The following is a 72089-nucleotide window of genomic DNA, read 5'->3' as shown; positions in this document are numbered from 1 at the left end:
TGGTACCATATTATGCCTCCACTACTTGTCGGGTATAGACCTCATAAGCGTACTGAGGGAGTCCTCACCATGTACCATTCTTGTACTGCCATTACTTGTCAGGCGTGGACGTCATATCCGTACTCTAATTCCTCTTGGTTAGTAGGTGCATTTCGTACCTATACTAGCTCTTTGAGTCATACGTGAGTTCTTACTCTCACAAGGCACCTTATTCCCACGAGCAAAATGTATTAAAACCCTTATGCGCTGCCTCGGATGACATGGTTCCAAGATGCCTGTGAGGGAAGGCCCTCACGACACCCCTGATGGGAGAGAGACACTGATGGGCGCGAGGCCCTGATGGGAGCGGTCCATAGGAGCGCATCACCTAAGCATGTGACAAGGGCCGCGAGACCATTGTGCCGAGGTTGCTTGGGTGCCGCGAGACGCATGTGCGAGACGGTGCTTGGGCGCGGTCCGTAGGTGCGCATCACCTAAGCGCATGATGGGGGCCGCGAGACCATCGAACCAAGGTTGCTTGGGTGTCGCAAGACGCATGAGCGAGGATGTGCCTGGGCATGGTTCGTAGGTCCACATCACCTAAGCATATGACGGGGGTCATGAGACCATCGAGCCAAGTTTTCCTGGGTGCCACGAGATGCATGTACAAGATGGTGCGTGGGCGCGGTCCGTAGGTGTGCATCACCTAAGCACATGAGGGGGGCCGCGAGACCATCAAGCCAAGGTTGCTTGGGTGCTGCGAGACGCATGCGCAAGATGGTGCTTGGGCGCGGTTCGTATGTGCGCATCACCTAAGCACGTGATGGGGGCCACGAGACCATCGAGCCCAGGTTGCTTGGGTGCCGCATGACGCATGTGAGAGACGGTGCCTGGCTGCGGCTACATGAGGCGCAAGGTGGCTGGAGCACTAGCGTGAGACGGCACCTGGGCGAGACCCATAGGTGTGCGAGACCATGGGGTCTCCATCGAGGTGGGTGAGGAGAAGTGCTTGGGCGGTTGAAGAACTCGTGCGAGGCCCTCGTGGCTGAGAAACTGGATTGCACGCGAGGCCCTTCTGGCCGAGACACCAGTTTGCACGCGAGGCCCTCCTGACTGAGACACCAGCGTGCGCGAGGCCCTCCTGGCTGAGACACCAGCATGTGTGCGAGGCCACCAGCGTGCGCGTGAGGCCTTCCTGGCCGAGGCATCAGTGTACGAGGCTCCTTGGCCACATGTGGGTCGGGATGCTCCCGTTCGGCATGCGGGACTCGCCAGGCATAATGGTGCGTAGCTCCTTGGCATAAGGTGACTTAGTCTCAAGAAAGGCAGAGACTTACACGGCTTTAAGAGTTTTGGATAGAGCGTGGTCTCATGAGACCCATGGGCACGATCCCGGTAACATGACTAAGTGACTGTTATCCCTGTGTTCCAACTAGGGTCTATAGATTTTTTTCTTTGGTTGATTTTTGGCATCCACAATATCCGTCATATTCTAGACGGCTGATCCCCGTCACACTGCTTGATTTAATTATGTCTGGTTCATTACCTCGATGAGTGGCAAAGAGGTGAGGATTGATGGGGTTATTTATTGGCTAGATCTCAGTGTTGAGACTCAATTCTCTCTTACAGATTCGCATTTATGCTAGAGGGTGTGTTATGCCTGAATTGTTCGAAATTATCGAGTGTTGGTCTTGAATTATATTGTAAGATAGTATATCTGATTGTTCTGGGATTTTCCGAGTGCAGGAATTTATCTGTTTATATGAAATAATTTGTCATTGGTTATCAGGCATGACCATAAGTTTGCCAGGATGTTTTTGCGTTCTTGAAATTGATTGTGTAGGGTCTGGATGGATCTGGAACCCTAATTACCTTCACGCTTAAGCATTTTCCTTACCTTGTTGTTTCCTGTTGTAGGTAAGAACAAGGGCAAGGCAAAGCAAAGAGTGCTGGAGTTTCCTGTTGTATGATTGGAAATGTTATATTATTTTCATAAACTAGCTTCACTCTACTCTTTATAAAATATGTTTGTATTAAATGTTAAGTATGGCCATATGACTTTTAAAATTTTTTTTTATACGGGTTTTTGAGATATTTAGTTAAATGAAAACATTTATATTTCCACACTATCAAATCATAAAAATCTGGGTTGTTTCATTAGGTCCCTTAGTGGTCATCTAATCATAACCAAATATGAAATCCCATCAACAAGATGAGTAATAAAAGGTTCTTGGATTAAATCGCAGCTCCCAGGACCTCATATCCTACTAAAACGGTTAGTATATTCGATCCAGAGCCTTGAGAATAGGAAACCCATGCTTAAAACTCATTAAAACCCAACCTGGCACAAGGAAGATAGGCATGCTATGACCTGCCCCCAAGTGCTGCAGCGCGCCCCCAAGCTACCTGGATGCCAAGGACGGGCCACGACTTGACCCATGTGGGTCACGGCATGCCTGCTTGACAAGCACAGGGGAGACTCGAGAGCACCTTCAAGTCTCGACTTGCATGAACTCAGTCGTGACTTGATCCTACGAACCCAGCTCCCCTGCATTTTTCACAATCTAACCCTCAATAAAAACTCATCAAACCAATCCCAATATCACAATTAATCACCACCACAACATTACCACCATTCAAATACCAAAACTCAAGGTTTATACTACTTAAAACCACACCAAACATCAAATTGTAAGATCAAAACCTCAAACTTATAAACTACCTCAAAACATGGTAAAAACTCATAAATTTAAACTAAAAACCTTACCTCAATTTTGAATTAAACCCCCTTCAGCTGCTGATCACTAGACTAAACTCTCAAACCTTAATCCTCAAGTTTCACTTCCCTAGCTTGGCTCTGAAATTCCAACCGAGAGAGAGAGAGAAGAGGAAGATGATCGAGAGGGAGAAATGAGGAACCTCTGTTTTGCTGCTGCCTTCGCTAATTTCCACAGCCTTCCTAACTTAAATATATACATTGGTCAAAATGACCAAAATTCCCCTATGGCCAAATTAAAACCTTCAAAGCCACCAAGGGCAAAACAGTCTTTTCCTACCTCTCTTGTTAATCATAATAAACATCCTCCAATTCCCATTGTTCCCAATATCCTCAATAATTGTAAATCATATCCCATTACCCGCTCATTCCCGGTAATGTACTAAACACCAATTTACCCAGGCTCACCCCGAGCCCGGTAATTAATCTCGTTATGACCAAATCGCTAACTTGCATCCTAGCGTCGTCTCATGCCGAATAGCTCAAACATAATCACATAATAATGTGGTCTCATCCATATATCATATACATGCACATAAATATACAATTACGCTCTCAATGGCCAAAATTACAAAAATGCCCTTCTAATAAGAAGTGAGCTCACATGCATGTAATCACATAGTTCCACATAATATCACATAATTCCATAACTTTTCATCTTGGCCCCCTATTCAAGGCCCTAAGCTTTGTTAGGAAATTTGGGACGTTACAAATACCATATGTGTACAAAAGCTCAATGAACTCAATGACATGAGTGGATGTAGGTTTGTGTACCATTTTACACAGAAACTCAGTAAAATTAAATGGAGGATGAAATAAAGTTAAACAAATCTCAAGTGCTTCATTTTTTGTACTCGTGTCCAGATTTTTGAAAGCTTTATAAGCTAGAAGCATGAGTAAAGTCTACAAGCTCAGTAAGTTAAACAAACCTCTAGTGAGTGATCATGGCTGGAATTCAATTTTTTTAAAAGTTAATATTTTTGTGGTAATTATATATATGCTAAGCATCTCACAAACAAAGTAAATAAAGTCAGCTAGAAAAACCTTACACACAAAAATGGCACATTATCTAAAATAGATAAGAAAAAAATAAGATAGTATATGGAAAGTAAATAAGCTATTATAGGTCATATCATGATCAAACAAATAGATGGGCACACCTTTCTTTATGGCTGAGGATACTTTAGGGGGAGAGAAGAGTCATTTATTGGGCATCTCACATAGCTGAGACCAACATAAAAACCAGAGGTCGGAAGGGAAGGCAGCAAGAGAGTTAGAAAGAGGAACATAAAATGGGGGAAAACACTCAAGTTTCTCCGTAGATGCTTGTGGGTTTAATTTCATAATACAAGTCCTTGATTTCTAAAACCAAAAAACCAACTAGCTTTCTCTTGCAGCATAGGAGCGATTAAGATGATAAATTAATTAGAAGATGGATGTTTTTATTAGGGCTTCATTTTTTAGCAAAAGGGTACGAAGAGAAAAGAATGGTGTGCTTAATTGAATTTTGTGGAATTTTCTTGGATAGATACATTGAATCTGAATTTGATAGTACCTCCCTGAGCCATATTAGAAACAAAGGTTGTGATAGAGACGCAGGTGGAGGTGAAAATATGTTATGGAGAAGCATTCAGACAAAGTGATTTAGGTGAGATAAAAGAATGAGGACAGAGGGAGAGAGAGAAAAAATCAGATTTGAGGAAAAGTATATCACATTTTTTTAGTTTGCCGCTTAAAATTTTTAGCCTCCTTTTCATTTTTGGAAATCCTATTCTACTGCTTTTTAATCTTACTTATTATAATAGTTTTGAAAAAACTTATAAGCATGTGTTGTAGAAAGGGGAATTTATTATAGTGTGTGTGCATGTGCATGGTGTGCATGGTGAGCATGCATTAGTTTCCAGGCACATTAATTTTATTCTCCATTTATTCTTTATTTTATTAATTAAGAAAAATAGAATAATAAGAGATGAGAAGAATGAATATTTTATAAGAGATTTATGCATGATAAAAATGGAAACAAAATATTTAGAGATAGAGTGAGGGAGTGGTGTGTGAGTGTAGGGCGAGGAAAAAGAAAAACTTTCCTTAATCCTCTGTTGACATCTTTTCTCCATTTTAAATTATGAAAAAACCAATATATTTTATGAATGGACATTATTATATTGATGATAATGACATTAGTTGTCTTTTAACCATTTTAGTAAGTAAATTGGGAAATGATAGAAATAATATTGGGGTCTTGGATGAGTATTGTAGGAGTGAGAAAGGGGTTGCAGTGGTGAGGTAAACTAGGGAGATAACTACTGTTTTCTCTAGAAAATTACTTGATTTTTTGAGAGGGAATCAAGGGGTGGATTCAGACTATGAATTGGGCAATTGATTCATAGGGATTTTGGCTAGGTTAAGAAGGGAAAACAAGGAGAACCTTGACCCATTTTGTGGTGGCTGCCAAGTGTAGAGAGAGAAGGGGAGGCATGAGGCTATAGAGAGAAGGAGAGAAAGAAAAGATGAAAGAGGAAGAGAAAGAAAGGGGTTTCGAAAAACGATAAGGGTAAGCATTCTAGTCATGATGTCATTCTCATTCTTCTTCATCATCTTAATTCTAAGAGCAAGTTGTCTTTTCTTTGTTGTGGGTTTCAAAAACCCTAGGTCCATCAAGAGGAGGTTTTAGTTTATGTTATGGGTTTTTTTTTATCAAAGCATGATTGTGATATATGGAGATTTTAGTGCTTTGGTTATCTTTTTGGTGTTGTTGTGTTTTTGGTTCATGTTGAAATTTTGGGTTCATCAAAATCATATTTTGATTGGGGTGGTTATTTTGCATGAAAAATATATATATTTTAGTTAACAAATCCATGAGATTGTTGAAGGAATTATGGGTTTGATGGGATATATGTTAGAATCATATTATTATTTTCTCATTAATATTTTGATTTTAATGACTTATTTATAAAGATGCAAACTTGATAACAGAAACATGCTAGGTTTAGTTTTGGATTTTTTTTGAAAAATCAATGGGTAGTAGCATGCTATAGGTTTCAGCCAAGGTTGATGGTGTTCCATGGTTGTGTCATTTTTTATTCAATGATATTTTCGTTTGATGAAAATGCATAATAAATGTTGGAAATTATTTTGTCAGAAAAGGTATATAGATTTCGGCCTTGTGAGTATGGTGTGGTGTAGAGTAGTTTGAATTTTTGTTGTTGTTAGTTTTGCATGTTAGTTGTAACATTAAAGATCTACAAAGTGTGGAAGAAGGTTAGGGCAAACTATTAAAAAGAATAATGAGATTTTGAAATAATATGTGAAATCGTGCTCACTGATTTCATTTGTGCATTGTATTGAAATTCATAAGTAAATAAGGGAAATAGGTCATGTCTTAAAATTTATGTTCTAAAACTAAAAGACAAGAAAAAGGATGATGTTCACATATTAATTATGTAGGTTTTCTTCAACAAATACATGCAAAATTTTTGTTTAAAATTTGAGAAAAACTACTTAAAAAAAGATGTCAAAAAAATTGTTTTTAAAAATATGAGTAATATCAATCCTTCAACAATTTTTTTTAGATAATTATAAACAAATATGAATTTTGTAATCGAGAGATGTTAATTTTAAGAAATTAATATGTCATGTTTTATTACTTATTTTTATGTTGCCAAGATCAGAGAGGATGTTTTATGAAATTAATTAATTATGCCAAAAAAATTATTTTATAAGTAACTACAAAGTTTTTTCACATTTTAATTGTTATTAAATAATAAATAATATTATTATTTTACACAATTAAAGCTAAGGAATTATTTTAGTAAATTCAATTTTTCCACTATAATTGATGAATGTCTATCACATAATTTAAGGGAATAAAATACTAGTAACCAAGTTGGTAAAAATATTTTATGCTTGCTGAATTTTTATTAAAGTAGCAACAAAATAAAGGAATATAATTTACCAACTTCCAAGAAAGTTTTAAGAACTGTCCCATGTATAAATGTTACATGCAAGCTAAGTTTTACATTCAAATATACACCATTTGATTAAATGCATCGTTCTTGTTTTGTAACCATTAAGGATTACTCAATATTATTGGGGTTATTTTTTTGAGATTTTCTGCAAAATTATTGAATTTTTATAGTGTGGTGCAACATGTGCCACGTGTGCATGCATGCACACGTGGAGTATGCATGTTAGGCATGTGTAATCTTACTTGATATTAATACGAATATTTGATTGTGATTCTAGGCTCGTTGTGTAGTAACCCACAATTTATTTTTACTTGGACTTGACGTAAGGAAGTTAGCTAGAATTTTCTATGAATTATGTTATGAAAAGTATGAGGTAGTATGTTGCAAGAGCTATTGTGATATGAAAAGTATGAGTTATGGTAAGATAATGTGTTATGAAAAGTATGAGCTACTATGTTATGATATGAGTTGTTGTATATGCTTGTATGTTGTATGAAAAGCAGTAGGTTGTGAGCGTGCTAAATGCAACACAACAGAGAAGTTACTAAGGATATGACGTAACTCATAGGGCAGACGTGCTGATGTTATTCGAGGACAAGAGTTCCTGTTTACCTCATACAGGAGGATTTAGCATTTTTAAGCTTTTACTGGTTACCTCATGATGTCACATGGACCATAGGGGTGCCATGATAACATGATGTATGATAGCTCACCCACCCCACCCCCCCCCCTTATTTTTCCCCTTTCAGGTACGCAATAAGACTTCTTCTTGACACGCACTGTGATGTGTGGAGTTCCAATGTCTAGGCATGTATGACACGGGGTGTCCATAAGCGATTACAATCTTGTTGAACGCCAATAAAGTTTATGAATTTTTATGTTATGGTTTATTTTTTCATTACGTCACAGTGAAACTTCATATTTTATTTTATTTTCAAGTTTGCATAAAAACGCTATATTTTTAATTTAAACTATTGGGCCTAAATTTCACGTTTTGACAAGGCTCATAGCGTGCTGAGCACTGGTTGATATGGTTAGGCCTAATCACGAGCGTGATATACGCTTGACCAACCCTATGGTCATTTTGAAAATAAAGCGCTAGGTACACTAGACCAACTCTAGGGCTTGTTATACAAAGGATAGGGCAACAGGCCCCGGGGTGACTCTATAGTCCCATATCCTAGGGCGATGGACCCCAGTGTGACATTGTAATCACTTATCATAATAGAATACATGCATGAGTATGGTTGTTACTGCTAGGCATGCTTATTAACATCATGTAATATGTTATTAACTGCTAATGAGCATGTTTGAGTTTCTTGCTTAGCCTTGGCTCACGGGTGCTTTGTGGTTTAGGTAAAGGTAAAGGGAAGGTGGACCAGCCATGAGTTGGAAAGCTTCGATGGGGACGTGTATTTATGCGGCTGCTCGACCACCATAGCTATGGTTTCTTAGAGGAACTAGGGTCAAACCTTATTTTCCGGTTAGGTAGGCAGGTTGTAACTTTTGAATTGTAATTAGATTTTAAAATTTTGGTTACAATGGATCCAATGTATGAACGTAAACATATTAATGAAATGGTTTTTCCTTTTGACAAAATTTTTTAACCCTAAACTATTAATCACGTTTAGTTGCATGTTTATGGCTAGGAGACTTATTTAGAGAGTCTAACACTATTTAAATCATACAGTAATGATCTTGGCTATCCAGGACGTTACAACTTGGTATCAGAGCGTGCCAAGGTTAAGGGTTCCTGAAAACTGGCTGGGCATTTACACTCGCCACTAAAGACAAGCTTGACTTAGGGTTTGGTAAATATTTATGTGGTTATGTATTAATTTGTAGAGTCCCAAAATGTTTACTTAGCTAGCCAGGTAGTAGTAGTAGTTATTATTAGTTACTAGTCTGTTAGTTACTATGGATTTTGGTTCAAGCCAGGACTTAGTTGGAAAATCATAGAAATAGTTATGGATTTTATAAGTTTAACTTATAGTTTAAGAATATTAATTATAACATAAGGTTTGATTAATATTGCTGGTCCTAGATATATTATTATTATAACTTAAGGTTTAGATAGAACCATTGAGGGCATGACACTTGTCATAATAATGATTAGTAAGGAATTAAGTATTTTGATGAATAGTTTTAATAAAAGATACTTCTAGAAGCCATAGAACCTTCCAGCAACTGTTAGGGTCGTATTATGACTCAGTCAAAAATGTTTATCCAATTCAAATTATGCTGAAAAAGTTCAAATACGTGATTGATATATCAACGTATGCCGATATATCGTAGGATAGGGGTCGATATATCGCCTACAGGAGATATGGAAAACACGTCGACTTTGCACGAACAATCGAACGAGGCTCAGGAATATAGGCGGAGGTGATATATCGCCTATGGGGGGCGATATACTAGCTCCAAGTGTTTTTTTTAAAGTTTGGTTTTTGAATTTTAATAATAGCCTTAACTACCCAGACCTGCCTTTCAAAGATTTTCACCGAGTTCTGAGCATTAGTTGAAGGGAAATTCAAATCTTTTTCATTTTATATTAATTTATTTATTCAAATTAAAAGGAGTTAGTTTCACTCGTTGAACTCTATAAATAGGACCTAGTGCTCAGCCATTTTCTTCATTCTTCAAGCATTTTATCAGAGCCTTCAAGATGCTAGTGTCATTATAGAGAGATACACGTAGGTTTTGGGTTAAAGCTTTATCATTCTAAGCTTTTATAAACACATTGAATGTGAGATTTAGTGTGATTTGGATATTGTGGTTTAGACCAATCCATAAGATCATTCAAGGTATTCCTATTCCTAAGTTCAGTTCTATATGGTTCTTTAGTTTTCTTTTATTTAGATCCTAACTCTTGTGTTATGATTCTTGATTAGGTATTTAAGTTCTTGAAACTTAAGGTTCTTCTTGGTAAGTTCTTCTTGGATGGTTTAGTGTTCTTTTCATCTCTTTTTTCTTTAGATTCTCACCATTTTACAGTTGGTTTATAGGAGTATTCTATTCCCGTTCTTGTTCCCAAAAAATCTCGGCTTTTGGTAAGGAAAATAGGCTAGATATATGTGTTTATATGTTATGATAAGTTTTATGCTATGATATGATGTATGTTATGTTATATATTTTATAGTCCTTGGGTATATGACTTGTTTAGATAACAAGCCCCAAGAAAATGTTTTATAGTCCTTGGGCATATAACTTGTTTAGCTAGCATGCCCCAAGAATATATGAGCATATGACTTGTCTAGCTAGCAAGCCCAGGGAATTTATGGGCATATGACTTGCTTAGCTAGCAAGCCCGACCAATTTATGGGCATATGACTTACTTAGCTAACAAGCCCCAAGAAGTTATGATTTATAGTCATATATTTTATAGTATATGTTTATGCTATAGTCTTATGCTTATGATTTATGTTATCATAGATTTTCCTTGCTAGGCATTAGGCTCACTCCTTTATTTTAGTAAGATGCAAGAAAATAAATATGGAAGGCGGAAGGATTCTTGGCAGCTTTGCTTGTGTGTTCAGGATGAATGGATTCAATGGACTACGTGTTGATCGAGGACGACGTTATTTATTTTATGTGTTTTAAATTATGTTTTGATGTAATTCCTCAATTAGTATTTAAAGTTATGTTTTATGATTTATTAAACAATGGGTACCCATACCGCATTTTTTTTGTTTATAATATGAATATTTTTTTTGGGGATTAATAAAGTTATGTTATTTCTTATGTATGTTTTTTCAAAAATAGTAGCTATGTCTAGTAGTTTTAATGGTCCAAAGTCTTAGAAATAGTTGGGTCATTACAGTTGGTATCAGAGCAATGATTCATGTGCATGAAGTTCTCCTTGGTACACATGCTCAAGCTCCGAATCTAACCGCCAATGTAAGTATTTATGTTGTAGTTATTATGTTTATGTGTTTAGCTAACGTTTTACTCCTTATGTTTTCAGTTAAGAATGGATGGAACCTTGACCTATGAGGATAACCGAGTCATTAAGGCCTTTAAAAGAATTAGAGACCCAAGGAATACAGTAGGAGTGTTAGAAAGAATAACTCGGTGATTACTCTTATTCCGCAGGGAGATAGTTCACCTCCAAACAACTAAGCAAATCATGATGAGAGCTACGGAGCAATATGTTTTAGTGATTATGCTTTTTAAAGATTATCCTTCTGTAATTGCAGCTTTAGAAGAAATATGGGAGACTATAGATGATGAAGATGAATTACCGGTAGCTATGAGATATTATTTTCTCATACATAGGTTCACCTCTAAGATGTAATTCCAATTCACAAATGAGCAAAAACATAGAATCTTTACAAATCTTCCTTGAGGAAATTTTGAGGCTCAAGATAATGATGATTATGAGGAGATAGATGATGGTATGTTAGATGAAGGGTCAGATGTAGAAGATCTTGATTTTTAGAATAGTTTCTTTCTTTTTCCTTTATTTATTTTATTTATGATCTTTGCATTTATGATTGTACTTAGTGAAAACATTTTTCCAAATGAATATTATTGTTATTTTTGAATGACATGTATGAGTTTGATTTTTTCTTTTACAATCATAATAAATTTAAATAAATAAATAATGACTGAGTTTGGTGAGGGTGGATACAAATCAATGGACCAAGTTCTATATTGAGCGTTTAGGGGGCCATAGTTGTGGGAACAATTTACTGATCCCAGCGCTCCCTCAATATGGTTAACTTTCGAACAACGGCGAGTTTCAAGACTGGGAATTAAGTCATATAGGATGATTAGAAACAGAATTAGAAAGTAATAAAGATTGCTTATTTTTCTATGTATAGAAACATACCCTAATTATAAGGAAGGCTTATGTAATTTTTCATAAGAAATCATAACTAATAGGTCCGAGTTATGTTTGCTTAGAATAAGTTTTTTCCTTATAGCCTATTAGGGTAAGTTCTAACATGTTTTTCTCAACTGTTAGAAATCTGTTAAAGATGTCGGTCAGAAGGTCTACACGCACAAACGCCAATGCCTCTAGTGCCGCTCACGAGACTAATGAAGCCCCTCCAGTTCGTAGAAGAGGAGCGCGAGCAACCAATATTGCTGATAGCAGAAACGCGCCGCCACCTACGGTTCACAACACCGCTGAAATTGTCTGAATGCAGCAACAAGTGGAAGACCTGCTGCAGCAACAACATCAACAACAGGCACAGCCACAACTGCAACCTCAGCCGCAACCGTACCCTCAACCAGCAGTTCAAGCACCCCAACAAGTAGGTCCTTATGGGGGATGGCCAATGGTGAACTATGCGCCCTACCTAGCTTAGTACATGGAGCCAATCTACGAGCAGTTTCGTAAGCATCACACTACAATCTTTGAAGGGAAAATGGACCCCTTCGAGGAGTAAGAATGGCTTAGGAATGTAGAGCTGATCCTAGTACACATGAACGTCGGCAACACAGATCGCATATCTTGCATTTCGTGTCTACTAAAGAAGGATGCTAGAATATGGTGGGACCTAGTACAGAAGACTCACAATGTCGCCACCATGACATGGACAAGATTTGTGGAGCTGTTCCATAAGAAGTACTAGAACTCAACAGTCATCGCTACAAGGGTCGAGGAGTATGCTCGGCAGTTCGACCGACTAGCCAAGTTTGCACCAAAGTTGGTCCCTGTTGACCCTCGATTTGGTCAACTGACACGGAGTCAAATGCTTGATGTGAATAAAGGTGTTGAAATAGATCTAATGGAAAGAATAGTAAACGACACAACAAATTATAGTGGTTCGGCCCCACGAATTGGTAATGACATGCGTCCACTTAAGCTATTATTGATATTAATTCTCAAAGGAGTGATCAAAGAACTAGGGTTCTCTGAGTTTCACAGGCCTTAGAGAGATGAATAATACAATCGTAAGATAATAGCTCTAATTCTCTTGTAAAGTATAAACTTAAATCAGCCAAAAGTCCCTTCCTTGAGTTATTTTTCTCTATTTATAGGCTCAAGGAGGATTAAACGAATGAGTTACAGATATTCTTTCCTAAATAATCGGATCATCATGGATCATGGGAGATAATCTCGGATATGATTACAATTGTAGAAGATTATCTCAAAATATATGGAGTATACGACCAAGCTGGTCGTATAAAAAATCCAAATGTTATGTCAGGGGAATCTCACTGGTCAATGGTCGAACAGAACTTCAGTCAGGTATCAGCCACATGTTAAAAACATCTGCCACGTCACCCATGCCTGCTTTTTGGATAACATTTGCCCCCCAAGTTTATTTATTACGACCTGCAATAAATGAACTTTAAGGAAAACGACTCTTCGATTACCCCACCAAATCTGTCAGAGTAGTTTGTGGCTTCTTGGAAAAAGTGACCTACCCCTGTCTAATCATGGCTTTTCAGTTCCCAAGAAATCCATTGACGGCTATCACTCTTCCCCATGCCTTGAAAAGAGGAAACTTATGATTACCTCTTTTTTCGTACCGCAGACGAAATATATAGCCTCCAGAACTTCCTTTTTCTTTTTACGAAAGCTATTTTTCTATCAAGAAACCCTAAGTCAGAACCCATACTCTCCCTGAAGATCATCTTTTGACATTCCAGGAATCAGCTGTTCTCTCATCGGTAAGCTTCAGAAATTTTGCACTCTTCATTTTTGTTGTGCATGCCGATGTATGTTAATTGTTTAGGTTCTGATATTGTCTGTGTTCTTGGGTAGAAATGCATGAAAATAGGGCATTTATCGAGTGATGCTAGATAGGATGGTGTATCTTTGCCATTTAGGAGTTATGAATCAGTTTGATAGTCGAGATCATAAATTTAGGACGTAAAATCGAAGTAAAAATTCGATTTTTATGCTAGTTGAAAAACTGAGTTTTTCCTGCCCTTTTTGAAGTTCAAAAAGATTTTTCAGAAAAAAAATTTTACATTCACTTTTTGATCTGTTTTTCAAACTGTTCGCATGAAAAAGTTAGTTTTTTGCTAGAATGCTGTTGTATAAAAGTTTGACTTTTATACACGACCAGCGTTATTCTAACAAACTTTCTATGCTCTCCATCCTCACCTCCCAATTTTTCTGTCTGAAGATTTTAATGCCAGATTTGTGGAAAGGTGAGAGGCCGATCGAAGACGATCATCTTGCGCAAGTGCTTCAAGACGAAGAACAGCCTGCCCAGCGCATTCACGAGATTCCTTTCTCTAGACTCTCTCCTTCCAGACCTCAACCATCTTCAGCCAGAATGGGTCGTGTCAAATCCACTGCCCAAAAGAAAAAGCTTGACCACACTTCAAACCCTCCAGCTGAGCCTGATTCGTAGGCTGGGGTTCCCTCAACCAGTGGTCAAGAAAACAATGTCCCAGACCCTCTCATCCAGGTTAGGGCTCGCCCTCAGCATTCAGTTCTTCCTGATGTCTAGTGGTATCTTTCTCCACTTAGCCAAGTAACCCCCAGGATGCTTGCAAATTTCCTCAGGAAGTATAGCCTCACAGGGGTAACTCTCAAAATCCCCACTGCAGATTAGAGAGCTAATTTTCCTAGAGGCGTTTACAGCGCCTGTTCGAGGTATCACATAGAGGCGGGGGCTACCCTTCCTCTCCATCCATTCTTTCAGGGGGTGGCGAACTACTTTGGTGTCGCCCCTTTCCAAATTACACCCAACGGATGTAGGATGCTTGCTGCACTCTATATCCTTTATAAACATAATAATTGGCCAGAGCTTATCCCCCATGAGGTCAATTATCTCTTTGACCTTAAATCCAACCCCCAACAGTCTAGTACAGGGTTCTTTCATTTTTGTCACCAGGAGACCACCTAAACCTTCCTGAGTGACACCACCTACATCTCCAACGTGGGGAAATACAGTCAGGAGTATGTCCTCACGCCTGACATGGTTGCGAATAACTTGGCCTTCGCTCGAGGAGGTAAATGCCTTTTCCACTGGTCGCTGTTTTTTCTTTGCAATTTTCCTTGTATTTTTCTAAAATATCTTGTGCTTTTCAGGCCCATGGTTACGACCATACCCAACACTAGACATGGTGTTTAGGTCTGCCACTTTGGCCAGAATGACAGATGCTGAGAAGAGCGTCAAGTCTTTGGTCACTGAGGCTAACTTGAGGCTGGCTGGCCTCCTGGCCCCTCACCAGGATATGAGTGAACCCGCGGCAGTAAGTGCAATTGCCGAGGGAAACCCCGAGCACCAACCACCAGCATCTCCTCCTCGATGGAGACTGACTGGGGTTACAATTAGGGAACCCACTGGCATTCCCTCAGCAGAAAGGTCTTCTGCCCCTCAAGGGAAGGGAAAACAAAAGGCAGTCGAGACTGTCGTAGAATTAGATGAGTCTTCTGAAGAAAACGGTATTGTTATTTCACTCTTAGATAACTTGCCAATTCCCTGTCATTAATTTAATGGGGACGAAAATTTTACATATGCTCCAAATCTAGGGCCAAACTTCTTCATGCTAGAGAGTGAGTGCATGACTAGTAGAGTCAATAGTGCAGCGACAAGTAGTAATAGCTCGGGTATTGGACTTTGTAATTTTCTTTATCTCTTTTCTGATGTACCATAACTTGTCATCTATTTTTGGCTTACTGTCTGCATATTTGTTTCTTTTGTAGAAATGGCTTTCGCAAACGTTTTCGATCTATACAACACTCAGGAAGAAGAGGTTCCCTTGGTTCGAAAGAGAAAATCGACCAAGAAACATGACAGCAAGTCTAGTCAGGTACCTTCGCCCAAGAAGAACCAAACAACCGATCCTTCAAAGGATGGGCCCTCCGGCCAACCATCTACCCAACCTCCTGCTTCTACTAAGAAGTAAATCCCTCCTCCTCCTACTCCCACAAATCCTTCACCTATGGCTCCCACCATACAGGCCCAGCAAGCCGAGGGTGTTCTCCCTAGGGCCAGCTACCGGGTCGCTCCCTAAGGTCAGCCAAGGATCGCCTTGCCCACATCCTTAAGCATGACCGTTGTAGAGAGGCCATGGGCTGAAGCTGAAACCATGGGGGTCAAACAGATCCTCAATAGGGCCCTTAATGAAGTGGCCAGTGTAAGCACTCTTCCTCCTATTTTGTGATCATGGTCTTGAGTTTTCCTTTTTTGAAGTTGGTCTAACTCTTATTCTTTGATTGTAGGCCATGCTAACCATGATTGTCGCTCGTGCCCGCGCGGGTGCAAGAATTGAGCAGACCCAAGCGAATCTAACAGAGGAGCTTCAAGCCGCGGAGGCTAGGCACGCAGGGGAGCTGGAGGTGGTGACCCAGCAAAAGGATTCCTTGGTTGCGGAGCTGGGAGAAAAGCAAGCCTCTCTGGAAAATTCTAGAAAACAGAGAGATGAATACCAAGATGCTAGTCGAACCCACTGGAGTGAAGTCAATAGACTTCAGGAGGAGAATCTTGCTAAGGACAGGAGCAATGATGTCCTCAAGAGCCAAGTGGAGCAGCTCAGGCTTACATATGCCAAAGATCTAGATAGGTACAAGAATGCAACACTTCGATGTTTCTATGAGTTCTGAAAACACAATCAAAATGCCAATTTCGACTACCTTCCAGAGGACGCCAGGAAGGCTGAGCTGGCTCGCTGTACTGCTCGATTGGCTGCTGAAGAAAGGGCCAGAGTTCCTGACTCCCCAGAGATTTCGCTAGCCACGGGGATGGAAGGAAGGGAAGCTGCAGAAGATGCAATCGACCAGAATGCTCCCCAGGATCCTCCTGCTGCTTCTTAGCCTGTTTTCTTTTTACTTATTTTCTTTTCTTTTCCATACATGGCCCACGGGTCATGATGTTAAGACAATTTTTTCTTTTTATTGCTGCATGGGCAGCTTTACCTTTTAATTTAACATTTACATCCGAGCAATACTGCTCGCGGTGTAAAAGGATTCCTATGACATTATAATATTTATGTTTTATTATAATATCTGTCTGCATGACCGAACTTAGCATAGTACTTTGGCTTGTTTTAACAAAACATAAATTTTGAAAAATACTCTAAGTACCATAGCATGCTTTCACTTATTATTCTCATGTGTTTACATACCTCCTGGTATGCTTTGCTTTCTATGTGCCTTATATACCCCCCAAGTGAGTGAGGAGCATTAGGTCCTTGGTCACTTGCCTTGACCACAACCTGTACGAACATTACTGCTCGGTATAAAATGCAAAACTTATAATACATCAAAACAACACACGTAATGAACAAGTACTTGTAAAAAATTACAAAGTTTGGCAAGAATGACTGGCTGTGAACAGTCCCTTATAAATCTCGTATTTAAATGGACTAAACATGTCTTTACGAGTGATCTTTGACAGATCTTACACTTATAAGAGATCAGCCATATAACATGACTAACCTTTTTTCAAAACTTGTAAAAAGTAAAAATTAATACAAGCCAGTCCTTTAAGAAGGATTGTTTACTGATAATACTTGCGCAAGTGTTCTCCATTCCAATAGCGCGGAACGAGATCTCCATTTAAGTGTGCAAGTTTGTATGTGCCTGGATGAAGGACTTCTTCAATCTGGTAAGGTCCTTCCCAGTTTGGTCAGAGTACTCCAGCAGCCGGGTTGCGGGTGTTTAAGAAAACTCTTCGAAGTACTAAATCTCCGACGTTGAATTTTCTCTCTTTTACTTTGGAGTTAAAATATCGAGCGACTTTTTGCTGGTATGCAGCAACTCAGAGTTGGGCTTTCTCTCATTTCTCCTCAATCAAGTCTAGGGAATCCATCAACAGTTGGCTATTCTGGTCTTGGTCGTATGTGATTCTTCAATGTGAGGGCGGATCTAACTCGACTGGCAACATAAATTCATACCCGTATGCTATGGAAAATGGGGTATGACCTGTTGCTGTTCGATGAGAAGTTCTATACGACCAAAGTACTTCAAGCAGCTGTTCTGGACATGCCCCTTTAGCTTCCTCGAGCCTTTTCTTCAGGGTATCCTTCAATGTCTTATTTATTGCTTCGACTTGCCCATTTGCGTGTGGATGTGCAACTGAAGAAAAGCTCTTGATGGTTCCATGACTCTCGCAGAAGTCTGTGAATAGGTCGCTGTCAAACTGGGTACCATTGTCCGAGACAATCTTTCTGGGCAACCCATATCGACAAATAATGTTTTTGATGACAAAATCAAGTACTTTCTTTGTCGTTATGGTTGCAAGTGGCTCGGGCTCAGCCCATTTGGTGAAGTAGTCGACTGCTACAACTACATATTTTACTCCACCTTTTCCTGTTAGCAAGGACCCAATTAAATCTATACCCCACACTGCGAAAGGCCACGAACTTTTCATCTGCTTTAACTCATTAGGAGCTGCGCGTGGGATCTTGGAATACCTCTGAAACTTATCACATTTTTGCACAAATCCATCGAGTCTTCGTTCATGGTCGGCCAGAAATAACCATGCCTCAGAATCTTCTTTGATAAGCTCTGCACCCCAGCCTGATCTCCACAGAAGCCTTTATGTACCTCCTTCATCAGTTCTTTAGCCTTTTCTGGCGTAACACACCTGAGTAGTGGCATGGAGTATCCTCTTTGTTATAGGACACCATCGACCAGTATGTACCTAGCAGCCTGTATCTGAAGGGTCCTGGCTTTGTTTCTATCTAATGGTAGTACACCACTCGTGAAATACTCCCAGTATGGTGCCATCCATGTATCTGCTAACCGGACCACCATATTGGTTTCATTTGCTCGTATGCTCGCTCGCGTAGCCATTCAACTGGCACTATATTTAAAATGTCAGCATCCTTCGCACTCGCGAGTTTGGCTAAGGCATCTGCGTTTGAATTCTGATCTCTAGGTATTTGCTAGAGGGTATATTTCTCAAATTGTGCCAACAGATCTTTGGTTTTATTCAGATAGGCCACCATTTTCAAACCTCGTGCTTGATACTCCCCTAAGACCTGATTCACTACCAGCTGTGAATCACTGTATATATCCAACACTTTTATGCTCATGTCCTTGGCCAACCTTAACCCAGCGAGTAGGGCTTCATACTCGACTTCGTTGTTTGAAACGGCGAAATCAAACCTAATTGCGCAGTGAAATCGATGCCCTTCTGGCGTTATCAATATCACTCCTACTCCTGCGTGAGATTCGTTGGACGATCCGTCACTGAAAAGCTTCCACGAAGGAGCTACGTCTTGAGGGTCAGGTGCACTAGGCTTTTCATTCTGCTCGTTGACGGACAACTTCATTCATTCCACCGAAGATTTATACAAGATGTTAACTGAACTTCCTGTATCGACCAGCACTGTTTTTACCATCATGTTGGCAATTTGAACATCCACGACCAGCGGATCGGAATGTGGGAATCGGACATGTTGGGCATCACAGTCAGAGAAGGTTATCTCACCGTCCTCTGTCTGAGCCTTCTTTGATGTCCGGTCCTCCAAAGTCATCATCTTGATGTCCTGGTCATGGCGTAGGGTCCGAGCATATCATTCCCTTGCCTTCCCACTATTTCCTGCAAGGTGTGGGCCTCCACAGATGGTGAGTAAAGTGCCAGCCATGGGATCAGGCTGCAAAGGTGGCGAGCGTTGGTGTGCAGGCGCCTGCTTGTTGCCACCTGGAGCCTCTCGTTGGGAATCCCCTGAGGCCCCTACGTATCTCCTCAAGAGTCCTTGTCTAATAAGGAAATCGATTTCATCTTTCAGCTGGTTGCACTCGTTCGTATCGTGTCCGTAGTCGTTATGAAAACGACAGAACTTGGTGGTATCCCTTTTCGAAATATCCTTTCGAATGGCAGCGGGTCTTTTGTAAGGCACACTGGAACTTGTGGCCTGATACACCTCTGCTCGAGACTCGATGAGGGCAGTGTAGTTAGTGAATCGTGGCTCATAACGGTTGCCCTTAGCGCGCTTACTCTCGGAGGTAGAAGGTTCGTAATGGAGTCTCTTCCCCCCATTTTTGTCGTTGCCATTCCTTTATCGTTGCCGTTGGGTTTTGACCCATTGGCGGCTTTGCTTGGGGTCTTTGCTTGGGGTCTTTCCCTCGCTAGCAATGGCATCCTCGAGCTTGATGTATCGATCAGCTCGATCCAAGAATTCTTGGGTAGTCTTAACCCTATGCTTCCTGAGGCTACTCCAAAGAGGCGTACGATGCCTAACTCCTACAGTTAGGGCCATCATTTTGCCTTCGTCTCCCACTGTTTTGGCTCCAGCGGCTGCTCACATGAAACACTGGACGTAGTCCTTCAGTGGTTCTCCTTCTTGCTGGTGTATCTCAACCAGCTGGTTCGCCTCAGTCGGGTGCACACGACCCGCATAGCATTGTCTGTAAAACTCCTTTACGAACATCTCCCAAGATACAATACTTGCAGGAGGGAATTTAAAAAACCACTCCTGTGCAGCATCAGAAAGTGTTGCAGGGAAGATCCTGCACCGAGCGTCTTCGGACACCTTCTGAATGTCCATCTGTATCTCAAACTTGTTGACTTGAGATACTGGGTCACCATACGCATTAAAGTTCGGAAGTGTGGGCTTCTTAAACTTATTGGGAGTCTTTTCCACAGCTATCCTCTTAATGAAAGGAATGCCCCTTCTCCTGCCGTACTCGATGTGAGACGTTCTTCCCCCAACCAGCTGTTGCACTGCTTGGTTCAGGGCATCTATCTAGGCTTGCACGGCTTCAGGAATCGTCGGGGCCTCTGCTGCCGGGGGAATGTACTCGTCATGCTGTTCCTGGTGGTCGTTGAGTACATCCCTTAAGTCTTCATCTCTTCGCTGTTGCTCGCTTGCTCCGAGCCGGTTAAAGACGTTGCTTTGTCTGGGCTACCCCCTAGCGTTACGTCTCGCTTGTTGGTCTTCTCTAGGTGGTGGACTTCTGCCTCCACCTCTCTCTTCATTTCTCCCACCAGCATTCCCTCTGCCTGAGTCGGCCTCTTTGTAACCATGGCCATCTGTGAACCTCAATTGGCTATGGTGGGACCGACTGTCCCCTCGGTTGGCTCCTCAGGTTGGAACTTCCCGAGCATTAGGGGGAGGCCTGCGCTGGTCGGTAGGTCCTCGTGCATTATCATGTCGTGGGGGGCCCCTGACCGCAGAGCTTATCTCCGAGTTCCTTCTGTTGCCAATAGGACGCTGTCCCCTGCTCGGTGGGTTTGGCTCTTCACCCCCTTGGTGTCTAGGACTGCGGGGCTGCTGCCCGACCCTATTCTTCCTTGGTTGTGGGAGATTACCTCTACCAGGCTAGGATGGAGGTTGCATCTCAGGATCCCTTGGTGGGACATCATCCTGAGGCATTAGTGGCTGCTTCGGCCTTTGAGAGCTTGTTGGCTGGATCAGAGGGCTAGGATTGGGACCCTTTGAGGTGGCCCATTCGAGGGTTGATCAAGCTGGGAGGCAGGTGCAGCCTGATTCCTAGCCAAATGCAGGGCTGCTTCGAGGGATGCCATGGCCTCCCTTTGACGATGGTCCATCTCTGCCTGCCTTTCACTCAGCTCTTGGCGCTGGTGCTCTATTTCTTGTTGCTGTCGCGCCATAGTCTCCGCGACACTTTCTTGACTGGCCCTCAGATTGGCCAATTCATCTTGCAATACCCCCAGGGTATTTCTCAGCATTTCGGAGTCGAGTTCCTCTTCATCAAATTCCAAGTGTGTCTCATTTTCAGCCACGTTCGGAGGAGGAGGATGAGATGGTGAAGCGTCATCCGCCTACCCAGTCTTCTTTGTTGTTTTTTCCATTAGTGCTTCAACAACATCGTCTCAAGCTCTCAATGAAAGCACCAGAATGTTGACCCTCGATTTGGTCAACTGACATGGAGTCAAATGCTTGATGTGAATAAAGGTGTTCAAATAGATCTAATGGAAAGAATAGTAAACGACACAACAAATTATAGTGGTTCGGCCCCACGAATTGGTAATGACATGCGTCCACTTATGTTATTATTGATATTAATTCTCAAAGGAGTTATCAAAGAACTAGGGTTCTCTGAGTTTTACAGGCCTTAGAGAGATGAATAATACAATCGTAAGATAATAGCTCTAATTCTATTGTAAAGTATAAACTTAAATCAGCCAAAAGTCCCTTCCTTGAGCTATTTTTCTCTATTTATAGGCTCAAGGAGGATTACACGAATTAGTTACAGATATTCTTTCCTAAATAATTGGATCACCATGGATCATGGGAGATAATCTCAGATATGATTACAATTGTAGAAGATTATCTCAAAATATATGGAGTATACGACCAAGCTGGTCGTATATAAAATCCAAATGTTATGTCAGGGCAATCTCACTGGTCAATGGTCGAACAGAACTTCTGTCAGGTGTCAGCCATGTGTTAAAAATGTCTGCCATGTCACCCATGCCTGCTTTTTGGATAACAGTTCCAACTGACTTTATGAGGGTTACTAAGTTTGTTAGAGGACTTAGACCAATGATTAAGCTAGGGTTTAAGCTAGCAAAATCTTGGAACTACTACTTGTCCCGATGTTCTAGAAATGACTATAGAAGTAGAAAGGCTTCAAGCGAATGTTAGTAAGGAGGAAACTAGTAAGCCTGAGCCTAAGCAGCAGAGTCAACCTCAGAATGGTCGGAACAACCACCACAACAACCATTAGCCTAGCAACAATAATGGTCAAAAGGGAAGGCATCCTAACAATAAGCAATTTGACAACGATAAAAGATCATGGAAAAACAATGGAGGCAATAAGTTGGGTTATGTAGAATACGTACAGTGCTCTAAGTGCCAAAAGAAACATCCTTGTGAGTGTCGTACAAACACCAAGGGATGCTACAATTGTGGTCAGGAAGGTCACCGAAAGAGAGAATGTTCCCAGCTCAAGCCAGAAGTGAAAAGGGACAACAAGATGGTTCCTGGTAGAGTCTATCCCTTGACCTAGGGAAAAGCTGAAGCTAGTAACAAAGTGGTCATACGTCAGATTCCTATCCTAAATAATGTATGTTTAGTATTATTTGATTCGGGAGCCACTCACTCGTATATCTCGTTAGAATTGATAGAGAAATTAGATAAAGCTTGTGAAAGATTTAGAACTAGGTTTGTGACAGAATTGCCTTCGGGTGAAATAGTCATATCATCACAGATAGTACGAGGTGCACCGATCAAAATTGAGGAAGTAGAACTAGAAGGAGACCTAATAGAGTTAGAGATCAAAGACTTCAACATGATAATGGGCATGGATTGGCTAGCAAGGAATTGCGCAACCATCGACTGTAAGCGCAAAAAAGTGATGTTCGAGACTTTTGACGGCCAGAGACTATGATTCATGGGAAAAGTTTTAGAACTACGTATGCCACTTATTTCTTCCCTCAAAGCTCAGAGGATGATAGAGAAAGGATGTCACGCATTCTTAGCCAGTGTCACGGATGTGGTTAAGGAAACACCACTAAAGATTGGAGACATCTGCATTATAAAGGAATTTCCATAAGTATTCCCTGATGACTTACCAAGGTTGCCGCCGACTCAGGAAATTGACTTCATAATTGAGCTAGTACCATGCACCGAGCCTATCTCCAAGGCACCATATCGAATGGCACCGACCAAACTCAAGGAGTTAAAGACGCATCTACAAGAACTCAGAGACTTGGGTTTCATTAGACTAAGCCATTGGCCATGGGAAGCACCAGTTCTATTTGTGAAGAAGAAGGACGAAAGCATGCAGATGTGTATAGATTATCGCGAGCTGAATAAGGAAATAATTAAGAATAAGTAACCGCTACCCTAGATTGATGACTTGTTTGATTAACTCCGAGGTGCGACTGTATTTTCAAAGATTGATCTATGGTTCAGGTATCATCAGCTCAAGGTATGGGAAGAGGATATTCCCAAGACAGCTTTTAGAACTCGTTATGGACAGCTCAAGGTATGGGAAGAGGATATTCCCAAGACAGCTTTTAGAACTCGTTATGAACTCGTTATGGGAAGAGGATTTCCCAAGACAGCTCAAGGTACGAGTTTCTAGTTATGTATTTTGGTCTTACCAACACTCCACTCGCATTCATGGATTTAATGAATAGGGTCTTTAAGGATTACTTGGATAAATTCGTCGTAGTTTTCATCAATGATATTTTGTTGTACTCAAAGGACGAAGTCGAGCACGAGGAACATTTAATAATTACCATGACTAAAGGAGCATCAACTTTACGACAAGTTCAAAAAGTGCGAATTTTTGCTTTCACAAGTAGCATTCCTCGGCCACATAGTATCCAAGGAAGGAGTTGTAGTAGACTCATCTAAGGTAGAGGTTGTGAAGGATTGGCCAAGACCTAAGAATGCGTCAGAGGTTTGTAGAGGGATTTTCTAAGATAGCCACTCCGCTCACCAACCTGACCCAGAAGAAGCAAATGTTCAACTGGACAAATAAGTGTGAAGAGAGATTCCAGTTGCTTAAGGATAATCTATCCTCAGCACCAGTACTTTGTGTGCCGACATACAATGACAAGTTTGTAGTCTACTGTGATGCGTCGAAGCAAGGATTGGGTTATGTGCTTATGTAGAACGACAATGTCATAGCCTACGCCTCATGGCAGCTGAAGTAGTACGAGCAACGCTATCCAACGCATGATATAGAGTTGGCAGTGGTGATCTTTGCATTGAAAATCTGGCGCCATTACCTTTATGGAGAACAGTGTGAGATATATGCAGACCACAAAAGCTTAAAGTATTTCTTCACACAAAAGGAGCTCAACATGAGGCTGCGCAGGTGGTTAGAACTAGTGAAGGATTATGAATGCGAAATCCTATACCACCCAGAAAAGGCTAATGTAGTTGCTGATGCGCTAAGTAGGAAGAGTTATGGAAGTCTGGCAGCATTAGCTGGAATAGAAAAGTCGCTATAGGAGGAGCTGATCAATGCCTTAATAAAAGTAGTCATTGGTAAATTGGCAAACTTGTCCATCCAGTCAAGTCTATTAGAAGATATACAGATCGGACAAGGGCATGATGACACATTAGCAGCACATATGGATGCTGTTAAAGAAGGCAAGGCCACATATTTCTCAATATCATAATAGGGGTTCTTGAGATATAAGGAACGGGTATGCGTGCCGAATGATCAAGGGATTAAGAGGAAGATTTTAGAAGCAGCGCACAATACCCCATACTCAGTTCACCTAGGGTCGACTAAAAGGACTCATGACCTTAAGGCTTTATATTGGTGCCTAGGAATGAAGACAGATGTAGCAAAGTATGTGTCTAAATGCTTAGTATGCCAGCAAGTGAAAGCAGAACATCAGCGGCCTACAGGCGTATTGCAACCGCTTAGTATTCCATAAACGAAATGGGATGACATAGCCCTGGATTTCGTGACGGGATTGCCACGAACAAATAAGTTGCACGACTCGGCTTGGGTAGTAGTTGATAGACTAACCAAGTCAACTAATTTCATGCCTGTCAAGACTACGTACAGAGCAGATCAGTATGCATACATGTATGTTCAAGAAGTAGTAAGACTGCATGGACTCCCTAAGACCATAGTGTCCGATATAGGATTAGTGTTTACATCAAGATTTTCGGGATGCTTGCAGGAAGCCATGGGTACCAAGTTAAGTCTTAGTACGACATTTCATCCTCATACCGATGGTCAGTCCGAGCGTACCATACAGATTTTAGAAGATATGTTGCACGCTTGTGTACTTGATTTCGAAGGATCATGGAGTAAGTATGTGCCGCTAATAGAATTCACCAACAAAAATAGCTACCAGCCAATGATCGGGATTGAACCCTACGATTTAATTTATGGAAGGAGGTTCGATCGCAATTACATTGGGAGAAAGGAAAATTCTTGGACCCGAAGCTGTTAGAGAAGCTCAGGATGTCGTAGCGCTGATTAGAAAGCGTATGCTCGCTGCTCAGAGCCATCAGAAAAGTTATGCGGATGCCAAGCGGCTTGATGTGGAGTTCAAAGTCGGAGATCAAGTCTTCTTAAAGATATCTCCTATGAAAGGTGTGAAGCAGTTTTGGAAGAAAGGCAAGCTTAGTCCCCGGTTTATAGGTCCTTTTGAGATATTGGACAAGGTTGGAACAGTTGCATATATATTAGCCCTACTGCCAGCCCTAGCAGATAGCCACGATGTGTTGCACATCTCGATGCTGCATAGATATGTGTGAGACCCATCTCATGTCCTCAAGTACGATATGATAGTACTCCAAAAAGACTTGAGTTACGAGGAACGACCAGTTTGCATCCTAGAAAGAGGGATGAAGGAATTACGATCTAAGAGTATTCCGATAGTCAAGATCCTGTGGAGTAATAGTTCTGAACGGGAGGCAACGTGGGAGTTGGAGGAAGACGTGTTAACCTGGTATCCAGAATTTTTTGTTAAGTAAATTTCGGGGATGAAATTCCTTTAAGTAGGGGAGAATTGTAGAGTCCTAGAATATTTACTTAGCTAGCTAGGTAGTATTAGTAGTAGTTAGTATTAGTTAGTAGGATGCTAGTTACCGTGGATTTTGGTTCAAGTCGGGACTTAGTTGGAAACTCATAGCAATAGTTATGGAATTTATAAGCTTAACCTATAGTTTAAGAATATTAATCATAACATAAGGTTTGATTAATATTGCTGGTCCAAGATATATTATTGTTATAACCTAAGGTTTAGATAGAACCAGTAAGAGCATGACACTTGTCATAATCATGATTATTAAGGAATTAAGTATTTTGATGAATAGTTTTAATAAAAGAAAGATCTAAAAGCTCTAGAACCTTCCAGCAGCTGTTAGGATCGTATAATGACTCAGTCAAAGTTGTTTATCCAATTTAAATTATGCTGATAAAGTGAAAATAGGTGTTTGATATATCAACGTATGCTGATATATCGTAGCATAGGTGCCGATATATCGCCTACGGGATATACGGAAAACACGCCGACTTTGCACGAACGATCAAACGAGGCTTGGGAATACAGTGGGAGGCGATATATCGGCTCCAAGTGTGTTTTTTTAGTGTTTGGTTTTTTAATTTTAAAAATAGCCTTAACCACCTAGACCTGCCTTTTTCATTTGAACGAAAATTCAAATCTTTTTCATTTTATATTCATTTATTTATTCAAATTACAAGGGGTTAGTTTCACTCCTTGAACTCTATAAATAGGACCTAGTGCTCAGCCTTTTTCTTCATTCTTCAAGCATTTGATCAGAGCCTCCAAGGTGTTAGTGTTACTATAGAGAGATACACTTGGGTTTTGGGTTAAAGCATTATCATTCTAAGCTTTTATAAACACTTGGGAAAGGAGATTTAGTGTGATTTCGGTATTGAGGTTTAGACCAATCCATAAGAACATTCAAGGTATTCCTATTCCTATGTTCAGTTCTATATGATTCATTAGTTTTCTTTTATTCAGATTCTAACTCTTGTGTTATGATTCTTGATTTGGTATTTAAGTTCTTGAAACTTAAGTTTCTTCTTGGTAAGTTTCTTCTTGGATGGATAGTGTTCTTTTTATCTCTTTTTTCTTTAGATTCTCACCATTTTACTGTTGGTTTATAGGAGTGTTCTAATTCCGTTCTTATTCCCAAAAAATCTCAGCTTTTGGTAAGGAAGATAGGCTAGATATGTGTGTTTATATGTTATGATATGTTTTATGCTATGATATGATGTATGTTATGTTATATGTTTTATAGTCCTTGGGTGTATGACTTGTTTAGATAACAAGCCCCAAGAATATGTTTTATAGTCCTTGGGCATATGAATTGTTTAGCTAGCATGCCCCAAGAATTTATGCACATAAGACTTGTCTAGCTAGCAAGCCCCAAGAATTTATGGGCATATGACTTGCTTAGCTAGCAAGCCCCACAAATTTATGGGCATATGACTTGCTTTGCTAACAAGCCCCAAGAAGTTATGATGGCCATTGTAGTCCTATATGAAATATGTTTTTATAGTCATATGTTTTATAGTATATGTTTATGAAATAGTCTTATGCTTATGATTTATGTTATAATAGATTTTTCTTGCTGGCATTAGGCTCACTCTTATATTTTAGTATGACGCAGGAAAATAAATATGGAAGGCGGAAGGATTCTTAGCAGCTTGGATTGTGTGTTAAGGATGAATGGATTCAATGGATTGAGTGTTGATCTAGGACAACGTTATTTATTTAATGTCTTTTAAATTATGTGTTGATATAATTATGCAATTAGTATTTAAAGTTATGTTTTATGATTTATTAAACAATGGGTACCCATGCCGTTTTTTTTTTGTAATATGCTCAATATTTATTTTGGGGATTAATAAAGTTATGTTATTTCTTATGTATGTCTTCTCAAAAATAGTTGCTATGTCTAGTAGTTTTGATGGTCCAAGATCCTAGAAATAGTTAGTTCATTACATAATTGCTTATATAGGATATAAATGAATAATTGCTAAAATAGGATATAAATGAATTATCTGCCAGCCTTATTAGGGAGCATGTGATATTCTGATAGGGCATGGCCCTTGACTATTGAATATGATTGATAAATAATTGCTATAGAAATGCTTATTAGCATCGCTATTTTCCTATAAATGCCAAAAAAATGCCTATTAGCATCGTGATCTGCTCATAAATGTGAAGAAGTTATTATTAACGCCACATTTGAGTGTGAATATGAACCGACATGCTTATTAGCATGATTTTTGAATGTGAATGATTGTGTGTGTGGTCTTGGACCGTAGAGCAGCAAGAGGTATTGTTATTACTATCTAACTGGCAGAATTGATTGTTGCAGCATGGTATAAGCTTGGAAGTATGCTTCCAGGGCAGTCAGATTTGCAAATCGACCAAGGAGTACAGACCAAGAATCATAATCAGGGTCAGACCCCTCTACCAGCTCCTGCGAACTGGCATCAAGTTCTTACTTATATGAAAGCCAGATTACATGGGTAGGAACAAGAGATCCGCCTCCTGACACAGGTACAGATTCCTACAGGGAACGTTCAGCTAGAGGTACCACTTACGTTGCTTTCGGCAATAGTACAGCTAGTAGAGGCTGGGAACAGATGGGAACTTGTCTACGAAAGGTTCAGAAAGAAACACCCTCTAGTGTTTAAGGGCAGTGAAGATCTAGCCATGGCCGAATAGTGGATGAGCACGGTTACCACTATCCTTAATTTCATGAGGGTAGTTGGTAATGAGAGGGTGACCTTTTCCACATAAATGTTTCGGGAGGAGCCCGAATTTGGTAGGAAGTGATATCCTAGACCAAGAACGTGAATTCCATGAATTGGGAGGAGTTCATAATGGTATTCAATGAAAAGTAATGTAATAATGCAGTTAGGCTGCAAAGGCAGAGGAATTCAGTAAGCTGCTACATGGAAACATGTCAGTGAGAGTGTATGCACTGAGATTTGATAGATTAGCCAAGTTTGTTGTAGACTTCGTTCCCACTAATGGGACAAAGAAGGAAAGGTTCCTACAGGGGCTACAACCTATGATAGCCTGGGATGTTCGCATTATCACCGTGCCTTGAGTGACGACATATGCATAGGTGGTAGAGAAAGCCCTTACTGCAGAGGGTGCGAAGAACAAAATCTGGTGCGAGAATGCAGCCAAGGAGACACCAAAACGATGGGACCTCCATTTATGGGTTCAGGTAGGGGCGGAGGCCCCAGTGACTAGGAAAGGAAGGCTCTGAATTCCTTTTCAGCTCCAGGCCCTGACAGGAGGCCATTGTTGGGAAAAACTTATACAGGATCTTTATTTATTTTCACATGGATCTAATATTAAACAAATTAATATGAGATAACCAAGAACATGTTTCTAAAATTGAATTCAAAGAGAAACAAAGATAAGAATACTTATAGTATATGCAACAGAATGAAAGAGTCATTCCTTCAGTTTCTCAAACTCTTATATCATTTCTGTCGCAGAGTATTATCAAGAAATGGAACCAATCTTCTATTTTCTTCACAATCTTACAAAGTATCCTTAGAATCACCTAGACTAGAGTGGGAAATTCTCAACACATGAGATAGATACAGAGAGAAGAAGAGAAAATAACGAAGAGGCTTAGAAAAGGACTTGTGTTTAGAGAGAATCTAAAACCTATCAGAAAATCTTACTTCTGACTTGTCAAACTTATCTATCATTTTCTCTCTAAGACTTCCTTTTATAGACTCAATTAGGCCATTTAATTTAATTAAAAGATCAATAAAATAATAGCCAATTTGAAGCCCTAGGTCGAAATTATCAAATTAAGTATTTATAATTTAAACCTTGACTTAAACTTATTTATTAATTTAGATACCAATTTATCTTAATTAATAAATCTGCCCTAATTTCTCTTTATATTAAACAAATAATCATGAAAATAAAACATGTGAGCAAAGTGATTGACCAAGTCAAAAAATGATTTATATTCTTTTATTGATAATAAAATGAGATTACAAAAACATTGGGTTTGGATTAGGGCATAATATCCCAACAGCCATTTGGTATATAGATAGGCCGCCAGTGCAACATTGGGGGCCGAAGAACTTACCCAGAGTGCACCAGTAGTGGGAGGCGCCATGTGGGAGAGTGTTGGCCAAAGGCCTACTTGCTGTACGGGATAATGGGACACTTAAAGAAAGATTGCCCAAGAGTAACGAAAGAGGAGCCTAAGAAGACAGACAACCTGACGCCAGCTCGGGTGTTTGCTCTGACGCATGTAGAATATGAGGCTAGTCCCTCAGTAGTGACAGGTCAGCTTTCTGGTGCTAGTGCAACACACTCTTTGGTTTCTAGTAGGATAATTGATAGACTGTGTAGACCATGGAATTATTATACTGTGTGGTTTGGAACACTATTTCCCACTGGGGATTTAGTACTCTCTAGGAGATGGATCAGATCATTTCCAGTGATAGTGGATGTGTAACGACCCAAATTTCCTAATGAGGTTTAGGACCTCGATTAGGAGGCCGGGAGGGCCATAATTGATTTATTGTGCCATTATATGATTATATACATGATTATGTGGATCATATTATTATTTGATGATAAATGCATGCATATGGGTATATATTTTGTTATGAGGGCATTTCAATAATTTGGCCCATTGAGGGCATAATTGTATATTTGTGTGCTTAATGGTAAGCTATTGTTGAGGCCACATTATAATGTGGATTTGTTCGAGTTGTTTGGCATGAGACGAACTTTGGGTATAAGTTAGCGGTTTGGTCATAACAGGATTAAGTTCGGCGCTCGAGGTGAGTCCAGGGGTAATTTGGTGATTAGAGTGTTGCTGGGAGTTAAGGGGTAACGAGATATGAATTATTGGTATTCGAGAATTTTGAGAATAACGGGAATTGGAGGGTGTTAATTATGGTTAATGAGATAGGTGCGAAAGGACAATTTTTCCCTTGGTGGCTGTTAAGGATTTTAATTAGACTTTAGGGCATTTAGGTCTTTTTACCTTAAGGATGTATATGAATCAAGGAAGGCTGTAGAAAATAGGAAGCAAAACAGAGCACTTCACCTCTTCTCCTGTACATCATCTCCCTTCCATTTTTCTTTGGATTTTGAAGCTTCTTTTGAGGAACCAAGCTAGGGAAACAATTTTTGAGGATCTAGGGTATTGCTCCACCATTGAAGAGGAGTTCATACTGAGTTTGAGGTAAGATTCTAACCATTAGAATTTTAGTTTTCTACTCTGTTTTCTTATTTTTTTCAGTTGAGATTTTGGGTTTGAAAGTAGAGAATTCAATGGGGTTTTTAGCAAAGCTAGGTTAGGTTATGATGCCTAGGACTAGTATATATGGTATTTGGGTTCAATTGGGGGTTTAAATGGTGTTTGGAAGATTTTGAATCAGGTTGGAAGTGGAGAATTTGAAGGAAGAAGAATCAGGGCCATGTGTGCTTGATCCTAGTGCTATAGCACCCAGAGGGTAGCGCTACAGCTCTAGCCAGGGCAAAATGTCCCTGGTTGTAGTGCTGGGGTGATAGGGGGGTAGCGCTGTAGCGCTACCCTGTTTTCTCAAATGCTCATTTTAGGTGTTTTAAAGGGTTTTTGGCTAGGGGTTTCAATCCTTAGGGCTCGGGATCAAATCTACTCACCGTTTGGGTACAATTTGGGGTCTCGGGAGAGAGGTTTAGGTTAAGCCCTTTTATAGAAGTTTTCACTAATTGGATTCCATATTTGGTTATGACTAGGTGACCGATAAGGGATCAAAGGATCGATTGTTCTCAAGGGTTGTTCGTAATGTGTTTCTCGCTCGAACAAGAGGTAAGAAAACTGCACTCGATTATGTGGTTAGGTTGGGACTAAGTGTTCCCTATGTTTGTATGCATTGTTATGTGATTGTGCTAAACCATGTGAACATAAAGGGACTAACAGCTCCCTATACTTGAATATGATGTCATGAGATGGTATTATGCCATGGGGACATATGATAAACGGCCTAAGAGTGCCGGAATCAATATTTTTGCACAGGGCGCGGCTCAGCCACTGGTAGCTGAGGACAGCTTATTAATCACTGAGCTCGGTTAAGCTGGCCCGAGTCAGTGGGTATAACACTGGGGGTGGCCTAAGTGAGCCGAAGATAGTGGGTTAAACAGAGGGTGCGACCTAAGGGCGCTGACCCTGTGTATCATTTGATGGTTGTGATAAACTGTTGATTATGAATGTGATTATTGTTGTTAACCTGAGGAATATGATATGTTGATTATCTGGATGACAAACTGTTAATTTGTCTATTGTTACCACTGAATAGGTGAATGTTATGAATTGTTGAATACTTGGTTATACTTTGTGGAATAGTTAGTTATTAATATTGATCATGCTATGTTGTTATGTTTTCTTGCTGGGCTTCGGCTCACGGGTGCTACGTGGTGCAGGTAAAGGCAAGGGTATGTAGATTCAACCATGAGTTGGAGAGCTCTGGGGGCGAGGTGTACATTGTCAGCTGCTCGGCCGCCACGGTCGAAGGATTGTACAAGGACGGAAACCTAAAATGTGTATTTTGCCATTAGAATGGCCTGAGTTGTTTATAACTTCTGGATTTTTTTGTAAATATGTCATCTAAACCCTGTTTTGAGATTCCATGTACAAAACTGTCATTTTTAATAAAATAACCTGTTTATGACCAAAATCTCTTATTCCTAATCCTTTGATGGCATTAGATTCACATTTTGTTTAAAAGACTTGATTAGCAAGTCTTGCACTATTTTAAACACACAGTGTAACGGTCTTGGTTACCCAGGGCGTTACAGGATGGCAGATAATTGTCACTCGACTTGATAGAGTTTGTTATGAATGACTTTGACATGATTTTGGGCATGGACTAGTTAGTAAAGTATGGGGCAACCATATACTACAAGAAGAAGATGGTAACCTTTGAGCTAGAGGGTGAGGATCCCTTTGTATTTTTTGGCACTGTGCATGGACCCTGTGTACCTATGATATCAGTATTGTGGGCTACAAACCTACTGCGTAGTGGTTGCATAGGATTCCTAGACAGTGTGGTAGATACCACTCAAGTCATGCTAATGGGACCAAAAGAGACTTGATTAGTCTGTGAGTTCATGGATGTGTTTCTAGAGTATTTACCAAGGTTGCCGCCACACACAAAGATAAAATTTGTTATCGAACTGGCACCAAGGAGAGAGCCAATGTCTAGGGCACCGTACCAAATGGGCCTAGCAGAGTTGAAAGAATTGAAGGTACAGTTACAAGTGTTGTTAGACTTGGGTTTTAGTAGACCAAGTTTCTCTCCATGGGGTGTGTCTGTCCTATTTCTAAAGAATAAGGATGGTTCTCTAAGGATGTGTATTGATTACAAAGAACTGAACAAGTTAACTATTAAGAACAAGTATCCTCTGCCAAGGATAGATGACATGTTTGAGTAGTTGCAGGGTAAGGCGGTGTTCTCAAAGATAGATCTTCTAGTTTATACCGAAGACTGCTTTTCGCACCAGATATGGGCATTATGAGATTCTAGTCATGTCGTTTGATTTGACTAATGCACCAGCAGATTTTATGGATATGATGAACAGGGTGTGCGAAGACTGTCAGGATTGGTTTGTGATCGTCTTCATTGATGAAATTCTAGTTTATTCTCAGTCAGAGGAAGAAGATGAGAAACATCTCAGGATGGTGCTACAAAGACTGGAAAAGCACAAACTATATGTTATCCTGTTTTTTGGATAACACTTATTCCCCCTGTTCTTTTCCTCGTGGGAGTAGGGGTAGCATGAGGCTGCTCGTTTTCCCCTATCTCTTCAACGGCTTCTTGCTCGGTGGCTCTTCCACCAATTGCGCTTTTAGTGGTAAAGCATTAACTCATCCCTCACAATACACTCAGTCTCAAGCAGCACCTCAAAAGTTGGTTGGTTATACACATCAATTTGTTTATATGGTTAATACCATGAATGAGCAGCTTTAGTACATGTGTCAGTAGCTTCCACCTAAAAAACGTCTGACATCAAACGTAGAGAAACAGAATGCTTGTCAAAGGTTTTACCAGAAGTATGTAGATGCGTCTTCTAAACCTCAGGCACCTCACATGTCCCAAGGTTCAGCTTCTCAGCATTCATAAGTCCATCCTGACATGCCTGCACCATCGTGGTCGTCTCAACCTTCGGCCCACTCATACATGTATCAATGGCCGATGCCTCTGTATCCTTAGGCTTATCCTCCTAATATAAGAGAACATTCATTGCAACCTCTGCCTCCTAATATGAGTGAATTGTCGTCTCAACCTCCGCCCTATCTCTATCCATAAATGTATGGAGTTGGGGGATCATTGCTACCTCCACTGTGTCCATGGCCGATGCCTCTATAGACACCACAACCACTGCTGACCTGGTAGGTGCCGCAAGAGGATGATATGGACGATGCAACAGAATTTGGAGATTAGGACGCTTATATTAAATAATTAGTATTAATAAATAAATATTATTGCATGCAAGGATATTTATATTAGTTTTGTTATCTGAATGAATTCATTTGAATATTTAATTAATGTGTAATTGTTATTGTTTTTATGAATTGAAAAATATTATTTAAAAAAGTTTTAAATTTTTTATTAATAAATATTAGGGGCGACTTCTAATAATATAACATTAGCGGGAATTACTTATTATTAGCGGTGAAAAACGATTATGAAACCTCCAAATAGATCAACCTTTTGCGGCAACGTTGAAAGTATTAGCAGCAGATAATGTTTAATTATTAGCGGCGACATACATTTTCGCTACTAGTAATGCACATTAGCCGTACCGTATTAGCAACAAATTTTTAGGGGAAACTAAGGTGACTTTTTGGGTTAATAGGGGTGACATTTGTCGCCCCTGAAGATTTTATGTGTTTTAGAGACATAAATATGGAAGGAGATAACTTATATATTGTATGCCCTATCCTTACATTATTTACACCCAACAAAAGTTTAGGGGTTGCAAATTTTATTGTAAACGGTTACACCGTCGAAGAACATAAAATGCATTCAAAGATAACACAATACTGCAACGCCCTACTAATCCAAGACCGTTACACTATGTATTTTAAATTGTGCTTAACTTGCTAAACGAGTAATTTGGACTTAAACCGTGTAATTAAAACTAACCCTAAGATTTTGTATTAAAACTTTTGGTCAACAACAACCATTTCATTAACAGGTTTATGTTTGTACATGGGATCCCAAAAGAGTTTATAAACTAAGACAAAAACAACATAAACACAAAAGTCGGCTTAGGCAGCAAAATTCAGGGTTCAACCCCAGTTCCAACAAGTAATCTCGACCATCGCCGTGGAGCAGGCCACTTATCTACACCCCACCCCTAAAGCTCTCCAAATAAGAGATGGTCCAACTATTATTTTCCCTTACCTGCACCATTGAGCACCCGTGAGCTAAGGCGCAGCAAGAAAATCTTACAAAGCATAACAATATCCAAATATTCAAAAGCAATTAATACATGCTTCTCAATTATCCAATACATTTATTTGAACCATATAAATTTGAAATCATGTTCCATAGTTTACAAAGATGCTCGTAATAATCATATAAAAAATTACACGGCCGTGGAAAATAGTCCTGAGAATGGCCCAACCGAGTTAGATGCGTACATAGTCATTCAATTCGCGATTCATGTCGGGCAAGTGCGGACCGCACCCTTAGCTGTACTTGCCTTCAATTACACAGCCAAGTAAAAAGTCCTGTCGAGCGGCCCAACTGAGCAAGATGCGTACTTAGGCACTCAACTTACTGTTTTTATCGGGCGAGTAGGGACTGCACCCTCCAAACTAAAATCCCCTTCATAGTTTGCATTCCATACACTTGCCGATCAGCCTCACGCTCAATGCGAAGGTCGTCCGGCCCCACATTCAACACGTTGGCGGAATATCAGTTATATCATATATTTACCGATAGTTCAAGGGTAATAAGCATACCAAGTTCAATCTAAATAAGCTGCCATAGATCCATACCGGGGCCCCCTTGCCCTATTCCCTTTTTAACTATACTTAGAATTAGCCCAGCATACCTCGCGCTTTATATTTCAAGGAGCCATGGGGTCGTACAAGTGTATATCATGCTTCTGGGTTGGCCTAGCCACATATAGGTCTGCCTTCAGCTCGTTGTTGCCTCCCTCGACTTTTAAGCTGAGATTTTCAATAAGATACAACAGGTGAGCATACCTCACTCACCACAAATATGCACAACGCAATCAAACACGTTTAATAAAATACTCTAAGAATGATTATAGCCATGTTTGACAACTGGGGCTGAAGCCCTAACCACAATCTAGGTGATATTTTCTTACCTCTGGTCCTGTGCTGACAAATAAACACGACCTCCGAGCAAGATCCTTCCTCGAGCCTAGTGGTAATCCTAGTCACAACCATAAATAATATCCTTGTTATGATAAAATTCTAAAACAAAATGTGGGACCAATCCCACGCTCTGGGGACTTCTAATTCCTCCAAACGAGGTGGTGGAACCATCCTCCGAGCCCCCGGGCCAAGACGTAAAAAGATAATAAAAAATTAGGGCCTGAAAAATAGCATGGCGCCGCGATGCAGCTCAACAGGCCCCGCAGCGCCCAGGAACTCTCCCAAATTCCTGAACAGCCCCAACGACGCAAGGCTCCTTCGGGAACCCAAAAAAACTAGGTTTTTTCTGCATTTTTCCTTGAGCTCAATCAACTAAAACTCAACCCAAACTTGTTCCAAGGCAAAACCAAGCCTTAAAACCAAAATAACACATCATAAGAAGCATATAAATGAAAAAAGTTTACCCAAAATCAAATCAAAACCTAGAATCACCATTCAGTTCCAAGAAGTCAGGTTTTCCCCAAATTTGAAAATCAAATGCTTTAAACCATAATTCAAACCATCACAAACTTTCAAATCAGTGTTTAACTCAATTCCTAACCTCAAACCATCCTCTAAACAATACAAAAAGCACCCAAAAAAAATAGAATTCAGAAGCCATCCCCCCTCAAGAATACCATGAACTTCACAAAAACTTAAGCAAATCCTTACCTCAGCTGCAGAATTTTGGATTCCTAGCTTCCCTTTGGTCTCTCAACAGCTTCTAATCCCATCAGCGAGTACCAATTACTCAAGATTTCTTCCAAAATTCCTATCTTAGCTTGATTGTCTCCACCCTCTAAAATCTTTTCACAGGAGAACCAAGAGAAATAAAATGCGAGAGAAAAATGTGTATCACGTAATATAACATTTAGTGCTCAACACTTATTTGATTTTGTCTACCCAAATGGTAAAATGAACATTTTGCCCTCACCTTAAGCCTATCCCAAAAGTCAAGCCTAAGGGAAAATTTGTCGTTTTGGCCTAATTTCCAATTAAATCCATCACCCCCAAATACTCACCAAATTAATTCTCATTACCCAATAAATCACGGTCATTTACCAACTCACCAAAATACCCATAACCTCTCCCCAAGTCGGGTATTTAATCTGGTTGTTACTTTTCTGCTAAATTGCTCACTAGGATTGCCTCGTGCCGAGTAACACACATATATCCACATAATTAGGTCTCAATCATAAAGCACGTATAATTACAGATATACCCTCAGCGGGTCCAAATTGCAAAATGCCCTTCTAATTAGAAACGAGCCCGCAAGCATGTTTAATACACTTAAACATGCGTGAACAGTCATATCATAATATAACTCACATAATTCACATAACCACATATATATAATCACATAAATAGACATAATATCCATTTATGTCCTCCTGACACACTAATCAAGGCACTAAGCCTTATTAGCAAATTTGGGACATTACAACACAATACAAAATTTGTAATTGGTTATATTTTTTATACCCAACAAAGTTTATCAGTGACACATTTTATTGTAACAAGTTACGTCAACGAAGAACATAAAATGCGTTGAAAGATGACAGAATACAAAATTTGTAACTAGTAACATTTTTGACACTTAACAAAAGTTTATCGGTGACACATTTTACTGTAACCAATTACGTCAACAAAGAACATAAAATGCCTTGAAAGATGACATAATATGAAATTTGAAACCAGTTACATTTTTTACACCCAACAAAAGTTTATGAGTGACACCTTTTATTGTAACAGGTTACATTGACGAAGAACATAAAATTCCATGAAAGATGGCACAATACAACATTTATAATCGGTTACATTTTTTACACCCCACACAAGTGTATTGGTGACACATTTTATTTAACCGATTACATCGACGAAGAACATAAAATCCCTTGAAAGATGACATAATACAAAATTCCTAACTAGTTACATTTTTTACATGTGTTAAAAATATTGGGGTGACAAATTTTCTAGTAACCGTTTATTTCCACGAAATTATAAAATTTATTAAAGGATGATAAAATATGATTTTCGTAACCGATTACATTCATGATATGTGTTTAAAAGTAAGAAGTGACACAATTTATTGTAATTAAAATTTAGCAATGCCATTATTGATTGTAACCACTGACATCCTTTAATAACATAACATCCGAAAATAGATGGCACAATACGTTTTCTGCAACCGGTTACATATTTTAAACGTTCTCAAAATTTACCTGTGACTGATTTTATTGTAATCGGTCACACCCAGGAAGAGCATAAAATGCCTTAACATATTTTACAATACAAATTTTGTAATCGGTTACAATTTTGAAACTTAATAAAAATTTATCGTTTACAGAATTTAGTGTAACCGGTTACATACACGAAGTACTGTAATTCCAAAAACAGAAAATTCATATGTTTTTGTAACCAGTTACCTTTACATTAATTGGTAAAAATGTAGCGTTGACGGATGTAATGTAACTGGTTACACATATAAAGAATAAAAATGACTTAAAGAATATGACTATATGGTTTCTGTAATTGGTTATACATTTTAATGTTCAACAAAATCAGATGTCACGTTTTCCAGTGTAACTGGTGACAGTCGAACTAACGCTTAACAGAGAACAACACACATTTTTTTTGTACAGGTTGCTCAAAAGTTTTCTATCATGGGGCATCTCCTAAAGGATGAGATGAATACTTTTCCAGATGAACTTGCATCACAATTTTGTTGCACCAACTCACTGGTATTAATAGTTCTTTTGTGTCGGATGGGTGGCATTTAATTTTCCCCATGAAGAATAGGGTTATAGACCGAGCCATTATCAATGTAATATAGACCCCAGGAATTAAGTGCCAATACCTTAGAACCATTACACCACACGTATTATTTGGTCTGGTATACCTCTAATATTTGGTCTCGATAGGAATAATAGTTGGACATGGACACACTCCTTACTCCGAGGAGCACAAAATCCCTATAAAATCCAATACAATATACCTTCTTCACTAATAGTGGGAAATTTATAGCAATAGATGCTTGACTTTGACGATCAAATAAAAATAATTTATCTTTCATGCAGTATACAACATTCACACCGTCTAATGTGGACCTGTTCAATTGTGAACACAGTATGCAACATGCCAAAATTAAATATTAGGTATACAAGAGTAACAAAGAAACATTCCCTCAAAAACTTTAATAGAACTCGTTCATTCACTAGTATCAGTATATAAGTTGTATGTGATATTTTGAATAAAGTTCGACACATATCTTTCAAAATTTGGCAAACTTTGGGAACTAGTCTGTAATTCAATAACATTTAAAACAAGCACTTAAATCTTGTTTGATATACTCTTTAACTTTTGCAAATTATGTTCTCTTGGTCATTCACACCTTATACAGTACACCATGGATCCACCTTATGCCCCATAGTTGGCCACATGTTTATTTTTTAAGCTTTATTACCGTTAAAGTCTCATTGCCCAATTTTTTATGTTTTCAATAACTTTACCTTACCCCCATCTATCCAACCTATAGGGGAAGAATTTTGTAACGGCTCCAAGGGCATATCGACATCCCATATGACTCTAACATCTCCGTGTCTAATATCAAACATTTCTAATTTGCTATGTACGTTTTTGTTGTACATAAAAAAAAGGTCCAGGTATAGTGTGGCAATGGTAAGCAAGTGGAAAGGTGTTATAAAATTGATTCACGTCATTTTTTTGTAGGTATGTTGGCAAAAAACTTTCATCGTCATAATCCCAGCTTGCGAAACCGAATTTTTTAGTAAGTCTATTTGTGAACATTGTCAATATTCTATGAGTGTTATTGTCAGTGGCCAATCCCCTTGTAATTTTGACACCGCTCCAAATCATTGAATGAAGTATTATGTCTGGGACATATTTGCTTATAAACTGGAAAGATGATTATTAATAGAATTAGTTTGTTATTACGATGGTTGTTCGTTTCATTTCTAGCTGAATGAAATGTTACACTGTGATCGATTACCTTATTTTATTTGCAATTTAAGAGGTCACATACACCTTCATAAAATTTTATTAATGCTTGGTCCCCCACATGATTTACAAATTTTTCCTTCCTCGCTGAACGCAAAGGTATATATTCTCCATCGTAGTACTTATTTGTTAAGTGCAAAAATATTAGTAGATGTTTGGGAGTTCTATTTCTTAGGGGGAACGTACGCCAACTTGATTATGCTTAAAGACAATATATTGGTGATTGGTGCTACCATTTGGTTGTCTTCCTCGGTTCCCTTTAAACTGGTACAATCTTCCCCTCTCATTTGTGTATCTGTTAAAAAAATATATTAAAGTCCGTGTAAAATATGAGTCTAAATTCTACATTATTTTGATAAGGTATTTGGAGTTGATGAATGATGGATAATACGAGTTACAACCATTTTCCCTATGAATCCTTTAGTTAATCAAATTTGTTATAACTTAGTTTTAAAACTTTGTGTCAAATTGGAGTGGTTGTCAATAAACTAACATAAATGTAACCAGTTACACAATGTGAGCCCTTTTCATGTCACGAATATAAATTTAATATAGAAACAGATATAATTGGTTACAAGTTATGTTAGTTTCATAGTGTCACTATTTACAATAAATCAAAACTTTAAAATGTTCACTGATGTTGGAAATCAGTACAAAAAGCTCAAACCTACAACTTGTAGTTATTGCTTTACATGGAATGTATACCCTATACCACCATGTATTGGTGCAGTGTGATTTTTAATTGTTCGCATGCAATTGTTAATCATTTCATAACAATCACAATTTAATTGGTTTTATAATTAAGTGCATTGCTTCTTTTAACTTGTTGGAATTTAAAATGAATATCGCACACACCGACGTAAATTGTCTCCAAATTTTTTAACACCCTAATACTATAGTAGTTGTCAAAGTTCAATGACGTACACAGGGTTGTGTATCTGGGTCTATTATGCATTACCTAAGAGTGTATTATTTGTAAACCCACTGTAACTAGTTACCAAAAAAAAGGTTAAATTTCTATAAATTTTATATTCCAAATTTAGAGACTCTGGCAACAAAGTTTGAAATATGAAATATTGTTGCGGTTAACATTTGCAAAAGTAACAAAATATAGTGACCTGTGTTTAATTATAATACTTTAATTGCAATACAATGAAGTTTAACTGTCTACAATATAACCTAAATGCATAAGTATAATTTTTTCCTTTTTCATTGAGCTTGTACTGTAACTGTTTTGAAAATAAAAAGTGACGCACTATAACCATTTGCATAGTATGTATAACAATCAATCAAAGATGGTTTCATTCATGAAACTAGTCATTTTTCTGGCACTCGATAAATTTTGTAACATATCTTTATGTAACTTGTTTAATATTAGTAAACATTATACACTACAATGTCATCTAATATATATACCAATTTATCACATAACGTAAGTTCTGATTCACAAATACAAGAAATGTGTGATGGAACAAAATTATTTTTATACTCGCATAGATCAAGATTGATATCATTGTCATAGAACAAAGGACTTCCAATGCCCTTGTCACTCCCTGCCAATGGACCACCATCATTGACCCCATTCATTTCTGACTGGTTTGAATCTGTAGTGAGTTCTATCTTTTTCTTCTTCTTCTTAGGGCACGTTGATTTCTTGTGCCCTGACTTGCCAAAAATTGTACACTTACGACATCTTTGTAGTGGATCTCATCTCATCTTTGTCATACCTTTGCTTTTTGTAAAATATGGGTTGGACAAGTTTATTTTCTTTCTCTTCGAAATATCGTGATTGTGAGCATCTCATGTCCCATTGACCAGTTGTTGCTGAAGTGTTGCACATAGATTATTCAAGTCATCCATTGCAATCTTGTAACTAAACCCTTTCCTAGAGGCAAGATAGGCTATGTCGTCGGTCTTGCTCATGACCTATCCAAACCAACTTCTTTGTTGAGATGCATTATACTTGCATGTTTGCGTTGACTCATCATTTGTCAATTGACTAGTACAAGGCTCAACCGTCCATCTTGTGAGGACCATTCCACTAGGAATTGTAGTCAAGTGCATGTGCTTCATCACTACAAATATGTACTGACAAGGGATACCAAACGAAGGAAACTATTGGTAGTCACAGTTGAATAATTTTTCTTCAATTCTAACATAAACCAATCTCCTAAACCTTGGATTTGTGTATTTTATAGCTCAAATTTGTTTCCCTCCATACTTTCCAAGGCTGATTGAACTTTTTGTCTACCTTCCTTAATGATTTGTTGTCCCACCCAGAAGAAAATGTTACGAGTGTACAATTTTGACGCTTCCTCTAAAAACCTTTTCCATGTTCGTCTCCCCTAAGTTAGGGGTTGTGTGCATGGAGTCGTAGTTTTCCTCACTTCTCGTTTCCGGATCCATGAAACAACTACATCTATTTCTCGTACAAAATAACACAACTTCATAGTCTTGTTTAGTTTCTTCTTGCACATTGAGTTAATGCTCTCATGTTGTTTTCATCATCCCCTCAAAAAAGTTAACCTTTCAAAAAGGTTTTTGCGTAGCTATAACGCAGGGCGCACAAACGCTTAGCATATTTTCTACCACCTAACCAATACTAGGCTACAACATTTCCCCATCTCTCTTCAAACACCTCTTCAGTGTAGTAATGATGGAAAAATTTAGTGAACTCAGCCGCCCAACCCGGATCTGTAACCTTAGTTATTGCATTGTTATATATATGCCAAAAGCATAACCTATGAATTGCATTGGGCATTACAACCTTTAGGGCTTCCCTAATCAGTTCATCATCGTCTATAACAACCGTCTTCAGTGGTACCTCATTCATTGCTTGTGTTATCCCCAAAATTTGAAAACGATGACGTGGCAACAGAAATGACAAATGGTAAGGAATGGTTGGGTGACCTGGCTTAGGAGTGACCCGTTAGAACAATGAAGAATATTGACTGGCCAGAGAAGGGTCATGACCGACCAGGCATGACCTCGTCCGACCAGTCACATGTTTATCTGCCCAGGCATGACCTTGTCCGCCCAGTCACATGTTTGCCTGCCTAGGCATGACCTTGTGCGCCCAGTCAAGTGTTTATCTGCCCAGGCATGACCTTGGCCGACCAGACATGACCTTGGCCGACCAGGCATGACCTTGGCCAATCGGTCATGACCATGTCGGACCAGCCAAGTGCATGTCTGCCCAGCCAAGTGCATGTCTGCCCAGTCAAGTGCATGTCTGCCCAGTCAGGTGCGTGTCTGCCCAGAGAAGGTGTGGTCGACCAGCTTGAATGAGATATGGATCGACTAGATAGAGCAAAGCTACGCAAGAGATCCCAGGAACAACTTCAACAAGAATCGGTCTTGGCTTGCGCGGGAATCTCTCATTTATCCCACAAATATAGTGTACTATTATATTTTGAATATTATTGTAAATTGAATATAAGGTGAATAACAAAATATCCCGATTATTGGGGGATATCATCTGTACGATCCTAAGCCTATAAATACAAGGCTTATGGCATCATAAGGGGGACTTTTGAACTTTTGATTCGAATTCTTATTTTCTAGAGAGAGAGAGTACTTGTATTTGAGAGAATTCTTGTATTATTGTAATTTGCACTGAAGAAACTTAGTTGACTCAAGTTCATGTGATCTTGAGTGCAGATCTATAATCACAACTCTAAGTGGATTAGGCTATTACCAACACGTTGGGGCTGAACCACTATAAAAATTGTCTGTGTCGTTTATTTCTCTTGAAGGTTTTTGTCGTTTTTGACGTCTACACATCGTTGGCCAAAAATGCGGTCAACATTTTGGTGCTTCCATTGAGTGCCTGAAGAGAAAGATAGATGACCCCTGAAGTATTATGGCGCCTAAGAAGACTAATGCGGCCTCCAAGAAGACAGGCTCCTCTAAAGAGCCTGCCAAATCAGAAGGTCCTGGCCCACAAGACCATGAGACTGAGCCTAGAGTCATGCTCGAGGATGTGAATCCAGAAGTTGAAGAACTCCAAGAAGCCATGGGGGCCTTCCAGGAGGAGATGGCACAATTCAACGCCAGACAAGAGGCGTTTGCTGAAGAAATGGCCAGGCAGAAAGCTGCATTCGAGCAGCAAAGATGGGAAATGAACACCAGGAGTGAGGAGATCCGGCGACAGCAGGAGGAGGCCGATAGGCGACATCACAAGGCTGCACTCGCTCTGGAGGCAGCTATGCAACTGACCCGGGCCAATGCCCAAGTTGCAGCACGAGGAGCAGCCACCCCAGGAGCAAGGACCACAGAAACTGGTCGTAAGAACACTGATAGACCCCATTCTCGAGGGCCAAACAGGAGTGGTGGTAACCCACCTGGTCGGGAGGAAGATGGGGTCCAATCAGGCACTGCCTCAACTCAAAGGGGGAACTTCAGAACCCCCTCAAGGAGCCACTAATTAGAGACTTCTAGGTCTGGAAGTCATAAATCAGGTAGCAAGAAAACTCCACCTGAGCAGGAGCACAATAGAGCTCCTCGAGGTAAAGAAACTTCCCACTTCAAAGATGGGCGTGGGCGTGATGAAGCTGATAGTCATTACACTGACCAGACGAAGGAGAAGAATGATAACAACCATCGAGGAGGAAAAGATCGCCCAGCTTAGATAGGAAGGCCACCACTGCATCCCAACCAGTGCTGTGGCAAGGAGCATGTTCCGCCTAGCAAACCTTCCAAGAAAACTCGGAGTACGGTGTTCGATCGATTAGGAAAGCACACTACTCAGAAGAATCTAAGAGATGTCATTGCTGATAGGAGAAGGACCATCTCGGTCGAAGGGCGAGATCCAATCCGACCTACCAGTCAAGTAGAAATACTTGATGATGGTCTGCCGAAGAAGAGCGCCCGACCAGGCAGTCCCGAGAATGAGTCCCAAATGGTGGCCGCAGGCATCCAAGCCCAGCTTGATCCTCTGATAGCAGCACTTCAGAGTCTGTCAAAATGACCCTCTGCGATTGATCCAGTAGACCACCGGAGTGGCAGCCCGTTCTGTGCTCGAATTAGAGCAGCCCAACCACCAGCGAAATACAAAGCACCAGTACTGCCAGTTTATACAGAAAAGGCAGATCCGATAAGGCACGTGGGGAAATTCGAAAATCAGATGGAGCTGCTCGGGGTGAGTGATGACTATCGGTGCAGAGTCTTCCCCACCACCTTGTCCGACATTGCCCAGGAGTGGTATTGGAAGTTTAAGCCTAACTCCATCACTTCTTGGGAAAGTTTTAGAAAGGATTTTTGCAGGCAATTTAGTGCTGCTCGGACCCCTCCTGTTTATGCCAATCACTTGGCGGATATTAATCAAGGAAAGGATGAGTCTCTCAAGAACTACATACAAAGGTTCATGAGAGAAGCTAACCGAGCTAGTGCAGTTGGAGATGAGGGGAAGATGGTGGCAATTTCTTCCGGCATTATCTATCGGAGTCCTTTGTGGAACAGCATTCATCGCAATCCAATTTCAACATTACAACAATTTCTGGACTAGGCGGACAAGTACATGAAATTGGATGATGCGATTGAGAAGGGAGAGAAGGGCCTAAAGAATCCGAGCGGATCGACTGATCCTCCCAAGAATGGTGGAAATGATCAAAATGGTGGTAAGAAACGTGGGAATAACGGGTCTGACCGCCACAATGAAAAGAAGGCTAAGTCGGGATCAAACGAAAAGCCAACTAAGTATGAACCTCGGTTCACCAATTACATCACTCTTTCGGCGAGCCGAGTGGAGATATATTTGGCAAGTGATCAGGAGGTCCCCTACCGGAAACCCCCACCAATCAAGAAGGAGATGAGTAAGAGGGATATGAACAAGTTCTGTCGCTTCCATGGGGACTACGGTCACGACACGAATGAGTGCAATCATCTCAAGGATGAGATGGAGTTTCTCCTCCGGTCGAGGAAACTGAAGAAGTATCGAGCTGAGAAGACCCAGGGAGAAGGAAGTAACAACAACCCTGGGTTCAAGCGGCAACGATCCCCACCCTTGCAACCTGAGCCTGTGGACTTCCCACTAGACACCATATGTGGAGGTCCACATCTTGCTAGAGATAGCAATAAGGCAAGGGAGAGGTATGCTCGCACCCTTCGTCATGAGTTGGATGCAGCATCAACCTCCGAAGTTATGGCTGTGGAGGAGCGGCCCCCGAAGAACCCACGATACGAAAGTGAGTCCCTCACTTTCACTGAAGATGATGCTCGACACGTGAGGTATCCTCATAATGACCCTCTCGTCGTGACAGTTCAAATTGCGAATATGAAGGTGAAGAGGTGTTTGATTGACACAGGGAGTTCTGTGAACATCATCTATAAATCATCCTTTGAGAGGATGAAATTATCTATCAATGACTTGAAGCCATGCTCTCAAGTCATTTATGGGTTCACTGGAGAAGGATTGTCACCAGCTAGAACAATCAAGTTGCCAGTCACAACAGGGGATGCTCCCAAGCATGAGACAGTGATGACCGAGTTTTTGATTGTCGACTACCCGTCCGCCTACAATTTGGTTATTGGTCGACCACTACTCACCACCTTGCATGCGGTAGTCTCAATATGGCACCTTTCCATGAAGTTCCCTACCAGTGCAGGCATAGGTTGCGTCCGAGGAGACCAGAGAGAGGCTAGGGAGTGTTATAATGCCTCGGTAGCTAAAGCAAGGAAGGGGGCCAAGGAGAGCAACATGATTGTTTGTGCTGAGAAAGAGGAGGTAGACGAGATGGATGTCGACCTAAGTTTTGCAGTTGTAACCGATCAGGAAGAGATGTTAGAAGAGTTTGGCCAAGAAGGCAGTCTTGGTTTAAAAGAACAAAAAGCCCCATTTGGTGATGAAGTCACTAAATAGGGCGTTGCCCAAAGCGAGGGAAGGGAATTTGATCCTTGCTTTGGGGATTATAAAAGTGATGTGGGATCGTCCGAGGAGTTAGAGGAGGTCCCAATAGATGAGAATGATCCGACCAGAGGAGTCAAGGTTGGAAAAAAGTTGAAGGCAGAAGTGAGAGCACAGCTGATAGAATTTTTGCGGAGGAATCAAGATGTCTTCGCCTGGTCTCACAAGGATATGGTGGGTATCTCACCAACTGTGATCAACCACGTGCTCAACGTGGATGAAAGCTATCCAGCAGTGCAGCATAAGAGGAGATTGCTTGACAAGGATCGAGCAAAGGCTCTCAAGGAGGAGGTAGAGCGGTTAAAGGAGAATGGGTTTATAAGGGAAGCATATTACCCAGCCTGGGTTTCAAACCCAGTGTTAGTGCCCCAACCCAATGAAAAATGGAGGTCTTGTGTAGACTTTACCAACCTGAACAAGGCATGCCCAAAGGATTACTTTCCTTTTCCAAGAATAGACCAGCTGGTGGATGCAACCTCTGGTCATGAAACATTGTCCTTCATGGATGCATATTTGGGGTATAACCAGATTAGCATGCATCCTCCTTATGAAGAGCACACCAGCTTCCAAATGGACATAGGGCTGTACTGTTATAAGGTCATGCCTTTTGGATTGAAGAACACAGGAGCTACCTACCAGAGTTTCGTGAACGGTATGTTCCGTGACTTAATCGGCAAGAGCATGGAGGTGTACGTAGACGATATGCTGGTGAAGTCAAAGGAAGCTGAAGGACATGTACGAGACTTGGAGGAGTGCTTTGCAATACTGAGAAAGTATAGCATGAAGTTGAACCCCCTCAAGTGCTCATTCGGAGTAAGTTCTGGAAAATTTCTTGGGTTTATTGTGAACTCCCGAGGAATAGAGGCGAATCCAGAAAAAATAAGGGCTCTCGCAGAAATGAAGTCTCCAGCCAGAATTAAGGATGTGCAAAGCTTGACTGGGCGGATTGCAGCTCTAAGCAGGCTCATCTCTAAATCAACGAACAAGTGTGTCCCGTTTTTTAACTTGCTTAGAGGGAGCAAGAAGTTTGAATGGACAACAGAATGTGAGCAGGCTTTCCAATCCATAAAAGAATACTTGGCCCAACCTCGTGTTCTTTCGAAGCCAGTAGGTGGAGAAGACCTCTTTATGTACCTAGCAGTCACGGAGCACGTTATTAGTGCTGCCTTAGTACGAGAAAAAGATAAAGTGCAGCACTCGGTGTATTATGTTAGCAAGCAATTGATAGGAGCAGAATCCCGGTACCCCATGATCGAGAAGTTGGCTTATTGCTTGGTACTTGCATCGCATAAGTTGCGGCCGTACTTCTAGGCACACCCCATTAAAGTCCTTACCGACCAGCCCCTACGTCAAGTCTTGCAGAAGCCGGAGTCGTCTGGTCGGCTACTTAAATGGGCGGTTGAATTGGGCCAATCCGAAATTAAGTACCAACCAAGATCTTATATTAAGGGTTAGGCTTTGGCGGATTTCATTGTTGAATGTACTAGGATCGCTGATGTTCCCGACCAGCAAGAGCGTGTCACTGGGCAGAAAGAGGAACTTCCTAATTGGCAACTTTTTGTCGATGGGTCGTCGAACGAGCATCATTCAGGAGCTGGAATTATATTGGTCACGCCATAGAAGCACCGAATTCATTGTGCACTTAGATTCGGATTTAATGCTTCTAACAGTGAGGCAGAGTATGAAGCCCTCCTAGCAGGCTTGCGTTTGGCTAGAGATGTACGTGCTCGGTCGGTGGAAGTGAACAGTGACTCCCGATTGGTGGTCTACTAAGTCTTGGGGGAATATCAGGCAAGGGGCCTACGCATGATGCCATACTTAAATAAGTCCAAGGATCTGCTAGCACAGTTCGAGGAATACACCATTAAGTTGGTACCACGGGAGCAGAACTCTAACGCAGACGCTCTAGCAAAACTAGCTAGTGCAAAAGATGCTGAAACTCTGAACATAGTACCGGTGGAATACTTGGCGGAGCCGAGCATTAATGAACAAGAAGCCATGCCTATCACAATAGTTGACACTTGGATGACACCCATCATTGCTTACCTTGAGCAAGGAACCCTCCCAGATGATCGTAATGAAGCAAAGAAGATTATGAGGCAAGCTGCTAGGTACATTATGATGGATGGGGTGCTGTATAGAAGAGGGTACTCTTTGCCTCTACTCAGGTGCATAGCACCCGACTAGTCAAAAAAATTATTAGCTGAAGGGCACGAGGGGTTCTATGGAAATCATGCTGGGGGGCAAAGTCTATCTAAAAAGATTTTGCGGCAAGGATTTTTCTGGCCTACAATGAACGGGGATTTTATGGAGTACGTAAAGAAGTGTGATAAATGCCAGAGATTTTCTAAAGTGCTCAGGGCGCCTCCGAATGTCTTCAAGAAAATGCGGAGCCCATGGCCTTTTGCAGTCTGGGGCATTGATCTAATCGAGAAATTACCCAAAGGGAAAGGAGGAGTGCAGTTTGCAGTGGTTGTTGTGGATTATTTCACTAAGTGGACTGAAGCCGAACCACTAGCCACTATCACCTCAAAGAAAGTGTTAGACTTTGTGGTTAAAAATATAATATGTCGCTATAGTCTGCCGAAGAAGATAGTGTCTGACAACGGCACTCAGTTCCACAGTGACATATTTACCGATTTCTGCACTCGGCATGGAATCACAAAAAGTTTCTCCTCGGTAGCCCATCCACAAGCCAATGGGCAAGTTGAAGCCGTAAACAAAACTTTGAAGGACTCTTTAAAAAAGCGTCTAGAGCGAGCTAAGGGTGCTTGGGCGGAATAATTGCCAGAAGTCCTTTGGTCATATAGGACTACTGCCTGGACAGCAACTGTTCATACCCCATTTTCCTTGGCATATGGGTATGAGGCCATGTTACCTGTGGAAGTAGACCCACCATCTCATCGAAGGACCATGTACAACCAGGAGGAGAATCACCAATTGCTAGCTGAATCTTTGGATTCCCTCGAGGAGACACGAGAAAAAGCAAGCTTGAGGGTTGTTGCTCATCGGCAAAAGGTGGTGCGCTATTTTAACTCCAAAGTCAGAGATCGAAAGTTCCAGGTCAGAGATTTGGTCCTCAGAAAGGTGTTCATCAGAGACCCGGCAGTTTGAGTACTAGGACCAAACTGGGAGGGACCGTATCAAATTGACCAAGTCTTGCCACCCGGCACTTACAAGCTTGCTCAGTTGAATGGAGAGCTGATCAAGAACTATTGGAATGGCGAGCACTTGAGGAAATATTATCAATGAATACTGCTTACAGAGTAGTAGCTTTGTATCAAGTGCTTAACTTGTTATTTAAGTTTGTTTGTGAACTGGCTATTTGCTAACCAGTCATGTTATTTTGATCAATGTTATTTTGTTTGAGACTCATAATTAGATACGTTTTGTCTTTTTTTTTTTACGAGTAATAAAAGAGATCAGGCGCAGCGTGGTCGAATCTTGCTACAAATTTGGCATATGTGTTGATTATTCTTGCTTTGGCAGTGTTCAACTGTGATTACAATTTAAAACAAAAAAGGTCCTCTAAAAAACATATACCAGGCAGTGTTCAACTGGTCGATATTAATCACATGAATGACCAACGTTTAAATAGTTGCATGTTTTTGCAGTGGTTAACTGCTGAAATATGTTTGTATATTCTATGTGTTTCACGAGTAGTAACTGCTCGGACAAATTCGGTCAAGTAGCAAGTGATCAAGGATTTTGCAACCCTCAATCACTTGGGGGGCATATAGGGTATACTGGCGTACACTTCAACACAGGCAATAAGAGCACGAGCAAAGATATTTGTTTTTAGGCTGACTTGTAAATTTTAAAGTCCAAAAAGGCCATTAAGCTAACTTGTTTGGCAAAGCTTAAGTAACTTAGAATTTTTTTAAAAATTTTATGTTAGAACCAGATATTCGTGTGACAATAAACATTATGCTCATAAAATGTTAGAGCAATAAGAGCATGAGAAAATATACTTAGTATGGACTTATGAAATGTCTAGAATTTCTAAGTTAGAAAACTAAGTACTCATGCGAAAATATAAGGCATACATCAGGGTCACTTTGCTATTCACAATAAACTTGTAATGTTTTAAGTATAAAAAGACTTAAATGTTCCAAGTTAGCCAAAAAATAAAAGTATAGTACAAATGCCAACAACTCGATCATACGAGCAAGAGTATATAACAAAATACAAAACGAAAGTATGATAGAGAGCTGGTAGGATGACAGGCGAAGGCTTCTTTGGTTGGATGAGGGGTCACTGGTCGGCTCTGCCAGGTTGGTCAACCCCTTCCTCAGCTTCAGTTGCTCCTTCCGGTCGGAATGATAGAGTGGGAGAAGCAGATGTGGTGCCGGTAGGATTAGCTGCTTCCTCGGCAGCCCTGGCCTCACTTTTTGCAAGCTCCTCTGCCGTAACCTCCTCTGTGAGAAAGTCGAGGTTGAGAGGCTTGTTTAGCTTCCACACCTGATAAAAACAGTTGAAGCAGATCTCCTCGTAGGGAGTAAGATCGGCTTCCTTCTCCTGCCTCAGCTCCTCAATCTCGCGGATCAGTCCCTCGTTCTCACAAGCCAACCCTTCGTTCTCACAAGTCAGTTTATCTAGCCAATCAGTCAACGACTTGTTGGTTTGGGTTAGTTTGTCATTCCCATCAGATAACCCCCTAAGATACCCCTCTTGCTCAGCCACAGTCTTCTCTGACCGCTCCAACTTGGATTGAAGATCCTTTTCTGAAGAAGTCAAAGCACCCACCTTAGCTTGGGCCTCCACTAGTTGATCATTTAAGACCTTGATCAACTCCTTGTAGTCTACTGCTCGGTGCTGAGCATGACTAATGGTGATGAGCGTCTGCATGAAAAACAAGAGGTTACTATAAAGTATAAATATAAGTAACAAATTGTCATGTGATAGAATACTTACATTCGCCAGTTGAGCAAGCCCTCTCTGTAGGACGACATCAACGCTAAGTCGAGGGAAGGATTCAAAGCTTTGAATCGTTGAAGCGTCATGAAGAGTCTGATCAACCACATCCTTCCCAATAGTACCAGCAGTGCGAAGTGCCTCACTCAGGCCGGTGTGATGAGTGGGGGTTAGGCTCGCTGTGGGAGGAAGCGAGGAAGGAGTCACCTGCGGGATTGCAACTAACACCTCGGGTTGTCTCCGTTGGCTGGGCGGTACTATCCTCGGGACTTTTCTCAGAGGGGTGGAGCCACTCCCTTCTCCGGACTTCCTCTTCAGGGTAGGAGGGGCGTTGTAATGCCTGAACATCTCTGAATCTGCAAAAGAGAAAGCATAAGATTTGTTAGTAAAAATATAATAAAGCAATATGTGGATAAATACATTACTACTACTAGTCAGTTCTATTAATCCCATATAACTATCAAACATATCACTATGACTATTAGACCTGAGTTGAGGATCTGGTCAAGGAAGTCGTCCTCATCGTCAGATGATGAGCTCAAGTCCCTCTTAGGATGGATGGCCTTTCCCTTCCCAGGCTGGGTGGAAATAGCAGGTCTGCGCTGATCCTCTGGCTGAGGCTCCCTAATGACAAGATTGCCTGGTCTACGAGAGTGAGGAGATGGTCCAGGAGAGAACTGATCAGTCACTACCTCAGTTCCGGCGTTGGACTGATCAGTTGCATTATTTTCCTCAGTAGTACTCTCCACTGTGATGTTTTGGTTACATGGTAGCAAGCCCACCATTTGAAGATTGTCTACAGTAACCAAATTTTTCACGTCCTTCTCCTCGATACACATGTTGCCCAACTCCTCTACTCGCTTAAACATCTCTTTTGTGGGCGAGGGTTGCTCGAATGGACCCGCATGCGTAAAAGCCAGGTTGTTGGATTTGATGTCCGACGTGAGAAAATACTCTGTATAGTATTTCCCAGGGTTCGACTTGTGAGCGATGCCACAAAGGTATTTAACCCCCTTATGCCTGTGAAAGAGGTGGAAACAACCTGTGTTCTTATGGATTGGGTTGGTCCTGAATTCGAACAAGTAATGTATCTCGTGAGGAGTAGGCTCATCCCAGCCTTGCATGTAGTAAAGAATGTATGGGGCAGACAACGCCTGAATCCCGTTAGGAGCGATCTGGAAGGGAGAGACGTTGAAGTAATCTGTTGCTGACCGGAAGAAAGGGTGTAGCGGGATAGTCGCTCCTGCATATATATGGTGCCTAGACCAGGCACAGTATGATCCGCCAGGCCTGTTAGCTCTCTAGTGAGGGCGCGGACATATCACATTCACCCCTTTCAAGCCCAAGGCTTGGATGTGTTTGTCAAACATCCCGGGGTTGAGTTTTGTAGGCTTGGTGGTAAACCAAGAAGGTGTTTCTTCTCCTTCCTTCCTTGGTTTTTGGAGAGCCAAATGCTGGATCTCGGTAGCGAATTTCTGTGTAATTTTTTTCCGAGATTTGTTTGGTTTTGGCGTCTGGTGGGGTGGTCTCGAAGAAGCTGCAGTGCGGACCTCACTGCGTTCCACCACTTTTTGTACCGCTCTGCGGGCTACTTGAGGGTCCTGGTCCTACGGGAGTCTGTTGGACTTCTTTACCCTCATTGTCGACTGTTCAGCTTGATGAAGGAACTACTCTTCGTGAAGAAAGTATAAAGCTGAACGGGGGAGGATCTTCTTAAAGCGGCGGAGGCGATCCTCAGAGTGCGACTGTTAGGAGACTTTGACGAGGAGTCGCTGCTTTGAGGGGTCTCGATCGACTGCGGGACGGACGTATCAGAATTCGTGTGGTTGTCACCTCCCCTATAGTCAAAGCGATTCATCTATAAAAAAATAAAAATGGGGAGGTGAGTAACCATACAAATATAAATCAACAAAGCAGTGTTTATTTTTTCTACTTAGAAAAAATTTATCTAAGTAGTGAAAATCTAGCATGCATGGAGAAAAAAAAATTTAGTGTTTCAAAGTGCCTAAAAAGCGCTTAAGGTTCCTGGAATGAACATGAGCTAAAATTTTTGGAAATAGGCAAAAAATTTGGTCCGTGTGTGCGTGCCTAAGGGGCTGTCCGAGGAGCCCATGCTATGACCGAGCGGACCCTTGTGTCCAAGGGGCCGCACCTGGTCCGAGGAGCCAAGAAATGCCAAGGAGTAGCGTGAGCGTCTGATCGGGTGCGCCTGGTCCGAGGATATGCGTGCCTGCCGTGTCGTGTCTGCTCGGGTGCGCCTAATCTGAGGAGATGCGTGCCTGCCGTGTGGTGTCCGCTCGGAGCTGCGCGCCTGGGATCCTGGGGTCCAAGGAGTCGTGATGCCGAGGGGCGCGTATGCTGTCCGAGGAGTCGTGGTGCCGAGGAGTCAATGTTGTCTGAGGGATCTAGTCCGACCCATAGCCAGCATCCGATCGGATGCATCTTGGACCGATTGGTTATTGTATGGTCCGATCGGAACATAATTTTTACAAAAGAAAGAGCAATGGCCACTTAGCCATACCCCATGTCTCATACCCGAACCTCCCCATAAACCCTAAGCCGAAAAACAAAACCAAAAATCCCTAACACAAACACTATTTCTCATCCAAAACACACAACCACAAGATCAAATGGGGAAATTGAAAGGTTTTGCAATGTTCTTGAGACCATATATGCCATCAAATATCCAAAAACCCATATTCATGATTTAGGTTTAAATGACTCATTTTTCTTTAAATTTCTATGAAATTGAAGGTAAAATTGAGTTACCCATAACCTAAACAACATCAAAACAGCCACCAAATACATTATATCTCTAAGATTCACACATAGATTCAAGAAAAAATGCTCTATGAAGTTTCTGTCACCACTTGTATTTTTCATGAAAATTTTTGAAAAAAATAACAACAATATAAGAGCATGGAGGAGAAGACTTACCCAACTTTGAAGAGCCCTTGATTTGCTTGAAGAAATGAGAGGCTTCCCCTTGAAGACCCTTGAAGGTTCGGCCAAGAGAAGAAGATGAGAGGGTTTCGGCCAAAGAAGAAAAAGAAGATGAGAGGGTTTCGGCCAAAGAAGAAAAAGAAGATGAGAGGGTGTTTTGATTTTTAGCACTCTTGTGTGTGTGTGGAAATGTGGGAGTGTCGGGGTCTATTTAAATGAAAAAAGTGGGAATTACCACTTATTTTTGGACCCTTGGAATTCCTGGGATATTTTTTCTCCCGACGATTATGAGCAGTTAATTGCAGTGATCGTGGTCTGCGGAGTCGTGGTCTATTGCATGGCGGGAAGATGAACAATTAATTTTTTTTATATAGTGCCGTCAGCTGTGGAGAAAAAAGTTTATTATGTGAGACATCAGATAATAAACTTGGGGGGGCAAATGTTATCCCCAAAATTTGAAAACGATGACGTGGCAACAGAAATGACAAATGGCAAGGAATGGTTGGGTGACCTGGCTTAGGAGTGACCCGGTAGACCAATGAAGAATTTTGACTGGCCAGAGAAGTGTCATGACCGACCAGGCATGACCTTAACCGACTAGTCACAGGTTTGTCTGCCCAAGCATGACCTTGTCCGCCCAGTCACATGTTTGTCTGCCCAGGCATGACCTTGTCTGCCCAGTCAAGTGTTTGTCTGCCCAGGCATGACCTTGGCCGACCAGACATGACCTTGGTCGACCAGGCATGACCTTGGTCGATCGGTCATGACCATGTCCGACCAGCAAAGTACATGTCTGCCCAGCCAAGTGCATGTCTGCCCAATCAGGTGCGTGTCTGCCCAATCAGGTGCGTGTCTGCCCAAAGAAGGTGTGGTCGACCAGCTTGAATGAGATGTGGATCGACTAGATAGAGCAAAGCTACGCAAGAGATCCTAGAAACAACTTCAACAAGAATCGGTCTTGGCTTGTGCAGAAATCTCTCATTTATCCCACGAATATAGTGTACTGTTGTATTTTGAATATTATTATAAATTGAATATAATGAGAATAACAAAATATCCCAATTATGGGGGGATATCATCTGTACGATCCTAAGCCTATAAATACAAGGCTTATGGCATCATAAGGGGGACTTTTGAACTTTTGATTCGAATTCTTATTTTCTAGAGAGAGAGAGAGTACTTGTATTTGAGAGAATTCTTGTATTCTTGTAATCTGCACTGAAGAAACTCAGTTGACTCAGGTTCATCTGATCTTGAGTGCAGATCCATAATCACAACTCTAAGTGGATTAGGCTATTACCAACACATTGGGGCTGAACCACTATAAAAATCGTCTGTGTCGTTTATTTCTCTTGAAGGTTTTTGTCGTTTTTGACGTCTACACGTCGTTGGCCAAAAACGCAGTCAACAGCTTGTAAGAACGCTTGAGTTGCCCAGATATAATTGGTTACGCTCTCATCAGAGAGGATATAAAATCCAAGTGGGCACTTCCTGTAATGATTATTAATGTCGACCCAAACAAGGAAAGGCTTCCCGTAACAATTTTATTTTGTAAGTTGAATCAAACGCTATTGCATGCCCATAGGATTCGTATTCACCCTAGGACCTAGATTCACTCCAAAATACATTTAAAAATTATATTCCTTACATTGTATGAGTAATCTCCCCATAATGTCGGATCTTGGTCAAACTTGTTCTGCAAATATCCAATAGCTCTGCTTGCATCTCAACAACTAAACTGAACAGTTGTACCACTACGAATCTTGTTGTACAAGTATTTGATGGTAAACGGTACCTTTTTGTACCCACCTAACTTATCGCCCATGTATGACATAATATGATAATTTCTAACTCTAGACACTTTCATTGGCCGGGCCGTTTCCATGTATCCCGGGGTGATATTACGATTTGATCGAAGGCATTGTTTATGGAGGATGTGTATGGTCCTCCACAAACTCACGACAAACAAATTTGGAGTTGCTCTTACTTAATATAATCCTAAAATTTACATTGCATCCAACTCTTGTTTCTGTCTTAGGTTGTCTTACTCTATCGATCCTCATTGTATGCATAGAACTCTGCTGGCCCTCTCGAGAACATACCCACTCACGTTCTCTTACATCCCCCTTACAATTCCTTCACAATTGACCTTTACGCAAGCTAAAGCCAATAATAGCAGTGTACAATGTAATGAAGTCCTCAACAACTTGCACATTTTGAAATTCATGCCCGACAATATCTGTACTAGTTATGGCAAACAGATCAATGAAGATCCCGAAACTAAAGAACGCTTTGAGATTATCTTCACTCCCTTCGCCATCAAACATGAAATCCTCCTCCTTCACTTAATCTCCTTCCTTTTTCTGTAATTCAACATCCAATTCGACTGTGAAATCATCTTCGTATAATATGTTGTCCACTCCTTCCCCCGCAAGGAAAATTCCATCATCCATCATATTATTATAATTATACTTAATGTTAGTTTAATGTGTGATTATATTAGGTACTGTCAACAAAGATTCATTGGACTCAATTAGTTGACTAGTTTTTTAACATTGAACAATATTGTTTTTCTACTTCAAACATGGGTCTAAGTGAAACGTCATATTCCATTTGGTTGTTATCAGTTATTTATCTTCATGGTTTGCTATGAACTTAAATTAGTTATTCGACATTCTGTCATTTTTTGGTCATCCTACAGTTACTAAAATAATGGGTTACTTTGGGTACCGTCTTCTCGAGAACATGTGTACTATCCTATAGAAGCCTAATCGTTAAATTTGTGTTGCACTATTGTAGTTTTATTTCCTTGTTTTGTAATTACAAGATCCTCAAATGACTTGTATTTAACTACCTTCCACTGAATAATTGTTTCTTGTTTTTTTTTTAATTTTCTTGATTTTAATTAACATACTTCTTTGAACATGGTAATCATATTATCATCTTGTAATCACCACCGCACCATGGAAAATGTTAAAACATCCATACACCTGAATTTACTGATTCTTCAAATATGTTTTGAAAAAATGAGCAATCGTTATTTTTATTTATTTAAAAAGAATACAAAGTTCATACTAATTTTACAGGGTTTAAAAAGGGGCTTTTTGCACCAACGTCTTCCCATTGTTGAAATTTATACCAAAAATAAGATGAATAATTTGTGGGAATTAATAAATAATAAAGAGGTTTAACCGGTTACAAAATAATTAATAACCAATCATTGTACAAAACATACAACATTTAATAGAATTTGACATCCTTTTTTATACTAAATTAAGTGTACCAATCTCAAAACAAACATCACAACACCCTGTATAGCAAAACAAGCAAAGTTATAGCCAATGTGTCATTATCAAAGTATTTAGTTCTAACACTAACCTTATTATTCCTTTGTAAAAGCCAGTGTATTAATTGCTTGGAATCCTCCTTCTTATACTATGCTTTCCCACCTTTGTCCTTACAACTTCCTCCACTTGTAGTTAGTTTGTGTAACATATAAAACATGCACAATAAAATCTACAAACATCCTTATCAAGTGGTGAAAGAATGTATTTACCAATTATTTTGGCATAAAAATATTAAATTGGCCATCAGTGATATATACTCACATGTCCAACTCATATAAATGTCATGTCCAATTAATTAAACACTTCCACTTAAGTCATCCCAATATTATATTATTAAATTGTACCTCGGGCACCACACCAATCTGACCCTTGTTCTATTAAGACATCTATTATTCAACAAAAAAAACTTTATGACATACATAAATTAATAAAACAGACCCTAGTTTGTGGGGGGTTACTGGGGCAAATGGCAAGCAAACAAAAAATTGGGTAGCACAAAATTAATTAGGCCTCAGTATCCACGATTTGATAGTGAAAGAAATATCTAAATTTGTTTCTTGTAACCATTACAAATGTTGTGGGTGTTAATAGCCTCTTTAACATGTATTAGCAAGTTCAATTTTCCTAACTATCGCATTACCTCAAGTAAACCTGCATTCGGTTCACTACTTTGAAGGAGACAGAATTTATCTTTTACCATAGACCCATCTCCTTTTTTTGAATAGCAAAAGCCTTATATTCTAGTGTTCACAAGCAAATATACTTCTCATTGAAAACTGTGAAGATTTTGATCCTAGCTGATATTTTGCCATGCACTATGATTATAACGAACAACGCTACACCAAACTACCGAAGAATTTTCATATCATCAACTTGTAGAATTTTATTAGTTTCATGGTCACCGACCTCCTCTTTCGTTCCAAGGGACCTGTTTCATTGACGAAGTCAAAGTATTCCAACTTGTGATGATGCCTATATATTAATACAAATTGATTTGGTCTGACCAGCTCATGGGTTGTTGCTTAAAACAATGACCACAATGTGTATTACCGTGCAAAGAATGTTACTGTATAATTGAGTTTGATGATACCAGTTGTAGGTAATCTTCAATTTAAATAGACATGTACATAATATTCAAAATAGCCTAGTTATACACAAGAAGTACCATAGGAACAAGGTCGTAGTCAGCCCAAAATAAAGTCACACATGACCACAGTAGTAAGTTCAACTAAAAAATCTTGTACCATACATACGCCTACAGAAACTACCTTGCATGCAAGAACACAGAAAAAGTAAAACATGGACGACGTTCTTATAAGTACTATACAGAAAAATAAACATAAATAAAAGTAGTTCCATGGTTGAATTGAGCACTTTCACTAAAAACTAAAATTTTCTTCCCCTTGTCAGTACAAGATTTGGTCTCTTCCTCGTCTTTTTCATCCTGTTGTGTTGACTCATGAGGGTGTTCTTCGTAGAGATCAATACAAAAAACATGAGAGGTCAAAGGTTACAAACGTTGTCTCTTCATTGGACTCTCTTTGATTGTGTCTTCTGGCCGAAGTCGAACATTCTCGATAGTGCTTCTGATGTCTAGCAAAGTCATTCTTGACGTTGCTATTTCAGTACGCCCACAAATGGCCCTGATAAGAAGGCCAATGGAAAAGGTCGCATACACATAGACATAGTCGAGTGTCTTATTTAAAACCCTTTGCGTTACACCACTACAAAAATCTACGACGAGCATCAAGGGATCAAGTGGCCTAGTTGGATATTTAACCATACAATAGTCATGGTAGGCATTGAAGGCATCCCCAAAGTTGTCGTAACCCTGGTAAAGACCACGGGATAGAAACATATTTGTTCACGAACTTTCTCCCATGTCGTGTATACACCGGGATTCCAACCTTCGAAAATGACGAAGAAGTCTATGGCACACATCTGAGAACAATGAAAAACAAAGAAAAATTGATATATATTAGAGATGTTAGCCATTGAAGAATAGTTGATATTGTCAAATAAAATGATAACAACAAGTATTCTTAAAACTGAACAAGCAAAATAATTTATCAAAAATTGTATAACTATGAATGAAGTAATGCTCATATCGACGAAACATCTCTACGAGCTATTAAAGCTTTATCCATAATCTTTTTAAGCATGGTCGTTGATTTATATAGGATTATTTGGTAGGTATCTTTGTACTTATATACTCATCATAACATGTGTTTCCAACCTTATGACTTAATTACCCCCGCGTTATATTTTATAACTTGTATATTTTGCTATAATTTTTTTTAAAAATTAAACCCACTCGTTTTCTTCGTCTGACACCTCATAAGGTCATATAAAGAACATTCATATAATTGGAAGACCTACAATTATATTAAATATATTTATAAGTAAGAAATATGACCAAGTCAACTAAGATGTACAACCATATATTGCGAAGCACAAATATACTAAAATATGATATGTAGGATAACAATATAAATCCATACAACAAGGGAGGTATAACCACTTGTACCTCTAAGCAAAAGCGTAGAGAAAATAATTAAAAGTTTATAGACTATTGTGAGGATGCTTAGTCGTATATATATACCATCAACTTAGTACCTGAGGGTGCATAAATCATTGAGTACGGTCGTAGACTGTGTTTGATCGGTTGTTATCTTCGTCGGACGTACAATCAAGAAAGCCTTTAAGTAAGTCCTCCATCTCCGATTACAGTTCTGCCACCTTGTTCACTGCATCCGATATTTCATCCATGGCCTCCATCACTTGTTCGTGCCTCATTCTGTGTAGTGTGGTCTTCATGCAAATCGTCTTCACCAATAAAGATAACTTCCTGAGCGTATGTGAGTTTCTGGATGCTGGCACAATGGTTAATAGACATGTTCCAATCAAGGCTTTGATTCCACAGGTACCTTCATGAGAGTATTTGTCCAGTGAGAGGGCCATTTGGGTTCCTTTGAGTTGGCCTCCATTGACAACCGGTTTAGATGGCTCAATATCATCCATGATTTCCACTTTTGAATATTTATAATATAACATGGGTGGAAAGATAAGGTGTTTCAACCCAACCAAAATAGTGTCAAACCCACCCTATTTATAGTTGGGATAAAGGAGATTAATATTTGAGTCTCCACATGTCCACGTAAATGTGTTGGGTGCGGTGATTAATTGGACCTAACTACAAAAAATTGAACAAATAAATACATATTGTGATAAAAAAAAATAGTATTTGTAAGAAAACAAGTACTAATAAAGATTGCAAGAAAAATGAATGATTGACCCAGGTACGTTAAAAAGTTTTTATTGTTCATATAAAATTAAATATTACATATCCAAACATACAATACATTTATGGTTCACGTGGAAGAAACTACACGTGTCAAACAAAACTATCAAAACTCAAAGTTTTGATACTTGTGTAATATCCAAAGTCAGAGTTTTGACACCTGAAACCAAGTACATGTGGCATACAATGTGCACATATTGGCTGCTCATTCTACTATGGGACATGTTAGGCCAACTCCAATGAGAGTTGCCTTGACTAGTGCTTGTCAGAATTGGTCAAAGAAGGAAAAAAAAAAACTGATGTGGAGAAATTGAAGTTGGGCAACGTTGTCCAGCAGTGGCAACGTTGCCTTCAAATTTTTTTTTTTTTTTTCTTTAATTTGATTGGTTGAATTTTGATGTGATAGTTTAAGCCACCCTTACTCGTTGGACTTGGCCTTATGTGATAGGAACAATTCCAAATTTCTATGCTTGTTTTTTTAAATTTAATTTTTTATTTGCATCCGCCCGGATGCCCTTTTGTACATTATCCGTTCATAAAATTTATGAAAATGTAACTGGTTAGAGCACTCTCATCAGTGGCTTTAAAATAAGGAATTCTCTAAAATAATTGAGAAAGAGGAACGAATATTATCTCCATTTTATAGATTCTATAAATTTTACTATTCTTTCTCTACATTTATAAAAAAGAATAGAGCTCATTCAAACAATATTTTATTGTTTTCACTTATGTTTTTTTTCCTTTAAAAGAGTTTTTAATTAATATTTAGTACAATATTTTATTAAAAATAAATAAATAGTATTTAAAAACTATAATATTTAAATGAGTTAGAGAAAAATATAGAGTAGTTAATTTATGAAGTGATGGAAAGTAGAAAAAGTTAAATTTTAGTGATGTAGTTGAAGAATACAATAGAGAAGCTAGTGTGAGTGGTCTTACAACGTTAAGTGGAAGCCCTATATTTTACATGTTAACATATTTCTTACACATGAGTTGAAATCCATTAGAAATGCACTACAAGTTACATTTTTTTCGTAGTAAATATTAACCTTATTCTGGCATACCATTGTTAAAGGTTAGGAGTGGTATGGGATGTGTACCATATTGAGATTTATTTATATTACTTTGTTGAATCGATTGTAACCGGTTACACATGAATCCAAGTTGTCGTGGTGTGTGGAATTGTAACCGGTTATAATCTGCTGGTTGTCCAACAATTTATGTATTTATTTCACTTTGTTGAATAGATTGTAATCAATTACACTAGAATATAAGTTGGCGTGATGTGTGGAATTGTGACCAATTAACAGCAGCAGTTCATCCGACATTGTGTAATCGGTTACAATCTGTAGGTCTTAGTGTTGGGATTAGTGCCATTTAAAGCATATGTGTTGAACAATGTTTTATGAAATAAATAATTGAGATAAATTTTTAGCATATAGTGATTGTTTATTATTATTGATAGAAAAATATTAACCGAATATCAAAAAATTCCCAAATTCGTTGTTATGACTACAATCTTCTTATGGTACGAGAGGATTAAGATTGTAGGGAATGAATTTATAAAGTTCACAAAAAAACAAATATATATGGAATCTTTTGATCAAATACTGAAGTACAGTTCACTAGTATTATGAATAAATGTAATCTAGATCCGGATTACTGATGTAGTTGGACATCTTAGTGGAGGTACTTTGTATAATGTGGTTATACATGAACTGGACCCGGTATGTTATTAATAGTTAACTGAATACCATTTTTTTATAAGTATTAATTAAACACATCAATAAGATGATCATTTAGAAATTGATCTTAATACTGAAGTTATTATGAATTCATGTTTATGTCATTTGAGTCATTTGATTCACACGTTATGGTTTGTCAAAATGATCAAGCTAAAAACTTTTGTTTTGGGGACTCATTGATGTGAATGGGTTGGGACATAATAAACAAATATGGAATCTATTGTTAGGAACAAGTTTCCTAATTTGGAGCAAAATTGTGTGATGGGTTGGCCCAGTGTACAACAAAAACTTTGTAACATATTTAAACTACTTTTAAATATGTGGATTCATTAATGTACATACATTAATCATAAATAAGAAAAGAATAAAGAACATACCTCTTGATTCTTATCAAGTGTCCTTGTTGTCTTTTCGTAAAATAAATGATCTGCCTATCCAAGTTGCTCCCATGTACTCACACCAAGATCTTCCACAACATTCTCTACACCTCAACAAGTGTGTGGGCACTTAGAGCATAAATGATGGTATATTTCTTATTCAACTTGATGTACTCAACATATGAGATCAAGAGAATATGCCTGAGATTGGTTTTGTATCTTTTCAAGGAGAGATTGAATGTATCGTTCTTTTGATAGAGCAAATAATTGAGTATTGAGTATATTTGTTATTTTCTGATAAGTCTAACTTATATAGAAAATATTTAAATTTTAAAAAATTAAATATGTAACCAATTACAATTTATCTTTTAATTAATTAATTATCTTATTAATGAAAATATCAAAAGTATCATTTTTGAATTTTTCATTAATTAATTAATTGATTAAATAAAAGTGAAAAATCCATTCCCTAATTTCTATAGCTGCATGCCACACACAGTCCAAGGACTATGTGTGTCGTGCAACACCCTATAAAATAGGGGAATGTGATTTTTCCACAATTATTGAATTATTTATTCAAACTACCTTATCAGATAAATTCCAACAACTTGATAATTAATTCAAATTTGAATCTATTATCTTTTTAAGTAATTATCACATATAATTAATTATTTGAATATATATTAATCTTTTTAAATGCAAATCCAATTTGAACTTGTTAGATTATTATCTCCCACTCAAATAAAGATATTTAATTAATTCTACTAACTAATAAAAACCCATTTTACTTAAATATTCATTTAAAAAAATTAATATTCATTTTATTATAATTTACAAAATTATAATAAATTAATTATTTATAGAATTTCAAAAAGTATACAATAATTAATTTAGATGATTACAACTAATTTGTAATTAATTAATTAATCACTATTATCACATAATTGCATATTTTGCCCGAAGAACAAAATTCTTCTTATATATGTCTTTTTACAATCTTGTCATTTATATCAACTCTTGCCTTACATAGTGTTGATAGAGTCACTGTGGGGATCTATGGACCTATAATTCCAAGCTCCAATAAATTTGTGATTATTAATTAAACTCTTTAATTAAATAATCTTAATTCATTAATCTCATGATTACTCCACTATAAATATGATAGTACACTCTTGTAATTATAGACATTTCATTTGCTCAGTACTTTATAACAATAAAGAGTCCATTGATATAATCATTACATACAAATTAGCCCTCCAATAATGGTTCATAATTAACCGGCAATAAAATTACCATTTTACCATTTTAATTATATCTTGTTTCCTTACGTACCATCGACTTTACTAGTGAAGGCTAATTCATAACCAAAAGGAGATAGGTCAACGGTGGGGTTAGTCCTCCAGACAGCATGCAACGTTTTCTCGATTATGCGATTCTCAGCATTCACAAGCTCAGCCTCGAGTGCAGTGATCCTCCCGTTTATAGTTTGGATGGTAGCCTGCAGCTGAATGTTGGTATGAGAGGTTGATGCAGCCCGGGCCAAGGCGGCGTCCCTCTGGCACACCGCCTCGGTCAGTTGACTTGACAAGGCGTCCTTTGCAGCCTCGGCCACTGATAGGTTCCCCAGTGCCTCCTCAAGCTCGTGTTGCAACCGTTGGGCCGATGAAGAGTGGGAGGCGAGCAGCCGATGACTCAAGATGGAAGGCTGAGTAAGGGCGAGGATATGAAACAAAGCCTTGAGGGTCAGATGATATACAAAAAATAATATAAAAAGTACATATATGACCATCATAAATGAATAAACCAAGTATCACAACAAATACCTGCAGGGAGGCTCGCATATAGGCGTCCTCTAGCTTAGCCTTGGGGACATTGTGCAGCGTCCCCCACTCACCTTTGCGAAATTTTCCTAGATGATGGCTCATGGCGTCCCCGTACTGGTTCGCCAGAGGATGATCTTCAGAAGCAGAAACATGAGCTTGGCTGGGGGAGGCGCGAGTGCCTGCCGAGGCACGCTTTGTCAGGGATGGGGACCAAGAAGGTCCTGACCCATCTGTAGTTGTGCGGGGAGCAGAAGAGTGCGAAGTCGTTTCCTTGGTTAAAGAGGCGCCTGTAGATGCCCGCCTGGGATACCTCCTCGGGGGTAAAGGAGCCCCATCAAAAGGAGGAATGACGAAATTCCTTCTAGGCACGGAAGAGCGAAGGACAGAGGCATCAAAGGCAAACTCGTCGTCAGGCGTCGACGGCGACATCCGAGAGGTAGCACTACCAGTATGACTGTCATCAGCTACACCCTTAGCCCTGCCAGCAGCAGAGTACAAGCAGGAGTAGTTCTCAGACACCACGGTCTCCTCAACGTCCATATGGTCGCCCGGGGGGTAGATATAGTCCCTATTGGCTACTTCATCATAATTTATTTCATCGTTACCATATACTCATGGACTCACAAGTTCGGGTGCCGCTGGGGGTGGATCCACAGATTCGGGTGATGTAGGGCGTGGACCCGCAGGGTCGGGTGACACAGGGTCAGGTGACGCAGGGCGTGGATCCTCAGATTCAGAGGAAACGGAGCATAGGGTGACTGCTAGTCCGGGGTCAGCAACCCGTACAAGCGGAGATTGCTCTCTGTAAAAAGGGCGCTGGCTTGTTTGCATCCCTTCGGCAAGGCCAAGATTTGTATTACTCGGTCATGAGCTGACCGTATCAAGTTGGAACCAACAACCCCTAAGAGACCTACCATCAAACGAAAAGAAATAACTGCAGTTAGAAAAGCTATACAAAAAAGAGAAAAGTCGAGTAAAAAGAAAAACCTCTAATATATGGGATCAAAGTGAGAATGGCCTTACGTGGGGTGTTGAAGCTAGAGTGTCGGGTCTGACCGCTATAAGTAAAGAAGTAGTCTGACTTCCACGACCCCCTAATGGAAATGGAGCCCTCCACGAGGGAACTCCCTTTAAGGGTCGCGGCTTTCTGGAGTTGGTAGAACCCGGGGACCGATGAATTCTCCCTCAGGGTGAAGAAGTAATGAACCTCGCTTATCGAAGGCCCCCTAGAGTACACCTGACAGTACAGCACATATAGGTAGCTAACCATCACCCAGGAGTTGGGGGACAATTGTAGTGGCGCCAATTCAAAGTAGTCCAACACTTTGATGAAGAAAGAGTGAAGTGTAAAAGCTCCACCAGATCAGATTTTGGAATCGTTGAAAGCCACAAACCCTTTTGGCGGTGCGGACGCGCGTTCCTTGCGCTCTGGTATAACGAACTTGAGATTCAATGCTAACCTATGAGCTTTTAGCATGTTGCCCAGTTTTTTCAGGGTAAGTGTGGACCTGCCGGTTTCTTCAGAAGTGTCCAAGGCTCTCTTCGACATCTCGGGTACCTGGACAAAGATAGGCAGCTTATGAGCAATAGACTTTCTAAGGGTCTTGGAAGATCCCCCACATGTCCTATGTCTACCAGCGCTTTGCTTGACCCTAGGGCGCAAGACCTGGGATAGGAGAGGAAGCGCGGGTGGAACCATGGAAAGGAACTCCAGTTCAACCAATTCACGTCTACCGCCTTCGAAGGAGGAATCCCTATGATCGGGAGACTCGTCACGACAAAAGGAAAAAGGCTCAGGGGGCAAGTTTTCTTCTAGGCAAGCAATTTCAGAAAGGCAATCCTCGAGGATTGATTGTAGCTGGGAAATGTATGTCGCTTGCTGGGGGGAGAGAGCAAAACTCGCGTCCCTGGTGTGGGATTCTAGCTCCCTCTCCAGGCTGCACGCTTTATGTCTGAGGTAGGACAGTCTCCGGGGGTAGAGCGCCCGCACACCCCCGCGATTAGAGGGTCTACGTACGTCGGCCCCTGGGTCGGAGGATGAGAACTCAATAAATTCAACATTGGACGGACCTTCGGGACATTGCCTAGACGCCATGGACCAGCTAAGAGTCGAGGGCATGTATGCATAAGGGTGACCCTATATCTACAACATGAGTGTGAGGGGTATAAGAAAAGGGACCAATGTATGTGTACTCGACAGGCTATATGAAAAGAATGACAAACTCTGAAGAATGAGTGTCGTGCAACCATTAATTATACCCTCGCATAATCAATGTAAAGCAAAAGGAAGAAGAGATGAAGGAGGCATACCTGTGGGTATATGAAGCTGAAGGGGTGCAAGGATAGACTTGCGTAGGAGCAGGGGCAAGACCGTAGGAGCAAGAGAATGCCCAGCGTCACTGCAAAGCTAGCCCAAAAATATATATATATAAAATAAATAAATAAAAAAAAAAAAGAAAGGAAGATGAATAATGAAAATAAAGGAAAGGTTACCTGAAGAATGCTTTGGAGGTGGATAGAACCCTTGAACTCTTGAAAGTGGTTTGGAGGGAATACCACTAGGCTAGGCAAGTCTTGGTGTGGAGAAATGGCTTCAAGCCTTGGGGTATTTATAAGGAAAGTCAAGGCCCCCTAGCCATTGGATCTATATCCCTATGAATGGTGGAGATCAAGAGTATGGGTAACCTTGGGATCCACAATTGAGAATGATTGGCCCTTATGCAATCTTAGGAATTTTCATGGATCCCCCAAGAGTTAGATGGTTGTTGTGTTTCTTTGGACACTATAAAGAAACATAACTCCAAGTCTCACTTCGTATTTCTTCGAGCGACATTGGGAAATGCTCCAAGGCTAAGTCCCCCAAGGTTGGCTGTACATGTCAAGCAAGAGAAAAAGAAAGAGTCTACAAACACACTTAAAAGTGTACTTATAGACTCGGGGGGAAGTGTAAATGTGGGAATTCTTCCCTTGTGAATTCCATTCACAAGTGAACCTCTACACTACGAGGCATCCTAAAGGCTACTTATTGCCACCACATGGGGACAAGGACGTCACACGGTGTTGAAGGAATTGGGCTAAGAGGGCCACCCTCGCTATGCGAGGGCCCTCGGCCGCTTACCAATCCGAACGCCACCCTCGCTATGCGAGGGTCTTCGGCTGGTCATCTGCGTACGCCCCGTCCACTCAAGCATCAAGCCTCGCCTCGCCTGCACACAGGAGAAGAAGGCCAGCCTCGCTACGTGAGACACCATCGTTGTGCGAGGGTGTGGCCTTGTTGCGGCGCCCGTGTCCCAAGCCTCGCCACGCCTACACCCGGGGGGAAGAGGGGCAGCCTCGCTATGCGAGGATTCGGCCTTGTTGCACGGTCCGCATCACGAGCCTCGTCTACACCCGGGGGGAAGAGATCCAGCCTCGCTATGCGAGGGTGTGGCCTCGTTGCACCGCCCGTGTCTTCAGCCTCGCCTCCATGTGACCTGCATAGGCCATCCTCGACTCCTAACGCCTTGGCTTCTCATGACACTTATAGGTTGAAGACTCCTTGACATTGGCATGAGGAGCGATTAGAGACACTTAATGGGTGCGCCAAGCAAACATTAGGCATCAAACGAGGATTGATGAGGACGGCCGGGTACAGGATACGTGTACTGACACGAGGCGTACGGTTGTGAAGAGAATAGGGGCACGGCCCTGTCATCTATATCTGAGTAGTAGTGGCAGTACGGACATGTACGAAGAGTAGTGGTACCACTTGAACACCCCTGACCATACGCCAGAGCCGACAGTACTATGTCCTAGGCCACGACTCTGGCATTATCAGGGTAGACACCACTACGCTCTGAGCCACTACACTATCAGAGTACCCGCGTACTTCCCTGTCTCCTACGACTTGTTTGTATCAGGGGCCAATAGAGCCCACATATAAATAGGCTCCAACCCCTCAGGTTAAGGGGTTGGAAAACTGATTGTATGAAAGAGACTTAAGAAATACATGATCCTTGTTTCATTGTTGCTCTGGTTTTTTCGGTTGATTCAAGTTCTTTCCATCTGATTCTAAGCTTTCCGTAGTATAGAAATCTAAGTTTTCTAACCTTTAATCGTTGACGAGTTCTTACCATCAACAAAACCATTTTTCAATCTCTTATGAGAAGGTATAGATTCCATATCTGTATACTATGTCCCCAACCATTTACATTAATGAGTTCCCAAAACAAAAGTTTCTAGCCTGATGTAAAAGCCCCTAAACTAGTACTTAATAAAACATTCACATATTCATTGGTTTATAAAGGAAAGTCACTTATTATAAAGGTTTCAGTGGGGTCTTGCTTAAAACATGCAAGTTGGGCCCAAAAGTTTAAAAAGAAAATATCAGTTTTCATCCAGAGTTCTAAAACAAACAAAAGTTTAAGTCCCATTGACAATTTTAAGAAAAATCTCATTAAACATAACATTATTAAAATAAAATGGCATTTAGAATTGATCGTTTCTCGTCCATAGGATGCCCCACGCCATACACACCAAGATGACAGAACTCCGCACATCACCACGCGTGCCATAGAGAAACCTATTTGCTACCTGGAAGGGAAAGTAAGGGGGTGAGCTAAAAGCCCAATAAGGAAGTACAAACAACAAGCAAGTAAGATACAACAAAATTACAAACACTTTCATTCATCTTTATACACCATAGCATCATCATAAAAATGGTGTCAATATCATAAACATAAACATATTCACATCAACATAACGTCATCATCATATCATAAACATCATAGCATCACCATAACATAACAAAACATTATAACATCACTATAAACATCATAACATAATCATAAACAATTCCTTGTGAACATAGCCTGCTAACTTGTCCATGCCACCCTTTGAGGTAAACAAGAGTCTCTGGTCCTTGAATAACCTCAGCGCGTCTGACCTTGGAGTTACGTCTTTGTATCCTTAGTAACTCAGGTTACGTCTTAATATCCTTAGCAACCCATTTTGATGGGTCGCGTTCATCACGCTAAGATCCATTACATAAAACTCAGTTACGTCTTCATATTTTTAGTAACCTCTTTATTTGATGTGTCGCGTTCATCACGCTAACATCCATTCATATCATATAGTATTCGTATAAGCCAACATATCATCACATTATAGCATTCATAATTCATAACATTTTCATTCACACAACAGTCTTACCATTCATAGCATAAACAATCATTAATTCTATCTAACTTCCTTACCTCAGGTCCAAGCTCAGTAAAACCACAACTTCTCAATGAGCCTATACCATAATCAAAACGACATTCCTTAGCTTCACATAATTACTATTTTTTCCTCTCATATAACTCATGTGTGCATGCATGCACACATGGTAAGAGTTACACAGAACATACAAATATGCTTAGTTACACATAAGGTCATAAAAAGAATAATGCCCATTCTACCTATATTACATCCAGGATCCTTCTATAAAAACTACATGGTTGCATAATAGACATAATTTTGGTCGTAAAAGTGAATTTGCATGTAACATGTATATGTGGAAACGTTGCGTAAATGTGGCGTTTAAAACGATAATTCTACGCGCCTTACTTCTATCGTTTTTAAAAAATAATAGACTTGTAACATGCTTTGTTTACTATTATTTATCTTCTTTAATTACTAAGTTGATTAAATCTCTCAACACATTATTTTTATTTCATAAAAATAATTTTATTTAGCCTTTTAAAAATATATGTGATAAATCCATTTATTATTTTCAAATTACAAAGAAATAACAAAGGCTTGAAATTTATTTAAAATACCTATGATTACCATGTTTCCTTAGAAAAATATCAATTTAATTTTAATTAATAAAATTACATAATTGATCTGAGAAAAACATAAATTTTAAGTATGGGAAAAATATATTTTTTGCTTGAATTATTTTAAGACTTAATTTTATGTAACATAAATTCATATGTGACAATTAAATAATTATTTTAAACTTATTAAACTAAACTTTCAACCACCATTTAATTTATTTAAAAATCACAAATAAATTAAATCCAATATTTTTTTCTAAATCAAAATAAAGAAAGACTATAACTATTAAAATAAACACTCATACTGTTGACCCTGATTTTGGTCAACTGACACGGAGTCAAAATTGCTTGATGTGGACAGATGTGTCGAAATGAGAATAATGACAAAAACTATAAAACACAGGAATTTATAGTGGTTCGGCCCCAGAATCTGGTAATAACCTACGTCCACTTGAGCTGTTATTGATATAATATTTCAA

Source organism: Humulus lupulus, chromosome 5, assembly GCF_963169125.1.
Source record: "Humulus lupulus chromosome 5, drHumLupu1.1, whole genome shotgun sequence".
Lineage (NCBI taxonomy): Eukaryota > Viridiplantae > Streptophyta > Magnoliopsida > Rosales > Cannabaceae > Humulus > Humulus lupulus.
This window is presented reverse-complemented; position numbering follows the sequence as displayed.